The sequence below is a fragment of the Narcine bancroftii genome, chromosome 14 (genome assembly GCF_036971445.1).
Source record: "Narcine bancroftii isolate sNarBan1 chromosome 14, sNarBan1.hap1, whole genome shotgun sequence".
NCBI classification, from domain to species: domain Eukaryota; kingdom Metazoa; phylum Chordata; class Chondrichthyes; order Torpediniformes; family Narcinidae; genus Narcine; species Narcine bancroftii.
In genome coordinates, this window is record NC_091482.1 from 910451 (window position 1) to 973527 (window position 63077).

At 51.2% G+C, this 63077-nt stretch overlaps 4 protein-coding genes across 11 annotated transcripts; 1 reads left to right on the plus strand and 3 right to left on the minus strand.

Moving 5' to 3' along the window:
* Positions 1 to 2132: 2132 nt before the first annotated feature.
* Positions 2133 to 13374, minus strand: LOC138749476 (polymerase delta-interacting protein 2-like). Its single transcript, XM_069910853.1, has 5 exons — positions 13172 to 13374; positions 9846 to 9927; positions 8228 to 8325; positions 7343 to 7443; positions 2133 to 2220 (listed from the first exon to the last, which is right to left on the minus strand). Exons 1-4 carry the CDS (start codon positions 13357 to 13359, stop codon positions 7365 to 7367), a joined length of 447 nt encoding a protein of 148 aa, XP_069766954.1. The 5' UTR covers positions 13360 to 13374; the 3' UTR covers positions 2133 to 2220; positions 7343 to 7364.
* Positions 13375 to 13455: 81 nt separating this feature from the next.
* tmem199 (transmembrane protein 199) lies at positions 13456 to 28764 on the plus strand. Of its 5 annotated transcripts, none has more exons than XM_069910848.1 (7): positions 13456 to 13545; positions 21781 to 22015; positions 24085 to 24158; positions 25837 to 25926; positions 26051 to 26093; positions 27869 to 27981; positions 28475 to 28764. In XM_069910848.1, exons 2-7 carry the CDS (start codon positions 21838 to 21840, stop codon positions 28568 to 28570), a joined length of 594 nt encoding a protein of 197 aa, XP_069766949.1. In that variant the 5' UTR covers positions 13456 to 13545; positions 21781 to 21837; the 3' UTR covers positions 28571 to 28764. The 5 variants fall into 5 exon arrangements, with proteins under 5 accessions (XP_069766949.1, XP_069766951.1, XP_069766952.1 ...); XM_069910850.1 differs by having other exon boundaries at positions 26054 to 26093; XM_069910849.1 differs by having other exon boundaries at positions 13457 to 13545; positions 21795 to 22015.
* On the minus strand, positions 16015 to 58172 carry smyd4 (SET and MYND domain containing 4). Of its 4 annotated transcripts, XR_011348678.1 has the most exons (11): positions 57318 to 58172; positions 52644 to 52791; positions 52188 to 52277; positions 51184 to 52057; positions 50527 to 50709; positions 44059 to 44219; positions 32104 to 32239; positions 31605 to 31721; positions 30793 to 30916; positions 28580 to 28696; positions 16015 to 27065 (listed from the first exon to the last, which is right to left on the minus strand). XR_011348678.1 is itself a non-coding variant. In XM_069910847.1 (10 exons), the coding sequence occupies exons 1-10, from the start codon at positions 57470 to 57472 to the stop codon at positions 28693 to 28695; spliced, it is 1992 nt and encodes a 663-aa protein (XP_069766948.1). In that variant the 5' UTR covers positions 57473 to 58172; the 3' UTR covers positions 27115 to 28692. The 4 variants fall into 4 exon arrangements, 3 of the variants coding, with proteins under 3 accessions (XP_069766948.1, XP_069766947.1, XP_069766946.1); XM_069910847.1 differs by lacking the exon at positions 16015 to 27065 and having other exon boundaries at positions 27115 to 28696; XM_069910846.1 differs by lacking the exons at positions 16015 to 27065; positions 28580 to 28696 and adding an exon at positions 30177 to 30578 and having other exon boundaries at positions 52644 to 52788.
* Positions 58173 to 59011: 839 nt separating this feature from the next.
* Positions 59012 to 60735, minus strand: LOC138749766 (active breakpoint cluster region-related protein-like). Its single transcript, XM_069911585.1, has 4 exons — positions 60706 to 60735; positions 60312 to 60448; positions 59624 to 59771; positions 59012 to 59547 (listed from the first exon to the last, which is right to left on the minus strand). Exons 1-4 carry the CDS (start codon positions 60733 to 60735, stop codon positions 59464 to 59466), a joined length of 399 nt encoding a protein of 132 aa, XP_069767686.1. The 3' UTR covers positions 59012 to 59463.
* Between the last annotated feature and the right edge of the window lie 2342 nt (positions 60736 to 63077).

A 63077-nucleotide genomic window follows, 5' to 3' on the forward strand; every position in this document is an offset into this window, starting at 1 on the left:
TGTCTTCATCTCTCTGTCTGTTTTGTAGTTGTTCTGCAAATTTTCGTGCTTCCTCCGGATCCGAGAATAGTCTGTTTTGCTGCCCTGGAATAACTATTTTAAGTACCGCTGGGTACTTTAGCATAAATTTATATCCTTTTTTCCATAGGATCGCTTTTGCTGTATTAAACTCCTTTCTCTTCTTCAGGAGTTCAAAACTTATGTCTGGATAGAAAATTTTTTTTTGACCTTTGTATTCCAGTGGCTTTTTGTCTTCTCTTAGTTTCTTCATTGCTTTCTCCAATATATTTTCTCTTGTTGTATATCTTAAGTATTTTACTAAAATGGATCTTGGTTTTTGTTGTGGTTGTGGTTTAGGGGCTAATGTTCTATGCGCCCTTTCAATTTCTTCCTGTAATTCTGGTCTTCCGAGGACCCTGGGATCTAATCTTTTATAAATTCTCTCATATTCTTGCCTTCTTCATCTTCCTTAAGGCCCACTATCTTTATATTATTTCTTCTATTATAATTTTCCATTATATCTATCTTCTGAGCTAACAGCTCTTGTGTCTCTTTAATTTTTTTATTAGATTCTTCTAATTTCTCTTTTAAGTCCTCTACTTCCATTTCTACGGCTGTTTCTTGTTCTTCCACCTTATCCACTCTTTTTCCTATGTCTGACATGACCATCTCTAATCTATTCATGTTTTCTTCTGTACTTTTAATTCTTCTTTTTATTTCACTAAATTCTTGTGATTGCCATTCTTTTACTGATTCCATATATTCTTTAAAAAATATATATCCATTGTCTTGCTTTTCCCTTCTTCTTCCATTTCTCTGTGTTGTTCTTCTTCTTCCTCTGGGTTGGTCATCTGTTGTTTCCTTGATTTCCTTTTACTCTCTTCTTTCTTGCTCTCGTTGTTTTCTATGTTGTCTTTTTGCTGCTGTGCTGTGGCTGTCATTCTCAGCTGTGGAGCTGAGACTCCTCAGCTGGTCCCCCCTCCAGTCAGTGTTTTTTTTTGTCATGCGCGGTTGCGCACTTTTGCTTGGCTCCGCGAGCCATTTTTGTAGTACTGAGCTTGGGACTTCAACTGACCTGAGGGAGCGGGCTTCTCTCTCCACAGCAGGCCTCCTCAGACAGGTAAGGCCTTCACCTTCTTCTTCCGATGTCTTCTTCTTCCCGTTGCTTTCGACTTTTCTTTCTTCGCTGCCATTTTCTTCCCACCTTTACTTTCACTTTATTTTAATTTTTGTGTTTGTGCCTTTGTGTTTTCTGTGTTTTTTTTTTAACTTTTCCAGAGAGGGCAGGAGTTCCCCGACCGGCCACTACTCCATCATGTGACTCCTCCCTTTCTCTCATACTATTAAGGATGCCAGGCAATATTAATGGTGACTCTTTGTCTCCCTTATGGCAGGCAGGTTTATCATGCAGGTTTTCAATGTTTTATTATGTGACTATAAAAGGAACCTTGAAATGGCTGTTTCACTCCAGGGGAGGGTTCCAAGCTGTGATGATCAGGAAGTACGTAAATGCAGCTTTTGAATGTCAGGAGAGGTAGTTTGGGATACATGGCACAGTTACCCTTGTCTGTGGGTTATCTGGGTAGAGCTGAATGTAGTCTGCATTCCTTCAGTTGATACATGAATGAAGTTGAAAACTACAACCAGCATCCTGACCTCCAGTGGAAAGACAGTCATTGATGAAGTAGCTGGAACTGCTTGGTCTTCGCATGCCCTAGGACTCCTCAACTACTGAATAATGTTCCATTCGTATTCCCATGGGTAATCTCACCAGCAGGGCCTCACTCAAGGCCAGTGCCATGGTTTCAAATGCAGCAGTTGTCAGGAGTTTGCACATTCTCCCTGTGACCTGTGTGGGTTTCCCTCAGGTGGTCTTTCCTCCAACCTTCCAAAACATACAGGATGTAAATGGGCAGCACGAGCCTCAATAGGTGGAATGGGTTTCCACTGTGCCACACAGTTAAAATATTTTTTTTTAAACTTAGACACTTCACAACCAGTCCAAAGGCCTCCCACAATGCCCATTTGCACATAAATGGAACCTTGAGTTCTTCCCCTCAGCATCCCGGGGATTTCAACCAATCACAGCATCCTGACTGATTTTAGCTAAGAATAGCAAGGAACACACAAATCAAACAGCTTACCTGGAATAGCGTAAAGGGCTCTGCTGTCATCATGGTTTGCAAGAAAAGTTACGGCTTCAGTCTGCGACCTCTGTGACTGAAACAGAAAGACACTGTCATTACATGCAAGAACATGAATTGGGAAAATATTAAGCCGGCTCGGGGGAGGGGAGGGGGCACCGGCTCGGGGGAGGGGAGGGGGCACCGGCTCGGGGGAGGGGAGGGGGCACCGGCTCGGGGGAGGGGAGGGGGCACCGGCTCGGGGGAGGGGAGGGGGGCACCGGCTCGGGGGAGGGGAGGGGGCACCGGCTCGGGGGAGGGGAGGGGGCACCGGCTCGGGGGAGGGGAGGGGGCACCGGCTCGGGGGAGGGGAGGGGGGCACCGGCTCGGGGGAGGGGAGGGGGCACCGGCTCGGGGGAGGGGAGGGGGCACCGGCTCGGGGGAGGGGAGGGGGCACCGGCTCGGGGGAGGGGAGGGGGCACCGGCTCGGGGGAGGGGAGGGGGCACCGGCTCGGGGGAGGGGAGGGGGCACCGGCTCGGGGGAGGGGAGGGGGCACCGGCTCGGGGGAGGGGAGGGGGCACCGGCTCGGGGGAGGGGAGGGGGCACCGGCTCGGGGAGGGGAGGGGGCACCGGCTCGGGGGAGGGGAGGGGGCACCGGCTCGGGGGAGGGGAGGGGGCACCGGCTCGGGGGAGGGGAGGGGGCACCGGCTCGGGGGAGGGGAGGGGGCACCGGCTCGGGGGAGGGGAGGGGGCACCGGCTCGGGGGAGGGGAGGGGGCACCGGCTCGGGGGAGGGGAGGGGGCACCGGCTCGGGGGAGGGGAGGGGGCACCGGCTCGGGGGAGGGGAGGGGGCACCGGCTCGGGGGAGGGGAGGGGGCACCGGCTCGGGGGAGGGGAGGGGGCACCGGCTCGGGGGAGGGGAGGGGGCACCGGCTCGGGGGAGGGGAGGGGGCACCGGCTCGGGGGAGGGGAGGGGGCACCGGCTCGGGGGAGGGGAGGGGGCACCGGCTCGGGGGAGGGGAGGGGGCACCGGCTCGGGGGAGGGGAGGGGGGCACCGGCTCGGGGGAGGGGAGGGGGCACCGGCTCGGGGGAGGGGAGGGGGCACCGGCTCGGGGGAGGGGAGGGGGCACCGGCTCGGGGGAGGGGAGGGGGGCACCGGCTCGGGGGAGGGGAGGGGGCACCGGCTCGGGGGAGGGGAGGGGGCACCGGCTCGGGGGAGGGGAGGGGGGCACCGGCTCGGGGGAGGGGAGGGGGGCACCGGCTCGGGGGAGGGGAGGGGGGCACCGGCTCGGGGGAGGGGAGGGGGCACCGGCTCGGGGGAGGGGAGGGGGCACCGGCTCGGGGGAGGGGAGGGGGCACCGGCTCGGGGGAGGGGAGGGGGCACCGGCTCGGGGGAGGGGAGGGGGCACCGGCTCGGGGGAGGGGAGGGGGCACCGGCTCGGGGGAGGGGAGGGGGCACCGGCTCGGGGGAGGGGAGGGGGCACCGGCTCGGGGGAGGGGAGGGGGCACCGGCTCGGGGGAGGGGAGGGGGCACCGGCTCGGGGGAGGGGAGGGGGCACCGGCTCGGGGGAGGGGAGGGGGCACCGGCTCGGGGGAGGGGAGGGGGCACCGGCTCGGGGGAGGGGAGGGGGCACCGGCTCGGGGGAGGGGAGGGGGCACCGGCTCGGGGGAGGGGAGGGGGCACCGGCTCGGGGGAGGGGAGGGGGCACCGGCTCGGGGGAGGGGAGGGGGCACCGGCTCGGGGGAGGGGAGGGGGCACCGGCTCGGGGGAGGGGAGGGGGCACCGGCTCGGGGGAGGGGAGGGGGCACCGGCTCGGGGGAGGGGAGGGGGCACCGGCTCGGGGGAGGGGAGGGGGCACCGGCTCGGGGGAGGGGAGGGGGCACCGGCTCGGGGGAGGGGAGGGGGCACCGGCTCGGGGGAGGGGAGGGGGCACCGGCTCGGGGGAGGGGAGGGGGCACCGGCTCGGGGGAGGGGAGGGGGCACCGGCTCGGGGGAGGGGAGGGGGCACCGGCTCGGGGGAGGGGAGGGGGCACCGGCTCGGGGGAGGGGAGGGGGCACCGGCTCGGGGGAGGGGAGGGGGCACCGGCTCGGGGGAGGGGAGGGGGCACCGGCTCGGGGGAGGGGAGGGGGCACCGGCTCGGGGGAGGGGAGGGGGCACCGGCTCGGGGGAGGGGAGGGGGCACCGGCTCGGGGGAGGGGAGGGGGCACCGGCTCGGGGGAGGGGAGGGGGCACCGGCTCGGGGGAGGGGAGGGGGCACCGGCTCGGGGGAGGGGAGGGGGCACCGGCTCGGGGGAGGGGAGGGGGCACCGGCTCGGGGGAGGGGAGGGGGCACCGGCTCGGGGGAGGGGAGGGGGGCACCGGCTCGGGGGAGGGGAGGGGGCACCGGCTCGGGGGAGGGGAGGGGGCACCGGCTCGGGGGAGGGGAGGGGGCACCGGCTCGGGGGAGGGGAGGGGGCACCGGCTCGGGGGAGGGGAGGGGGCACCGGCTCGGGGGAGGGGAGGGGGCACCGGCTCGGGGGAGGGGAGGGGGCACCGGCTCGGGGGAGGGGAGGGGGCACCGGCTCGGGGGAGGGGAGGGGGCACCGGCTCGGGGGAGGGGAGGGGGCACCGGCTCGGGGGAGGGGAGGGGGCACCGGCTCGGGGGAGGGGAGGGGGCACCGGCTCGGGGGAGGGGAGGGGGCACCGGCTCGGGGGAGGGGAGGGGGCACCGGCTCGGGGGAGGGGAGGGGGCACCGGCTCGGGGGAGGGGAGGGGGCACCGGCTCGGGGGAGGGGAGGGGGCACCGGCTCGGGGGAGGGGAGGGGGCACCGGCTCGGGGGAGGGGAGGGGGCACCGGCTCGGGGGAGGGGAGGGGGCACCGGCTCGGGGGAGGGGAGGGGGCACCGGCTCGGGGGAGGGGAGGGGGCACCGGCTCGGGGGAGGGGAGGGGGCACCGGCTCGGGGGAGGGGAGGGGGCACCGGCTCGGGGGAGGGGAGGGGGCACCGGCTCGGGGGAGGGGAGGGGGCACCGGCTCGGGGGAGGGGAGGGGGCACCGGCTCGGGGGAGGGGAGGGGGGCACCGGCTCGGGGGAGGGGAGGGGGCACCGGCTCGGGGGAGGGGAGGGGGCACCGGCTCGGGGGAGGGGAGGGGGCACCGGCTCGGGGGAGGGGAGGGGGCACCGGCTCGGGGGAGGGGAGGGGGCACCGGCTCGGGGGAGGGGAGGGGGCACCGGCTCGGGGGAGGGGAGGGGGCACCGGCTCGGGGGAGGGGAGGGGGCACCGGCTCGGGGGAGGGGAGGGGGCACCGGCTCGGGGGAGGGGAGGGGGCACCGGCTCGGGGGAGGGGAGGGGGCACCGGCTCGGGGGAGGGGAGGGGGCACCGGCTCGGGGGAGGGGGGGGGCACCGGCTCGGGGGAGGGGAGGGGGCACCGGCTCGGGGGAGGGGAGGGGGCACCGGCTCGGGGGAGGGGAGGGGGCACCGGCTCGGGGGAGGGGAGGGGGCACCGGCTCGGGGGAGGGGAGGGGGCACCGGCTCGGGGGAGGGGAGGGGGCACCGGCTCGGGGGAGGGGAGGGGGCACCGGCTCGGGGGAGGGGAGGGGGCACCGGCTCGGGGGAGGGGAGGGGGCACCGGCTCGGGGGAGGGGAGGGGGCACCGGCTCGGGGGAGGGGAGGGGGCACCGGCTCGGGGGAGGGGAGGGGGCACCGGCTCGGGGGAGGGGAGGGGGCACCGGCTCGTGGGAGGGGAGGGGGCACCGGCTCGTGGGAGGGGAGGGGGCACCGGCTCGGGGGAGGGGAGGGGGCACCGGCTCGGGGGAGGGGAGGGGGCACCGGCTCGTGGGAGGGGAGGGGGCTCCGGCGGGGGGAGGGGAGGGAGCTCCGGCGGGGGGAGGGGAGGGGGCTCCGGCGGGGGGAGGGGAGGGGGCTCCGGCGGGGGGAGGGGAGGGGGCTCCGGCGGGGGGGAGGGGAGGGGGCTCCGGCGGGGGGAGGGGAGGGGGCTCCGGCGGGGGGAGGGGAGGGGGCTCCGGCGGGGGGAGGGGAGGGGGCTCCGGCGGGGGGAGGGGGAGGGGTCACCGGCTTGGGGGAGGGGAGGAGGCATCGGCTTGTGGGGGAGGGCAGCACCAGAGGCAGCTCAGGGGCGGGCAACATTAATGGTGACTCTCCATCTGCCTTATGGCTTGCAGAAGGGAATCTCGCATAATATTACAAGTTGTGTACTATTATGTGACAAATGAACCTTGTAAATAAATAAGGAAGGCAGAGGAAAATGCCTGGAAATAACAGCGAACAGGTTGAACATGAATGAGGAACTGAGTTATTAGCACTGAAGAAATGATCAAACCAAAGACCAAATAATCCTCAGCACCTTAGGACCTGTGCCTCAGGGTTTTGGAGGAAGTGCCTGTCATCATACAGAATTCCACAGTCGCTAGATCTGTTGCCACAGATTGGAAGTCAGCAAACATAACCCTACTACTTCAGGAAGGAGAGATTGAGCACCTGTTGGCTGACATTGGTAATGGGGAATATATTATTCAGGAAACAATGGGAATAGGCTGTCAACTCAGACTCCTGAAAGGGACATCATGCTTGACAAACCTGTTGGAATATTTTTAAAAGAGAAATTACAAAGAAAGACCAATTGACACAGATTTCAACTTTCAGAATACCTTCAGTGAGATGCCTGGCAAGGAATCATAACAAAATTCAGCACAAGATATTGAGGTAATACATGGGCATAGGCTGGTTACTGAACAAGAAACAGTACAGGAATAACGGGTCACTTTCAAGTTGGGACACTGCTGGGATCGCTGGGCTCAGATTGTCTGATCTTGGAAGCTCAGCAGGCTCAGAACTTGGAGGGGAAACCATCAGGAACTCCAGGTGCTGTAGGTTTCTGTGAGGGGCACTGGACAAAGTGGCGACTCTCTCTCTGCCTTATGGTAGACAAAGTTAAAGAATTTCATGCATGTTACACTCTAAATGTAGTGTGACATAGCAATAATTAACCTTTGCCTTTTTAAACCTTCATCCACTTTGAAACAACATTCAAGGAATGCCTTTGTAACTATTCTATAGTTTGTCTCCTTAAAGGAATAAAGGCAAAAGCACAGACACGTGCTTGCAGAATATTCTAGAAGTTTTCCATTAAATAAAGTGTTGACCTGAAAAGGCTAAATGTTGCTGCTGGAATGACGATGGCAGCCGAGAGTGTCATCCAGCAGTCCTGACACTTACTATGTGTGGACAGTCCCTGGTATCAATCAACACCTGGTAGTAGGTATGTGTTTTGCCTTTCACCTCTTTGGAGCCTTGAGTCCCCCGGACTTTCTGTTTTACTGCAAGCAGGAGGAAAGAAAAAATGTTTTAATTAATTTATTGGCAGCACCAAATATTAAAAATGTAAAAATCTGCAGCTGTTGTAAATCTAAAAGTGCTGAATCTCTGAGTCATTGGTCTAAATCATTCCCAGCGTTTCTCTCCACAGATGCTGCCCCCCCAATCCATTTTCATTAAAGAATACAGGTGGCCCTCCACACTATGGCTGTTTAAGAAACAGAAATTTCTCCTACAAATTCACAATTTACAAAAATTTGTAATACAAAATAAAATTCAATCTCAAGGAATTTATATGAAAATGTTTTTTTTTCCAGTGCATGTCGTTAAGGACCACGACATGGAGCATTTTCACAGATCACATCCCCAGAACAAGGAAATTGTCTAAACCGAACTCCAAGTCTCACAACGCCAAGGAGATGCGGCAAACACCTTCGAGGCCCTGGGTCTAGGCCGGGAAACATCAAAAGTATTTCATATTCGTGGGAAGGATGGTGAAGTGGAAACGTGTTCCCCAAGTTGCTGGTTGACCCACTGTGATGATACAGGCACAAGGATTCCAGCAGTACAGCTCATAAAATTTAAAGCCCCAGAAACCTGGACTCATTCCCTCCTTCTGCTGTCTGCGGGAAGTTTGCACATTATCCCTGTGCTCCCCTGGGCACTCCAATTTCCTCTCATGTTCAAAAGGTAGCTTAATTATCTTTCACACCAGAGTTTTTCACCTTCCTGACTGTCACAGAAAGTAGTAGAAGCAGCGAGTGACTTCAAAAGAATGAGCAGTACCTATCAGTGCTGGATGAAACCACATCCCGATCATACATTCTGGCATGCCAAGGGAATAGGACAATCCCTCGGTATCCAAACACACTGTGCAGAAATAGCTGTGGAGAGAGCACAAAGGAGATTAATAACTTACTGCCACCCCAGCTCTCAGCCACTGAAGACAGTGGCACAGCGAGAGACCCAGGCCGCGTCCCGTCCGTTACTGACCCATTCATTCAAATCCTGCCCAGCTTGTCAGGACAAAGGAGTGGTTAAGGTTCAAAAGGCAAATGGCATATTGGTCTTTCCTGAGGGGGTTGGTGCTTAGAAGCTAGCATTGTTTCAAATGTGTTGAACACTGATAGGCCCAGAAGTACTTCACCATCTCAGTTCTTATTCCTGGTGTGGAGCCAGTCCAAAACAGATTAACTGTCTAATTCCTGGGATAAGTTGGCTGTCTTTTGGAAATCAGACTTGATGGGAAGGGGGTGGGGAGCTGGAAGAAAGCAGACAGAAGAATAGGGAGAGAGAGAAACTTGGAGGAAGAAGGGTGGTGTTAATGGAAACAGGAGGTTGATGTTAACACAATCTGGATGGAGAGTGCCCAGATGGAATTCGAGGTGTGGTTCCTCCAATTTGCAAGCAGCCTTGGTTTCACAGGGCATGAGGCCATGATGTGGGAATGGTGTGTGGAATTAAAATGGGTGGCCACTTGGAGATCCCGACTTTGTTGCAGACAGAGTGAAGGTACTGAACGAAGCGATCGCCCAGCCTCTCCGATATAGAGACGGCCACAACGGGAGCACCGGACGCAGGAGATCAGTCCCACAGCTTCACAAGTGAAGTGTTGCTTCTCTCGGCAGGACTGTTTGGGGGAAAAGGTGTGTGCGCAAGTGGAGCATCTCCTGCAGTCACAGGGGATGAGTGAGAAGTGATGAGGGGACGAAGGAGTCCCAGAAGGCACAGTCCCAGAAGACAGTGAAGAAGGAAAGATGTGCCTGGTGGTGCGATCGTGATGTAATGGGGAAAATTGCATCGGATGATCTGTTGGATGCAAAGTTTGGTGAGGACAACGGGAATCCTGTCCTTGAGTCTAAGGGTGAAGGGAGCTAGGACAAATGTGGAGATGTGGAAAGACAAAAGCTGAGATGATGGCAGGAGAGGGGAAGATATTTTTTGAAGGACATCTTGGATTTATTGGGAGCAAATGCGACAGAGAGTGAGGAATTTAGAGAAAAAATAGAATCCTTATGCAGACAGGGTGTAAAAATGGTGTATTTGAGGTAACTGTGGGAGATGGTAAGATTGGAGAAAAATTTATTAATTTAATTTGTAATTTACACATACAACATGGTAACAGGCCCTTTCATCCCACGAGTTTGTGCAGCCTGATTACACCCAATTAACTTGCATCCCCACTACGTTTCGAACGGTGGATGAAACCGAGGCACCTGGGGAAACCCCATGCAGCTGAGGGGAAAACTTACAAACTCCTTACAGGCAATGTGGGGTTCGAACCCCAGTCGCTGGAGTTGTATCAGTGTTGTAGTAATCGGGATGCTAATTGTGTTGCATTGTCAAGAAAGATCAGTCAAGAGTTTGTCTCCCACGATGGAGAAGGAGAGATGCTGTCTCTTACCTGACCAGTTTCATACTTGCCCTGCAGCTTTGGTGCCTCAAACACCCCGACTGTCTCCAACACTTTGCCTTCAGGGCGATTCCTGGGAAGAGAGAGATGACAAGAGAAGATCTACATTCAAAGAAAGTGGAGAGAGAGAGAGATAATGATCATTGGCTGGGGTAAGAAAAAGGAGCAGCGATAGATAGGGTGGGAGGGTTTGGAGAAAGAGAAGGATGAGAAGCAACACTTCACTTGTGAAGCTGTGGGACTGATCTCCTGCGTCTGGTGCTCCCGTTGTGGCCGTCTCTACATTGGAGAGGCTGGGCGATCGCTTCGTTCAGCACCTTCACTCTGTCTGCAACAAAGTAGGGATCTCCAAGTGGCCACCCATTTTAATTCCACACACCATCCCCATATCATGGACTCATGCCATGTGAAACCAAGGCCTGCTTGCTAATTGGAGGAACCACACCTTGAATTCCACCTGGGCACTCTCCATCCAATTGTGTTAACATCACTTCTCCTGTGATGGGCAGGCAGGAAAGAGAGAAAAGCCAACTTTTCCAGAGAAGGGGACATGATTGTGGGCCAGAGGACAGTGGAGTGGGACATGGAGAGGTGGACCATGAACCGGGGAGAATGAGCACAAAACACAAGGAAAGCAGAGGAGGAGGAGCAGTGCGATCAGGTCCGGCGAGGTGGGCCAGAGTGGGTGGGGGGTGGGGGGAACAGAGGAAAGACAGTGGGTGAACTACAAGGAGGAGGTGCAGGGGAATAGGGTGGGGGGTGCTAGGCGGGGGCACAGGGAGAAGTGAGGAGGGCTAGAAGGGGGCACAGCAGGGGCACCAGGAGATGTGGGGGGCGAGGAGGGGGCACCGAGAGTTGTGGGGGGGCGAGGAGGGGGCACCGGGAGACGTGGGGGGCGAGGAGGGGGCACCGGGAGACGTGGGGGGCGAGGAGGGGGCACCGGGAGACGTGGGGGGCGAGGAGGGGGCACCGGGAGACGTGGGGGGCGAGGAGGGGGCACCGGGAGACGTGGGGGGCGAGGAGGGGGCACCGGGAGACGTGGGGGGCGAGGAGGGGGCACCGGGAGACGTGGGGGGCGAGGAGGGGGCACCGGGAGACTTGGGGGGGAGGAGGGGGCACCGGGCGACTTGGGGGGCGAGGAGGGGGCACCGGGAGACGTGGGGGGCGAGGAGGGGGCACCGGGAGACGTGGGGGCGAGGAGGGGGCACCTGGAGACGTGGGGGGTGAGGAGGGGGCACCGGGAGACTTGGGGGGGAGGAGGTGGCACCGGGCGACTTGGGGGGGAGGAGGAGGCACTGGGCGACTTGGGGGGGAGGAGGTGGCACCGGGCGACGTGGGGGGCGAGGAGGGGGCACCGGGAGACTTGGGGGGAAGGAGGTGGCACCGGGAGACGTGGGGGCACCAGGCGACGTGGGGGGCGAGGAGGGGGCACCGGGCGACTTGGGGGGCGAGGAGGGGGCACCGGGCGACTTGGGGGGCGAGGAGGGGGCACAGCAGGGGCACCAGGAGATGTGGGGGGCGAGGAGGGGGCACCGGGAGACTTGGGGGGGAGGAGGGGGCACCGGGCGACTTGGGGGGCGAGGAGGGGGCACCGGGAGATGTGGGGGGCACCGGGAGACGTGGGGGCCGAGGAGGGGGCACCGGGAGACGTGGGGGGCGAGGAGGGGGCACCGGGAGACTTGGGGGGGAGGAGGTGGCACCGGGAGACTTGGGGGGGAGGAGGTGGCACCGGGAGACGTGGGGGGGAGGAGGTGGCACCGGGCGACGTGGGGGGGAGGAGGTGGCACCGGGCGACGTGGGGGGGAGGAGGTGGCACCGGGCGACGTGGGGGGGAGGAGGGGGCACCGGGCGACGTGGGGGGGAGGAGGGGGCACCGGGCGACGTGGGGGGGAGGAGGGGGCACCGGGAGACGTGGGGGGCGAGATGGGGGCACCGGGAGACGTGGGGGCGAGGAGGGGGCACCGGGAGACGTGGGGGCGAGGAGGGGGCACCGGGAGACGTGGGGGGCGAGGAGGGGGCACCGAGAGACTTGGGGGGTAGGAGGTGGCACCGGGCGACATGGGGGGCGAGGAGGGGGCACCGGGCAACTTGGGGGGGAGGAGGGGGCACCTGGAGACGTGGGGGGCGAGGAGGGGGCACCGGGAGACGTGGGGGCGAGGAGGGGGCACCGGGAGACGTGGGGGCGAGGAGGGGGCACCGGGAGACGTGGGGGCGAGGAGGGGGCACCGGGAGACGTGGGGGGCGAGGAGGGGGCACCGAGAGACTTGGGGGGGAGGAGGTGGCACCGGGTGACGTGGGGGGGAGGAGGGGGCACCGGGCGACGTGGGGGGCGAGGAGGGGGCACCGGGCAACTTGGGGGGCGAGGAGGGGGCACCGGGCAACTTGGGGGGCGAGGAGGGGGCACCGGGCAACTTGGGGGGCGAGGAGGGGGCACCGGGCAACTTGGGGGGCGAGGAGGGGGCACAGCAGGGGCACCGGGAGATGTGGGGGGCGAGGAGGGGGCACCGGGAGATGTGGGGGGCGAGGAGGGGGCACCGGGAGATGTGGGGGGCGAGGAGGGGGCACCGGGAGATGTGGGGGGCGAGGAGGGGGCACCGGGAGATGTGGGGGGCGAGGAGGGGGCACCGGGAGATGTGGGGGGCGAGGAGGGGGCACCGGGAGATGTGGGGGGCGAGGAGGGGGCACCGGGAGATGTGGGGGTCGAGGAGGGGGCACCGGGAGATGTGGGGGGCGAGGAGGGGGCACCGGGAGATGTGGGGGGCGAGGAGGGGGCACCGGGAGATGTGGGGGGCGAGGAGGGGGCACCGGGAGATGTGGGGGGCGAGGAGGGGGCACCGGGAGATGTGGGGGGCGAGGAGGGGGCACCGGGAGATGTGGGGGGCGAGGAGGGGGCACCGGGAGATATGGGGGGCGAGGAGGGGGCACAGAGGGTTGTGGGGGTGGGGTGAGGAGACGCAAGGTACTGGGTGAAATGCAAGTCCGTGGGGAGTAGTGGGAATTACAGCTGCGTCAGACCCTTCAGCACCCAAGGTCTTCCCTCCTCTTCCGTGGGTCTCAGGGGGACCGACGGGTTCGGGGGCCCGACGGGACCGACGAGGTTCGGGGGCCCGACGGGACCGACGAGGTTCGGGGGCCCGACGGGACCGACGAGGTTCGGGGGCCCGACGGGACCGACGAGGTTCGGGGGCCCGACGGGACCGACGAGGTTCGGGGGCCCGACGGGACCGACGAGGTTCGGGGGCCCGACGGGCCCGACGAGGTTCGGGGGCCCGACGAGGTTCGGGGGCCCGACGAGGTTCGGGGGCCCGGGACTTTACCTGGATGAGAGGAGCCGGCCGTGCTGCTGCTGACACTGGCTGAGAGTGCAGGCGCGACAGGCGGCCAAGGCCCGGAGAGCAGCATTGGGCCTCCTGGCCAAGACCGATACGCAGCGGCCCAGCACCGGAGCCACCATGACACCACGGCGCGAGGCAGCTGCGCGCGCACCACGTGGACCCTGCGTCATCAGCCCCCAAGAAAGATGGCGTCCGTGGCTATTGGGGATGGGCCTCGCCAGGCCTGAAGACTGCGGCGCTCATTGCAGAAGGACCCCAGAGCGCGGTCTCTTCCTGCCTCAGCTCGGGGTTGACATCGGAAGTGGGACGTGAGCAGCGGGTGGGTCAACACGGGACGGAGCGGCCTCGATCTTCAGGTAAACGTTCAACCCGGACGGTGACAGCAGGAGGTGTCATCCCCTCCTCCCTCAGCGCCACTGGGTGTAATTGGGCTTCACGGGGAGAGAAGGAAGAGCAGGGGTGGGAGATTCGGGTTCAGGGGGTCGGGGTGAATGGGACAGGGTGGGGGGGGTTCGGGGTGAATGGGACAGGGTGGGGGGGGTTCGGGGTGAATGGAACAGGGTGGGGGGGGTTCGGGGTGAATGGAACAGGGTGGGGGGTTCAGGGTGAATGGGACAGGGTGGGGGGTTCAGGGGGTTGGGGTGAATAGGACAGGGTGGAGTGTTCAGGGGGTCGGGGTGAATGGGACAGGGTGGGGGGTTCAGGGTGAATGGGATAGGGTGGGGGGTTCACGGGGTTGGGGTGAATAGGACAGGGTGGGGGTTTCAGGGGGTCGGGGTGAATAGGACAGGGTGGGGGTTTCAGGGGGTCGGGGTGAATAGGACAGGGTGGAGTGTTCAGGGGGTCGGGGTGAATGGGACAGGGTGGGGGGTTCAGGGGGCAGGGTGAATGGGATAGGGTGGGGGGTTCACGGGGTTGGGGTGAATGGGACAGGGTGGGGGGTTCAGGGGGTCGGGGTGAATGGGACAGGGTGGGGGGTTCAGGGGGCAGGGTGAATGGGATAGGGTGGGGGGTTCAGGGTGTCGGGGTGAATGGGACAGGTTTGGGGGTTCAGGGGGTCGGGGTGAATGGGACAGGGTGGAGTGTTCAGGGGGTCGGGGTGAATGGGACAGGGTGGGGGGTTCAGGGGGTCGGGGTGAATGGGACAGGTTGGGGATTCAGGGGGTCGGGGTGAATGGGACAGGGTGGAGTGTTCAGGGGGTCGGGGTGAATGGGACAGGGTGGGGGATTCAGGGGGCAGGGTGAATGGGATAGGGTGGGGGGTTCAGGGGGTCGGGGTGAATGGGACAGGGTGGGGGATTCAGGGGGTCGGGGTGAATGGGACAGGGTGGGGGGGTTCAGGGGGCAGGGTGAATGGGATAGGGTGGGGTGTGGAGATTGAGGGGGACAAGGGGGGGGGTTTGAAGGTTTGGGGTGCAGGAACAGGGGAGGAGGTTGAGGAGAATGGGGTATGAAGGGAACACTGGGTGAGGGGAAAAGGGGAGTGAAGAAGACGAGTGGAGGGGGTTGGGGACTGAGCTATAGAGGGGCAGAAGTGAGAGTGAAAGGGGAAGCGGGGAGATGCGTGGGGATGGGGAGGACAGGTTCAATACCTCTTCCTCCACAGATGTTGCCTGACCTGCTGGGGAAAGAGCAGGGAATGGGATGTTGAGGCTTTATGAGGCCCTAGTGAGTCCTCACTTGGAGTTTTGGGCTTCTTGTTTAAGAAAGGATGTGCTGACATTGCAGATGGTTCAGAGGGGGTTCCCGAGGATGATTCCAGTAATGAAAGGGTTAGCATACGAGGATTATTTGACGGCTCTTGGTCTGTACTTGTTGGAATTCAGGAGAATGAGGGATGATCTCATTGAAACATTTAAATTTGGAAAGGTGTGGACACAGTAGATGGAGAAAGGTTGTTTAGGAGAGCCCAGGACAACAGGGCACAACTTCAGGATTGAAGGATGTCCATTTAGAACAGAGAAGCAGAGGGTGGTGAATCTCTTGCCACAGCTGGTTATGAAGGCTGGGTCGTTGGGTTTATTTAAGGCAGAAATTGATAGGTGCTTGATTAGTCAGGGCATCAAAGGTGATGGGGAGAAGGCCAAGCAGTGGGGCTGGAGGGAGAATGGCTCAACTCAAGGTTAAATGGCAAGCACACTCAATGGGCTAAATGGCCTATTTCTGCTGCTTGTCTTTTTTTAAGTTTCGACATACAACAAGGTAACAGCCCCTTTCGGCCTATGAGCCCGTGCCACCCAATTACACCCCCAATATGTTTTGGTGTGGTAGGAAACTGGAGCCCCCAGGGAAAAACAACGCAGACATGGGGAGAACATACAAACTCTTTCCAGACAGCGCGGGATTCGACCCCGGCCCGATTGTTGATGCTGTAACAGCATGTGCTAACCACTACACCAACCCTGCTGCCCCATTGCACTACTTCCTGTGTGCGCGGCCCATTAATATTTAACTGCCCAAGATCACCTCATATGCTCATCTCCTCATTTCACTGCTGTGGTCTCTACCTCTGGACCCCTTGTCTGATCACCATAGGATTTGTTAATTAGGGTCGTGTCCCTAACCCGATGGTTAGTAGTCTTTTACTGCCTTACCAAATAAGGAGGGCCTTATCAGCTCTAGCCGTGATGAAGAGTTTCTCCAGCATTGTGTTTTTACTTCAACTAAGGTGTTGGCAGTCTCTCCTGTTTTACTATAAACAAAATAGAATGGAGCCACAGCCTTTCTTTTACCCAATCAACAGCCCAAAACTTGCATTCTCACACACATTTCTTTCTTTAATATTTTATTTTGATTTTTCATGAATGTACTTAATAAAATCTTCAATATCACAATATATTAAGCTTCCTCATACAAAAAAAACATAGAAATTCCCCCATCCCCGTCCACAAATGTAAATCCACACACCGTCAGAAATCACACCTTATTAACCCAAAAAAAAATCTATATGGGGAAGTCACATCTGTTATGATCCTTATTTTTTAAATTATAATTGGGTCCAAATATGGCTGCCATATCTTGACAAATGTGTCAGACTTGTTTTTTTTTTAGATTGTATGTAATTTTCTCCAAAGGTATACAGCCATTCATCTCTGCAGACCATTGTGCTAAAAGTAATGGTGAACCGGACTTCCAAGTAGTTGCAATACACTTCTTAACCACTGCTAGAGCAACTTTGACAAAAGAAATTTAGAATTTAGTTAACTTATTACTTATTTCAATAAAATTACCCAAAAGATAAAGTTCCAGGTTGTCTGCAAAGGCACCCCTGTTATCCTTATTTACTTTTCTACAATATCCTGACAAAAAGACCTCACCTTCACACATGACCAAGTAGCATGTAAAGACATTCCTGCTTCAATCCCACAACTAAAACACATCTCTGATATTTCAGATTTTGACCTATTTGGCGTCTGTGGCGTAAGATAGAATTGGTGTTGGAAGTTATACTGAACCAGTCCATGTCTTGATTTTATAATTGATGTCATAATATCCAAACATGAATCAGACTAGCATCTTTCTGATATTACCACACCTCAGTCTGACTCCCACCTCTCTCTTGACCTCTGTAAACCTGGTTTTGCACTTTCACTCTGGAGAGCATCATACATTTTTATGAATTTAGATGTATTCCCCAGCCAGATCGTTCGCTCCTTTTCACTAATTTCAGGTGGGACCAAAATTGGCCTCCATCTTTCTGTCAGGAATGATCTTAGCTGGAGAAAACAGAAGAAAGTTCCATATTTCTGTTTTAGTTGATCAAAAGTCATAAGAATCCCCGGTGTCAACCCAGGAGTTTAATATTCTGTTACCGAGGTTCATAATAGTACTCTTAAAGGTATCCCTGCTTTTTTTCACAATACAATTTCTTGCCATTCTCTAATCACATGAATTAATTTTGGATTATCCCTCTTTTTTGATATTGACAACACTCCACTTGTAGATAAAATCCTTCGCTGCTTCCTCTTTCATTGAGTATAATCCCATTCAAATCCGGGGTTGGGGGGTGGATGCTGCCTTCCTCAAAGAAAGATGAAAGAAATCTGGCTTTTGCTGACAAATAATACTTCCTAAAATCTGGCAGTTTAAGTCCTCACATTTTATAATCCCACATTAATTTTTCAAGCAAAATTCTTGGCACCTTATTATTCCAGAGGAATGACCAAATATAATTATTTAATAATTTTTTTGAAAAAGAAATAGCCAGTGATTGAAAGGATATTGTCATCTTGGCATCACTTTCATTTTTACTCAGTTAACCCTTCCAATCAAAGTAATCGGCAAGATTTTCCATTTCTGCCAATCCTTCTCTATCTTCCCTAATAGGGGAGTATAATTTGAACAAATTCTGTAGGTTATTGTCAGTCATTCCTAAGTATTTGATTCCATCTATTCTCCATTTAAATCAACTTCCTTTTGGATATCTTTCATAATCAAAATTTGTTAATGGCATTTTATCACATTTATCCATTTTAATTTTATAACCTGAAATGAGAGAGGCTGAAATACTTTATCTTCTATTAGGGAACCAAGCAGGTCAGGTGGCAGAAGTCTGTCGGTGAGGATTTGGGGTCCAATGACCATAATGTCATTAGGTTCAAGTTATGGATAAGGATAGGTCTGGTCCTCAAGTTGAGGTTCAAAATTGGAGAAAGGCCAATTTTGTGGAAATGATAAAGGATCTTTATACAAAAGGAACATGCATTCTCTGGACCTTCCAAATCTTACATTTGAAGGCCTCCACTTGCCGCACATGTCCTTGCCAGAAAACAACTTCTTCCTGTCAGCTTTTCCATGTTCCTACCAGGATTAAAGGCAAAATTAACAGGTGTAGGGAACCTTGGTTTTCAGGGGATATTGGTGTATAACTGGTATAGGCAGCAAGGAGCAAATGAAGTATTTGCTGAGTATTGAAAATGTAAGAGAATAATAAAGAAGGAAATCAGGAAAGTTAAAAAGAAGACATGATGGGGCTGTGGCAGATAACGTAAAGGAAAATCCAAAGGGTTTCTACAAGTACATTAAGGGTAAGAGGATAACAAGGGACAAAATTGGTCCCCAAGAAGATCAGAGTGGTCAACTACGTGTGGAGCATCACGAAATGGGGGAGATCTTAAACAGTTTTTTTGCATCAGTATTTACTCAGGAAACTGGCAGAGTGCATACGATGGAAAGGAAACAAATAGAAGGGTGATGAAACATATGGAGATTGAGGAGGAGGTGCTTGCTACCTTACAGTGAATAAAGGTAGACAAACCCCTGGGCCGGATATGAGATTTCCTCAGACCTTGTGGGAGACAAATGTTGAAATTGCAGGGACCCTGACAGATATATTCAAAATGTCCTTGGTCACGGGAGAAGTCCCAGAGGATTGGAGAATAGCTCATGTTGTCTGTTGTTTAAGAAAGGCTCCAAGAGTAAACCAGGTAACTAGAGCCCAGTGAGCCTGACATTAGTCATGAGCAAATTATTGGAAGGAGTTCTGAGAGATAGCATATATAGGTATTTGGACAGCCAGCAGGGCTTTGTGCATGGTAGTCATGTTTAACAAATCATGTAGAGTTTTTGAGGAAGTTACCAAAAAGGTAGATGAAGGAAAGGCTGTGGATGTTGTCTACATGGACTTTAGGAAGGCCTTGGACAAGGTCCCTCATGGGAGGGTAGTTCAGAAGGAATCCATAGAATGGTTATAAACTGGATTTGAAATTGGCTGAGTGGGAGAAAACAGAGAGTGATAGTGGACGGTTGCTTCTCATACTGGAGGCCTATGACGAGTGGTGTTCCTCAGAGATCTGTATTGGGAGCTTTGTTGTTTCTATCAATGATGTGGATGATAACGTGGTAAATTGGATCAGAAAGTTTGTTGATGACACAAAGATAGGAGGCGCAGTGGACAGTGAGGAAGATTACAGAGGGATCTGGACCAACTGGGAGAATGGGCCAGTAAATGAATGATGGAGTTTAATGTAGATAAGTGTGAGGTGTTGCATTTTGGAAGAGCAAATCACAGAAGGACATACACTGTAAATGGAAGGGCACTGAGGAGTGGGCGGAGCAAAGAGACCTGGGGATTGTTCCCTGAAGATGGTGTTGTAAGAAAGTTTTTGGCATCTTGGCCTTTATAAATCGAAGTATTGAGTCCAGGACATGGGATGTTATGTTGAAGTTGTATGAGTCATTGGTGAGGCCAAATTTGGAATATTCTGTGCAGTTCTGGTTGCCTAACTACAGGAAGGATATCAATAAGATAGAAAGAGGGCAGAGAAGATTTACCAGGATGTTGCTGGGTCTTCAGGAGTTGAGTTACAGGGAAAGATTAAACAGGTTAGGACTTTATTCCTTGGAACAAAGAAGAATAAGGGGAGATTTGATTGAGGTTTTCAAATTTATGAGGGGTATAGACAGAGTAAATAGTGGGCTCTTTCTGGAGATTAGGAGAAGATAAACACGAGAGGACATGGCTTGAGGGTGAAACTGGAAAGGTGGTGGGAGTGTGGAATGAGCTGCCATCTAATATGGTGGGTGTGGACTCGATCTTGAGTTTGAAGAACAAATTGGATAAATATATGATGGGAGAGGTCTGTAGGGTTATGGAATGGGACTAGCTGAACAATGGTCAGCACAGACCAGAGGGGCTGAATGGCCTGTTTCTTTTTCTATGGTTCTCTTCCATATTTTTCTAGTGTTGTTTGCAATTTCTCCAGAGACTCAGCTGGGTCAGATAAATATAGAAGAACATCATCAGCAAATAGGCTGATTTTATGTTCTTCTTGTCCAACTTTGAAGTCTTTAATATCCTGATTTCTCCTTATAATGTCCACCAGCGATTCAATTGCAAGAATGAAAAGCGCTGGGGACAGGGGACAACCCTGTCTTCTCAATCTACTTAGAGGGAAAACTGCTGACATTTGACATCTGACATAATTTTGTTTTATGGTTTATGATAGAGAGTTTTATTCAATTTAAGAATGTTCTCCCTTTTTCAAATTTATTCAACGTTTTAAATAAAAAAGGTCTTTCTAAGCGGTCGAGGGAGGCTCTTAAACTGGCATTCAATTTTAATTTAGCCATATGTATTATATTGAAAAGCCTACCCAGATTATTTGAAGAGTGCCTTCCTTTAACAAATCCCACCTTATATATCAATTTAGGTGACTATCGTCCCAGTCTTCGCCAATATCTTATAATCAGCACTCACAAGCAAGATAGGTCTATATTTTGAGGTTTTTAATGGGTTCCTGTTTTTTTCTGGCAACATTGTAATAATAGCTGTTGAAAACGAGTCCAGGAGAGTCTGAGTCTCCACTGCCTTGTCTAGCACTTCCATTATAAGAGGTATCAACAAATCCTTAAATTGTCTATAGAATTCAGACGGGAACCCATCTTCCCCCGGAGACTTATTAGCTGCAGGGTGCTCAGAGCCTTCTCATTTTCTTGTGAAAGGGACATCTAACTCCATCTGTTCTCTTACCTTTAATTTTGGAAGCTCAATTTCACTAGGAGCTTGTCCATCTCATTATTATCTCCTAATAATTCTGATTTATAGTTTTGTATAATATTGTCTAAAAATATCATTAATCTCTTTTTGGTTGTACATTAGAATGTCGGCTTCTGTTTAAATTATATTTATCATCCTCAATGACTCCTCTGACTTGCCAGGACAAGACCTTGTGTGCTCGTTCTCCTAATTCGTAATAATTTTGCTTAGTTTTAAAGATTTTTTTTCTGTTTTATACATTTGCAATGTGTTATATCTCAATTTTTTAATCTCTAATAGTCTATATTTTTCTTTAAACCCATCCTCTGTTATCTCTTTCTCCAAACCATCCAATTCTGCATTATAAGAAATATTTTGCCCTCTCAGATAAGCTTTAAGTGTGTCCCATATCAAAAAGCTGTTATCGGTGAAAGAAAGATTTGTCTCACAAAATACTTCTGTCTCTTAATAAACTCACAGAAGTCTGTCCTTTTCAACAAGGTGGCATTAAGGCACCATCTGTACGCTTTTTCTTGTTTTCACACTATTGCAATAGTTAATGGTGATTGGTTTGATAATAGCCTCATCAAGTATTCCCTTTTTACCACTCTGCTTTTTAACTGCAGACATTAAAAATAAATCAGTCCTTGCCCTTGCATATGAGTCATGGACCCTTGAGTAGAAAGAGTAGGCTCTCTCTGGGGTTAAGCTGCGTCCAGATATCAATCAGATTTAAATCTTTCACAAATGATAGCATCACTTTTGCAGCCTTCGCCCTCATTACCATTCTCACTGATTTATTCAATATCAGATTTAAAAAGAAATTGAAACGCCCTCTGACCAATATATTTTGTCTACCCATTCACAGTAAAAAAACATCAATTTTAAACATTTAAACCTTTTTAATACTCTCCACAGAGAGCTCATCCAAAACACATCTGTCTGATCCTTCGCGTGGCCACGTCCCCCTCACACGCATTCCCATATCTCCACACCGAGTGAATTTATCTGTTTGCAACCCTGCAGGAGCCGATTCAATGAGCTATTAACTCAAGGTTTCTTTGCTAATCTGACTTTGATGTTGTCCCACCTTCTGTTTTGCTCGTTATCACAGTTTATTGTGTCCAGGTCCACCAGCTTGTCCCTTGGGGTTGCTCGTCATCCCGCGCTCATGGCACGAGCTCTCCGAGTGAAGGATAGCTTCCTGCAAGACCTTGACCTTGTGCTGAAAGAGGATCATGCTCTGCCTGTAGATCTGCGCTCAGAACTTGAATCCTGCTTCATGGAAACAAAACCCACTCTTCCTTTTACCCTCCTGAGGAAACTCCACAGGTTTTTACAGGAGAAAGGTGAGTGATCTGGCCTCGCTCTTTGTCACTGGTGAACTAGCTGGGCCCAGACTGCTGGTACTTGTGAGTTCCCTTTTACCTTGAGTCATATTTGGAATGGGTTGCACAGATATTCTGTGAAAGGGACATTACACTCTGAATTAATATTGAGAAAGCAACAATCTGTCTGCACATCCATTTGCCATTAGGAGGACTCAAGACTCTGCATACTTTTCTTGAACACTGATCAGTCCCACTCTATCAACATCTTCCCCTGCTTGGCAGAACTTTTTCTCTCCCCAAATGACTCCTCCCATTTTCTCCATGGGTACACATACATGTCAACTTGTCAGCCTAGTTGGTTGGTGTGTGGAACAGTCCCTATTCCAATCCGACTTTAATACCTGTCCACAGCCCTTCTTCCACTACATGAACAACACATTGGGTCCACCTTCTGTACCCGTGCACAACTTGTCAATGCCAACATTCACTTGGCCTTAAATGTACCTGGAATGTTTTTGGATCTCTACACCTCCAAGTAAGGAAGCTAATTACATTGGACAACAAATTTTTTCAAAAGCTTTGCTTCCTGAAAGTGGGGATTATGATAGATAACTTCTGGCTGAACACAAAGATAATTTCAGATTTGCTGCATCACGTAGGAAGTTGGAGAGACATTAAATTAACTTTTATTGAATTTATCCTGTTTAATTGCATAATGACTCTGACACATTGAGACAGTTCAACCGACCTAAAAATGTTTCGCCACTGATTTTCATTTGTACTCAGCATCTGATGCCTCTTGTGTCAGTGTCCAACAATAGTCGGCCGGCATTGAAGGATTCCAGTTGCCCTGATACCACTTTTCCATGATCGCAATGTCCTGGTGAGACCTTTCATCATGTTTATCACTGACTGCACCAGGATCAGCCAGGAAGTGCGAATGCAGAAAAAATTTTCAATGACATGTTGCACTTTATGGTTTTCTACACTTGAAGTAGACTTAAAGTATGACAGGAAATCACAAAAATGGGTTATATCTTAAAAAATGATTTGTGATAGAAAATTTTTAAGGTGATTTTCATGACCAGCAGCCCCCAAAATCTATAAAAGTGTTCAGAAAGGAAATTCTTTGTTGTCCACTGTTATCCACTGACATTTTTAACATGGACTCACTCAGCCACATGTTCAAACACTTTCTTCTCAGGATTTCCATTCCATTATATGTTATATGCTACCCTTTTTCCAACATCACACCTTTCCCCAGGCTGTCACCTTTCTCTCCACGATATCTGAAATGTCTTCTTTACATTCTCATTGAAAAGCCTTCACCCATATCTCCTCCACTTCATACACCATCGCTCTCACCTAACTTCCCCTAACAACACCCCCCCGCCAAAAGACAGAACAAGCAGGGAGTCCCCTTGGTTCTCTCCACCACACCAGCCTCCACAACAGGCTGATCTTGAGTGGCAAGCACCCTCAGTCCTGTGCCCATGGTGAGGAGCTCCATCAGTCCTGTAACCATGGTGGGGTGTTCCCTCAGTCCTGTGACCATGGTGGGGTGCTCCCTCAGTCCTGTGACCATGGTGGGGTGCTCCCTCAGTCCTGTGACCATGGTGGGGTGCTCCCTCAGTCCTGTGACCATGGTGGGGTGCTCCCTCAGTCCTGTGACTATGGTGGGGTGCTTCCTCAGTCCTGTGACCATGGTGGGGTGCTTCCTCAGTCCTGTGACCATTGTGGGGTGCTCCCTCAGTCCTGTGACCATGGTGGGGAGCTCCCTCACAGTCCTTCACCACAGTGGGTGCTCCCTCAGTGCACACGGTGTGGATATCCCTCAGTCCTGCGCCCACAATGGGGAACCCCTTCTCTACAAATGTTCTCCCATGATGCAAGAACTGCCACCTCTCTGTTTCACACTCTCCCTTCCAGTCACCCCTGCCTCTGTGACAGTGAGCTCTGTTCCTGCCTTGCCCTCTGGCTGAGCTGCCCTCCATCTGCACCATGCTGGATCGCACGGTCATCAGGTCTCCTCACTGGCCACCGGCTCAGGTTGTCGTAGTCTCACGGTTTGTCTGTTTTGTTTGCAGGGTTCCCTGTGTATCTCCATGAACTTCTGGAGGGAGCAGAGATATTTACCCCTGAAGTGAAGTTGCCAGAGAGGGTGAGTATAGAATGTGGTGATGGAATGCTGCTCTCAGTATGACACTGGGTGCTGCACCCTCCCTCTCACTGGCTGTTGCACTGGGTTCTCTACCATCACCAAACTGAGCTTTTACCCTCCACCCCACTCTCATGAACCCTGCCTAGCTTCCTTGGTTCAGTCAGAGTGTGTGTTCATGCCCTCCTGGGCAGAGAATTTCACAATTTACCAGGTTCAGTGTAGGCATTTCTGGACTCTGTCCTGAATGTCTGATCCCTCACCTGAGGCTATGCTGCCCAGATCACACACCTTGGCTGCACCTGTCCTGTCCAGGAGTGATTGAGCTCAACCTTCTTGCCGTTTCTCTTTCTGTGCCCCCTGCTCTCCTCTGATTTCATCCTCACCTATCTGCCCTAATGGGTAAATGGCAGCAACAGTTAATTTCCTGCCAAATTTTGAGACATGGAAGGAGACAGGAGCCAAGCCTGCCCGTGATGGTGAATTTCAGAATGCCATATTCTTGTGTCAACTTCACAACTTGATTTCTTGCCTACCTCTGCATCATCTGTAACAACCTCCCTCCTGGGTTGAGAAGTGCTGCATCCAGTGCTGTTCCCTGTGACACACCACTCATTGCACAAGCAACCACACTTGTGTCGATGAGACAACTAGTTTTGTATCGACACTTGTTTGTTACCCCTGACACCATAAACTTTTATTTTCTGCAATGATCTTTGATGGGGCACTTTCACAAATGTCCATGCCCACCATCTGAGAAAATGGTCAAATGTGATTTCCCTTTCACCAAGCCACAATTCCCCACATACCTTCATTTGTTTTCTAAATTCCAACTATAACTAATTTTCTAACAGCTTCTAACATTTTCCCAATGCCTGATAAGCTAACTGGCCTGTAGTCTCCTGCAAGTGAGTCACATTCACAATTTTCCAATCCAACGGAACAAAACATGAAGGTCTGCTGACGCTGTGATTGTAGTAAAAATACAGAGATCCTGGCAGAACTCAACTGGTCTTGCAGCGTCCACAGGAGGTAGATATATTAGTGATGTTTCAGGGCTGAGTACTTCAAGCATCAGTATTATATCTTTGACATGTGTGGATGTGAGAGTGTGTCTCTGAGTGTATGAGTGAGTAGCTCTCTGAATTAGCCTGTAAGTGTAGAGGTGTGAGAACATAGAACAATACAGCACAGTCCAGGCCCTTCGGTCTTTGATGTTGTGTCGACCCATACATTTCTTCCAAAAAAAAAGTTTTAAACCTTCCCTACCCTGTTACCCTCTTTTTCTTCCAACCATGTGTCTAAGTGTCTCTTAAATGCCCTCAATGTTTCAGCTTCCACCTCCATCCCTGGCAAAGCATTCCAGGCACCCACATCTCTATAAAAACATACCCCTGATGACTCCCCTAAACTTCCCACCTTAACTTTGTATCCATGTCCTCTGGTGTTTGCTGATCCTGCCCTGGGAAACAGATGTTGGCTGTCCACCCTGTCTATACCTCCCAGAATGTTGTAGACCTCCGTGAGCATGGGTGTGAGTGTGTGGGTGTGCTCTGAGGATGAGACAGGGCTGGTTGTCCCTCTAGGAGCTGGCAGTGCCAGGATAGGGCACCAATCTTGTGTTGTGTCAGCTGGTCGGCTTAAAGATCCCATTCTCATGTCACGTCCCCGTCTCTTTCAGAACCCCCAGCTTGTGGCCAGGTTGGAAAAGATCAAAGCCAAGTTGGAAAATGAGGAGTACAGGCGGATTACCAAAAACGTCAACTGCCAGGTATTGCCAACTTTACTGCTCCCTCACTTCTTGCCCCATTGTCTGGCTTCGTACCCAGCAGAAAGGCACCTGGCTGGGGGAAAAGCGACAGATTGTGATAACCTCCCTGTGTTCTTGTTCCCAGCAGATAAACCGACATGGCACTCTGGGTGATTTGGGAAGGCAAGGTGAGAGATTGAAAACTTTCAAACCATGTTTCTCCAAGTACAGGTGGAAACCAATTGGATCCAATGGAAAATGGAACCATGTTGGAACAACTGGAGGGTCTCAGGCAGCAGCTGGGGATGGAGAATCGGCTAGTATCTTGATGTAAGAAAGGGCCAGAGATTCGAATCATTTCCCTTTTTTCAGCTGCTGCTGTACTGCCTGTGATCTTCCAGCATTTGTGTTTGATTCCCATTCCAGTTTCGGGAGTGTAGACAGAGATGGCCACTGTGGGCCAAACATTTCCAGTGTGACAGAGTACACAGAATCAGTTGCATGCACTATTGAGATGGGGTGGTGGGAGGCTCTACATTTGTTGGGTCTGTGCACCCCACCTGGGAGAGGGTCCAATCAGATTGACAGGTGGGCCTGTATCCTATGGAGTTGAGACAATGAGGGGGAACCTGATAGAAACAGAAGGTCATAAGGGGTCACAGCGGGGAGAAGTTCCCAACAGTGGGAGAGTTATGAAGAATGGAGGTGAGGGATAGTGATGTAACTCGGAACTGTGTAGAAATGTGCAGCCAGCTCATGCCGTATGGAAGAAATCCCCTGTATCAGGAGTTAAGTCAATGTCACCTGCCACAGGGAGGGGTCCAGTCCTGGAGCAAATCAGCCAGGCTTTGAGGGCTGTGGCCTCCTCCTGCTCATACCCTTCACATCCAGGCCACACCTACGTTATGGCTAGTTGAGATACAGAAATTTTCCCTTAACAATTCACAAATCACTATCCAAAGATCTGAGAAACAGTAAAATTCACCATTTTGGAACTTATGGGAACAGTAAACCGTATCAAAATTGACACACAGAGTGACACACCTTCACAGATGGAAATTTCTTTCTGGATTGTTCTCCTGAGAGCCAAGCCTCACCAATTGTCGGGGGGGGGTGTGAAATGCATGTGCTTCTCCCTCCTGATCAGGTGGACAATGTCTCTGAAAGTGGAAAGGTTCATCACCAAAAACACAGACCAAAGCTGCAGTCATGCGACTTGGGTAATATGGGGGGGGCTTGTTGGGCATACAGAGGAAAGTGCTTCCTTAATCTGATCACAGCCCTAACAACATCGCTTTAAAAATGCTGTGTCATTTCCATGCTGCCTTCATTATACAGACATTGAACATTACAGCACAGTACGGACCCTTCAGCCCACAAAGTTGTACTAATCCATGCAACCTTATTGCACATCAATCTTAATCCTCCCTCACAGCCCAGAACCTTCTAATTTTCATTCATCCATGTACCTGTTTAAGATTCTCTTAAATGCCCCTATTGCCCTAGCCTCCACCACCACCAGTCCTGGCAATGTATTCCAGGCTTCCTCAACTTTCTGTGTACCAAAAGAAACTAACCCCTGATGTCTCCCCTACACCTTTTTCACCTCACCTGACAATTATGTCCTTTGGTGTTGGTCATTACCTCCACATCACCCCCACCCCAGAAACAGGTGCTGGGTGGCTGGTTGTGCACCCTATTCACCACAGAATCTTTCAGATCTCTTATTACATTGAATCCTTCGTCACTCCAAAGAGAAAAACTCCAGCTCTGTTAACCTTTCTTCATTGGACATGTTCTCCAATCCAGGCAGCATCCTGGGAAATCTCTGCATCCTCTCCAAAGATTCCACAGCTGTCCCACTACGAGGGGACTTTCCTCTGGTTCTTCCTGTGACCAACAAGGTTAATCTTCTGGATGAGAGTGGACATTGCTGACGTCTCCCTCTGCTCTGGTGTTACAGTGCGTTCAGCCAAGGCTGTGGTGGTAACTGTCATCAACTACCTGGTGACAGTGGGGGCAGCGTTTGCCTGTGCCTACCTCGCCAGTCAGTACTTCTTCACAGAGCCAGCAGCGGTGAGTATGGGTGAGAGCATCACTCAGGGAAGGGGTGCTTCATGTGAGATTGCATTGGAATGGAGGGGAGTTGGTGGAAAGAGAATGAGTGGGAAATGTCAAAGGGCAGGCATTTGGATTTTGATTTTACTGTGTAAATGGCATGTGGAATATATACACCTGGGGGGGGGGGGGTCCCAATATGGGCTGTGCTCAGTGATGGACACCTGTACCAGTGGGGGGGGGGGTGTCCCCAGTGTGGGCTGTGGTCATTGTGTGACCGACACCTGTACTAGTGGGTCCCAGTGTGGGCTGTGGTCAGTGATGGACCTGGTTCTTCCCCTGCTCTTGGCTCCCTTGGGAGTCCAAATTGGAGGAGAGTTTCCTGTCACTCCCTCCCTCTCTCCTTCCCTGTCCATCCCTGCTCTGGGTTTCTGATGGAATGTGTGTGATGACATGACCTGGGAGCATCTTGTTTTCTGATGCCGCCTCTCCTTTTCTCCCCATGCTCCAGTGTGTTCTCTGTGCACTGATCATGGCCTCTGTGGTGGGATTGGCAGAGCTCTACGTGCTTGTGCGGACAATGGAGGGCGAGCTTGGAGAAATGTAGAAGACTCACCTTGGCGGATGCTTGAAATGTGGTGTCTGTCAATCTTGATGTTGCAATGCAGCTGTTGATAATATTTTGAAGTGATCTTGTGCTTGCCACTGAGGATTCGTTTGTTCCAAGCATTACCTTATGAACATTTAAGGAATAATTAAGTTGATGTATTCTTCCCATAAAGAACATCAATGAGAAATTTATTTAGGCCTACAGGACAGTAACAAAGCCATTTTGGCCAACAAGTCCGTGCTACCTAATTTACACCAATTAACCTACAACCCCTCTATGTTTTTAATGGTGGGAGGAAACCAGAGCCCCTGGGGAAAACTCTCAGACACTGTTATAACATACAAACTCCTGACAGATAATGTGGGATTCGTACCCTGGTTCTGATTACTGGCGATGTAAGTGTTGCACCAGCTGTGCTTTCTTCTGACAACCCACCAGCTATGTCCTCACTTTACTTTCATTGAATTTAATTCACAATTTACAAACTTTACTATGTGTAGATTATACATCAAGCTGCAGAACCATGTAACATAATTTAACCATATACATACAACCAGGCAACACGTTTTTCCATTCCACGGTACACACACATTTCTCACACAGCACATAATGATCACATAAACTTATAAGTGATCCAAGTTCAGGATTCACAGCCTGTGGGAAGCTAATCCCCAGCCAAAGAGTCGTGATTTTGATGCCCCTGTTCCTCCTCATTGATGGTAGCTGGTCCAAGTTACTGTGTGATGAATTATCAACATCCCCAATAATGAGTGATGGGACGGTGTGGAGGGAGATTCACTGTGTCTGACCCTGGGAGTGAGTGATGGGACGATGTGGAGGAAGATTTACTGTGTCTGACCCTGGGAGTGAGTGATGGGATAGTGTGGAGGAAGATTCACTGTGTCTGACCCTGGGAGTGAGTGATGGGACGGTATGGAGGGAGGTTCACTGTGTCTGACCCTGGGAGTGAGTGATGGGATGGTGTGGAGGGAGATTCACTGTGTCTGACCCTGGGAGTGAGTGATGGGATGGTGTGGGGGGGGGGAGATTCACTGTGTCTGACCCTGGGAGTGAGTGATGGGATGGTGTGGGGGGGGGGAGATTCACTGTGTCTGACCCGGGGAGTGAGTGATGGGATGGTTTGGAGGGAGATTCACCGTGTCCGACCCTGGGAGTGTGGGATGGGATGGTGCAGAGGGAGCTTCACTCTGGGTCTGACTCATTTTGTCCAAATGTTAAAAATACTGCATTAGTCTACAATTCAGACTACACATATAGAGCACGTCCAAAAATCTGAATGCCAGAAATCTGGACCACCTGATAATCTGGACGTCGAAAACTATCAATCTTTAAAGTCCAGCGGAACACTTAATAACTTGCTGCCTGGATCCATGGATGGCCATCTTCGCTAAGCCAAGTACCAGCCCAACAAGGTCAACCCTCAATCAACACTCCCTCCTATATATCGGGTGCCCAAAAATCAGACTGGTGGAGGAATGAGCAGGTTACCTGTTATAAACACCATCAAAGAAAGAAACCATTGGGGGTGGGGGAATGGATTGATTCCCTTTCCCAGTCCCCAAAATAAACACACACACGAAGGTGGGCTTTCACCATTTAATGAAGGCAGCATTACTCCAGTGACTCCTGGGGCCCTCCATACGTGCAGCTGTGGCTGGTCATCCAAGACCAGTGGTGGGGGGTTGGTCAGAGGTCAGTTGAGGGTTGGGTGGTCAGGCTTGGTTGGAGGTCGGTCAAGGGTTGGTTGGGACCAGGCAGAGGTCAGGGGGGGTTAGGTATTTGTCGGAGGGTAGTCACAGTCAGGGGTCAGTCAGAGGCTGGGTGTTAGCAGGGGGTGGGATGGTGTCAGGCAGAGGTCAAGGCAATGTGCAGACATGACCTCATGTCCCTGAGCTCACCCAGCATTGGGTGCTGGGGTCCGTAATGGGTGGTCAGCAGCATCTCCGCCTCCCTCAGCACCCATGGGAGCTCATCCAGCGACCTCCTGCAACCCAGATGGCATGTCAGGTCAGCCAAACACCCCCCCCCCCCCCCCAACAGTTAGGTTAGCCCCACAGCGTAGACCCCCTCCCCCATTGCAGACCCCTACCTGAGTGCACACCAACCCCCTCCCCCCAGGGAAAGAACCCCACGGCTGGGTACAGAGCCCTCCCCCCATTTTAGATCCCCATCCTCAGGAATAAACCCCATCCACTTACCCATTGAAGAGGACCTGAGCCAGTTTGAAGAGCTGCTGGGCTAGTTCCAGACTATTGGGGCCGAACTGCCTCCTCACCGCTCCCACACTCTCCCGTAGGTGCTGCGCTGCTCTCCTCCAATCACCTGGCAGCATCCAGAGCCCATATCAGTCCCCCTCACAGGTCTACTGGAACCTCTCCCACACCCACCTCCTCCCCCACCCATTCCCCTTTTGCCCACCCACCCCCAACCCAATCCCCCAACTCTCCCCTCCCCCAAGCCCACCCTTCCCCTCTCCCACATACTCCTGTACCCCTCACCTCTCCGACACCCTCATTATTCCCCTCACCTCCCACACCCTCTCACCTCACCCACCCCACTCCTCTCTTCATCCTCTCCCCTCCTACCCTCCTCCACTTCCTCCTTCTCCTCACAATTTACACTGACACAGCAATTCCCCCATGACCTAAGCCCCATGAACCCCTCACAATGGCCCAACCCACCCCACCGCATTTCTTGCTCCCTGCCCTCGTACTCTCATCACTTGACCCCTGCTTGCTTGTCCCTTCTCCCCATCACTGTGCTGGTTCCCCCTCTTTGCCCCCCCCCTTTCCCCCATCACTGCCCTGGTTCTCCCTCCTACCCCCAACACTGCCCTGGTTCTCCCTCCTACCCCCATCACTGTCCTGGTTCCCCTTCCTTGCCCCCTTCCATTACTGCTCTAGTTCCCCCTCCTTGCCCTCCCATCACTGCCTTAGTTCCTACCCCCTCCTTGCTCCTTTTCCCTCCAATGCTACCTACAGCCCAGCAGACCCCTTGGTGTATGGCCTACCCTGGGAAGCATGTAGCTGGGCTAGGCTGTCCTGGATTTTCCCTGATAGAGGGTGGTGGGCTGGCAGAAGCTTCCTTGCTTCGTCTTGGCACTGGTGCAGCTGCTGCTGGGCTTTCTCTGGGGAGGATGGCAGACATTAACTCCTCGCTCTCCACAACACTGCTCAGCCCAAGCATTTCAGCAAGTACCCCGCGTGCCAGCTGGCCAACAGGCCATTCAATCCTTCCACATGCTATCCCTTTCAATAAACTCATGGCTGATCTCTCCTTGGCAGATTCTCACCGGGGACACATATTTGGGGCATATGGTTAGTGTAGCATTTGCATACAGGGCCAGCGATCCCTGTTCAAATCCTGCGCTGTCTTTAAGGAGTTTGTGCGTTCGCCCCCCCCCCCCCATGGGTTTTCCTACCTGGCGCACCAGTTGGTGAACCAACGCACCATTTCAGTGCATTCGCCCGCATACTGTTCTGCGGATCACCTGTGCACCACACATGTACCTGGCTGCGTACTGATCAGGCTGCTGGCTCGTTGCAGCTGTGAGGAGATAGCGTTCAACTGGTAATGGAGAGTGAGCTCTGACACGGAGTAACCACACTTGCTGTTCACACATTCGTAACGAGCCTCCTCCAACATCTGCAGAGTGAACAGACCAAGGAGCTATGAGTAGTGGGGGCTACACAGCTGTCGGCAGGCCTGCCCTCCCCATGGAAACCGTGTGCCTCATAACACTGCACCAGAAGGGTTTTCCCAAATCCCGGACCACCCCTGCATCTCCGCCCAGTCCACAACCCCATCAATTCCTGTTGCTTCACATCTGAGGGAGAGTGCCAAACATGTTCCCTCAACCTGCCCCCTGTTCATGAAATGTCAACTCAGCACCCGCCCTGAGAACTGCCTCCATGATAAGGAGATAAATCAACCTCCCTCTGTGGGTGTGGCCAGGCACAATTCCAATGCTATTTACAAATTTGCCAATGACACCACCAGAGTGTTTTTTTTTAAATTTTTTATTTTTCACACCATAAACCACACTGACCAAGATACATACATTTTCCTTTTCAAATATATACAGTGTCATTTTCTCCACCCCCCCTCCCATCCCACCCTCCCTACCTCCCCACCCCATTCATTTAAAGTACAAAATCTAAGACACATTAAACCAGTCAAACAATGTTGTCATTCAATAAAAATAAACAAGAAATTCCACTGAGTCAATTCTTTTCATTTCTTTCTCCTTTCGTTAATTTAGGTGGTAGATGTCCCCGGTAGGTTTTCTCTATTGTGTTTCATGTATGGCTCCCATATTTGTTCAAATATTTCAATATTATTTCTTAAATTAAATGTTATTTTTTCTAATGGAATACATTTATTCATTTCTACATACCATTGTTGTATTCTCAAATTATCTTCCAATTTCCAGGTTGACATAATACATTTTTTTTGCTAAGGCTAGAGCTATCTTAACAAATCTTTTTTGTGCACCATCCAAATCAAGTCCAAATTCTTTGTTTTTTATGTTACTTAGGAGGAAGATCTCTGGGTTTTTTGGTATATTGTTTTCTGTAATTTTATTTAATATCTGGTTTAGATCTTCCCAAAATTTTTCTACTTTCTCACATGTCCAGATTACATGAATTGTTCTTCCCATTTCTTTTTTACAACGAAAACATCTGTCAGATACTGTTGGGTCCCATTTATTTAACTTTTGAGGTGTAATGTATAGCTTGTGTATCCAGTTATATTGTATCATACGTAACCTCGTATTTATTGTATTTCTCATCGTTCCAGAGCATAACTTCTCCCATGTTTCCTTCTTTATCTTTATATTTTAATCTTGTTACCATTTTTGTTTAGTTTTACCATTTGTTTCCTCAATCTCCTTTTCTTGCAGTTTAATATACATATTTGTTATAAATCTTTTGATTGTCATTGTGTCTGTAATCACATATTCAAAGTTACTTCCCTCTGGTAACCTCAGACTACTTCCTAATTTGTCCTTCAAGTAGGATCTCAATTGATAATATGCCAACACTCTATCTTGAGTTATATTATATTTATCCTTCATTTGTTCAAAGGATAATAATCTATTTCCTGAAAAACAATTTTCTATTCTTTTGATCCCTTTTTTCTCCCATTCTCTAAAGGAAAGGTTATCTATTGTAAAAGGGAGTAACTGATTTTGCATCATTATTAGTTTTGGTAATTGGTAATTTGTTTTATTCCTTTCTACATGAATCTTCTTCCAAATATTGAGCAGATGATGTAATACTGGAGAACTCCTATGTTGTACCAATTTTTCATCCTATTTATATAATATGTGTTCAGGTATCTTTTCCCCTATTTTATCTAGTTCTAATCTAGTCCAATCTGGCTTTTCCCTTGTTTGATAAAAATCTGATAGGTATCTTAATTGTGCGGCTCTAAAATAATTTTTAAAGTTTGGCAGTTGTAAGCCTCCTTGTTTATACCATTCTGTTAATTTATCTAGTGCTATCCTCGGTTTCCCCCCTTTCCATAAAAATTTCCTTATTATTTTCTTTAACTCCTTGAAGAATTTCTCTGTCAAGTGTATTGGCAATGTCTGAAATAGGTATAATATCCTTGGGAAAATGTTCATTTTAATACAGTTTATCCTTCCTATTAGTGTTAGTGGTAAATCTTTCCAATGCTCTAAATCGCCCTGTAATTTTTTCATTAATGGATAATAATTGAGTTTTTATAGATGGCCGAGATTTTTATTTATTTGTATACCTAGGTATCTTATTGCTTACATTTGCCATCTGAATGGTGATTCCTTCTTAAATTTTGAGAAATCCGCATTATTCATTGGCATTGCTTCACTTTTATTTACGTTAATCTTGTAACCCGACACTTCTCCATATTCCTTCAATTTCTTACATAAGTCTTTTATTGATAGTTCTGGTTCTGTTAAGTATACTATAACATCATCCGCAAATAAACTGATTTTATATTCCTTGTCTTTTATTTTTATCCCTTTTATATTATTTTCTGTCCTTATCAATTCTGCTAGAGGTTCTATAGCTAAAGCGAACAATAAGGGTGATAGTGGGCATCCCTGCCTTGTTGATCTGCTTAAATTAAATTGCTTTGATATATATCCATTTACTGTCACTTTCGCCAATGGCCCCTTATATAATGCTTTAATCCAATTAATATACTTCTCGGGTAAAGAGAATTTTTGCAATACTTTGAATAAATAATTCCATTCTACTCTGTCAAAGGCCTTCACTGCATCTAAAGCAACTGCTACTGTTGGCGCTTTACTCCCTTCTACTGCATGAATTAAGTTAATAAATTTACAAATATTGTCTGTTGTCCGTCTTTTTTTAATAAATCCAGTTTGGTCTAGATTTACCATTTTAGGTACATAATCTGCTAATCTGTTTGCTAATAGTTTAGCTGTTATCTTATAATCTGTGTTAAGTAATGATATTGGTCTATATGACGCTGGTGCGAGTGGATCTTTCCCTTGCTTTGGTATTACTGTAATTATTGCTGTTTTATATGAATCTGATAAGCTTTGTGTTTTGTCAATCTGGTTGATTACTTCCAGGAGGGGGGGAATTAATAAATCTTTAAATGTTTTATAGAATTCTATTGGGAATCCATCCTCTCCTGGTGTTTTATTATTTGGTAGATTTTTTATTAACTCTTGTATTTCTACTATTTCAAATGGTTCTGTTAATTTATTTTGGTCCTCTATTTGTACTTTTGGTAGTTCAATTTTAGTTAAAAATTAATCTACTTTGCCTTCTTTCCCTTCGTTTTCAGTTTGGTATAATTGTTCATAGAATTCTCTAAAGTTTTCATTAATCTCCGTTGGATTATATGTGATTTGTTTGTCTTTTTTCCTTGATGCCAATTCCATTTTCTTAACTTGTTCTGTCTTAAGCTGCCATGCTAGAATTTTATGCATTTTTTCCCCTAGTTCATAATATTTCTGTTTTGTCTTCATTATGTTCTTCTGCACCTTATATGTTTGTAGTGTTCCATATTTTATTTTTTTATCTGCCAATTCTCTTCTTTTAGTTGTATCTTCCTTCATTGCTAATACTTTTTCTATATTTACTATATCCCTTTCCAACTGCTCTGTTTCCTGAATATAGTCCTTCTTCATCTTGGTTACATAACTTATTATTTACCCTCTAATGAACGCTTTCATTGCATCCCATAGTATAAACTTATCTTTCACTGATTCCGTATTTATTTCAAAGTACATTTTAATTTGTCTTTCAATGAATTCTCTAAAATCCTGCCTTTTAAGTAGCATAAAGTTTAATCTCCATACAGTCTTGGAGGGATGTCCTCTAACTCTATTATCAATATCAAGGGTGAATGGTCCGATAATATTCTAGCTTTATATTCTGTTTTTCTTACTCTCTCTTGCATACGAGCTGATAACAGAAATAAGTCTATTCTTGAGTATGTTTTATGTCTAGCCGAATAATATGAATATTCCTTTTCCTTTGGGTGTTGTTTCCTCCATATATCCAAAAGTTGCATTTCTTGCATCGATTTAATTATAAATTTGGTTACTTTGTTCTTTCTGTTAATTTTTCCCCCAGTTTTATCCATATTTGAATCCAAATTAAGGTTGAAATCCCCTCCTATTAATATGTTCCCTTGCGTATCTGCTATCTTCAAAAAAATATCTTGCATAAACTTTTGATCTTCTTCGTTAGGTGAATATACAATGAGTAGATTCCAAAACTCCGAATATATCTGACATTTTATCATTACATATCTCCCTGCTGGATCTATTATTTCCTCTTCTATTTTAATTGGTATATTTTTACTGATTAATATAGCTACTCCTCTTGCTTTTGAAATATACGACGCTGCTGTTACATGTCCTACCCAATCTCTCTTTAATTTCTTGTGCTCCAATTCAGTTAAATGTGTTTCTTGCACAAATGCTATATCAATTTTTTCTTTTTTCAGTAAATTTAGCAGTTTCTTCCTTTTAATTTGGTTATGTATTCCGTTAATATTTAAAGTCGTATAGTTCAACATAGCCATTTCATACTTTGTTTATGTTTCCTTTCCGTTTCCTCATCATCACCTTTCCTTCTTATCCATTTCTGCTTTCTTGTTTTGAACACTTTATAAGACAACATTTCTAAAACATCAAACATTTTCATTATTCTCCTATTTAAAACTTCTTTAATCCCATTGACACCACCAGAGTGTTTGACGGAATCACAAATGGCAAGGAGGAAGTGTACAGGAGGGATATAGATCAGTTCATTGAATGGTGTAATAACAACCACCTTGCACTCAGTATTAGCAAAACCAAGGAGATGATTGTGGACTTCAGGAAGAAGTTAGGGGAACATGACCCAGTCCTCATTGAGGGCTCAGTAGTGAAGAGGGTCAAGAACTTAAAACTGGAGGGAGTCACGTGATCGAGTAGTGGCCGGTCAGGGAATTCCAACCCTCTCCCGAAAAGTTTAAAAAAAACACAAAGCACAAAGGTACAAGATTAAAATTTATAATAAAGTAAAAATAAAGGTGAGAAGAAAATGGCAGCAAAGAGAGAAAAGTTGAAGACAACGCGAAGAAAAGAGGAAGAAAGAATGTCGGAAGAAGAAGGTGAAGGCCTTACCTGTCCGAGGAGGCCCGCCGCGGAGAGAGAGGCCCGCTCCCTCAGGTCAGTGGAGGTCCCGGGCTCGGGACTACAAAAATGGCTCGCAGAGCCGAGTAAAAGTGCGCAACCGCGCATGAAAAAAACCACACTGACGGGAGGGGGGGAACAGCTGCGGAGTCGATCTCCACAGCTGAGAGAGACACCTGCAGCACAGCAACAGGTGCAGAACACAGACAATAACGAGAACAAGAAAGAAGAGGGTAAAAAGAAAACAAGGAAACAACAGATGGTCAACCCAGAGGAAGACGAAGAAGAAGAACAGAAAGAAGTGGAAGAAGAAGAGAAAGGCAAGACAATGGATGTATCTTTTTTAAAGAGTATATGGAATCAGTGAAAGAATGGCAATTACAAGAATTTAATGAGATAAAAAGAAGAATTAAGAATGCAGAAGAAAAAATGAATAAAATAGAAATGGTCATATCAGAGACAGGAAAAAGAGTGGATAATTTGGAAGAATGAGAAATAATCGTAGAAATGGAAGTAGAGGACTTAAAAGAGAAATTAGAAGATTCTAATAAAAAAGTTAAAGAGGCACATGAGCTGTTAGCTCAGAAGATAGATATAATGGAAAACTATAATAGAAATAATATAAAGATAGTGGGCCTTAAGGAAGATGAAGAAGGCAAGAATATGAGAGAATTTATAAAAGATTGGATCCCCAGGGTCCTAGGAAGACCAGAATTACAGGAAGAAATGGAAATAGAGAGGGCACATAGAACATTAGCCCCGAAACCACAACCGCAGCAAAAACCAAGATCCATTCTAGTAAAATTTTTAAGATATACAAGAGAAAATATATTGGAGAAAGCAATAAAGAAAATAAGAGAAGACAAAAAGCCACTGTAATACAAAGGTCAAAAAATTTTTTTTCTATCCAGACATAAGTTTTGAACTCCTGAAGAAGAAGGAGTTCAATACAGCAAAAACGATCCTATGGAAAAAAGGATATAAATTTATGTTAAAGTACCCAGCGGTACTTAAAATAGTTATTCCAGGGCAAAAAAACAGACTATTCTCGGATCCAGAGGAAGCACGAAAATTTGCAGAACAACTACAAAACAAGCAGAAAGATGAAGACATGTAATGAGAGTAAAAATGACCACGAACTATGTGTATGTGTGTATATGGAAATATATATATATATATATATATGTAGATGTGTATGTATCTGTATTTAGAGGAAAATATATAGAGTATAGATAAGAATTAATAAGGGAATGAAAGGGAATAGAGGGAATAAGGAGGGAATTAAAAGAGTGACCTTTGTTACATATGAAAATTGAAATCTTTTCTGGGGGGGCTGGATGGGGAGAAGTTACGGTCACTACAAAATCACTTGACGTTTGCGAGTGAATTCGCAAATCCAAATGGAGAGGGGAGATGTGGTAGCCCGACAAGGGATAAAGGGCAACTCAGGAGGGGGAGGGGAAAATGGGGTTAAAGAAGTTTTAAATAGGAGAATAAGGAAAATGTTTGATGTTTTAGAAATGTTGTCTTATAAAATGTTCAAAACAAGAAAGTAGAAATGGATAAGAAGGAAAGGTGATGATGGAGAAACGGAAAAGGAAGATAAACAAAGTATCAAATGGCTACGTTGAACTATATGACTTTAAATATTAACGGAATACATAACCAAATCAAAAGGAAGAAACTGCTAAATTTACTGAAAAAAGAAAAAAATGATATAGCATTTGTGCAAGAAACACATTTAACTGAATTGGAGCACAAGAAATTAAAGAGAGATTGAGTAGGACATGTAACAGCAGCGTCGTATAATTCAAAAGCAAGAGGAGTAGCTATATCAATCAGTAAAAATGTACCAATTAAAATAGAAAAGGAAATAACAGATCCAGCAGGGAGATATGTAATGATAAAATGTCAGATATATTCGGAGTTTTGGAATCTACTCAATGTATATTCACCTAACGAAGAAGATCAAAAGTTTATGCAAGATATTTTTTTGAAGATAGCAGATACGCAAGGGAACATATTAATAGGAGGGGATTTCAACCTTAATTTGGATTCAAATATGGATAAAACTGGGAAAAAAATTAACAGAAAGAACAAAGTAACCAAATTTATAATTAAATCGATGCAAGAAATGCAACTTTTGGATATATGGAGGGAACAACACCCAAAGGAAAAGGAATATTCATATTATTCGGCTAGACATAAAACATACTCAAGAATAGATCATTTCTGTTATCAGCTTGTTTGCAAGATAGAGTAAGAAAAACAGAATATAAAGCTAGAATATTATCGGACCATTCACCCTTGATATTGACAATAGAGTTAGAGGACATCCCTCCAAGAATGTATAGATGGAGATTAAACTTTATGCTACCTAAAAGGCAGGATTTTAGAGAATTCATTGAAAGACAAATTAAAATGTACTTTGAAATAAATACGGAATCAGTGAAAGATAAGTTTATACTATGGGATGCAATGAAAGCGTTCATTAGAGGGTAAATAATAAGTTATGTAACCAAGATGAAGAAGGACTATAATCAGGAAACAGAGCAGTTGGAAAGGGATATAGTCAATATAGAAAAAGAATTAGCAATGAAGGAAGATACAACTAAAAGAAGAGAATTGGCAGATAAAAAAATAAAATATGAAATACTACAAACATATAAGGTGGAGAAGAACATAATGAAGACAAAACAGAAATATTATGAACTAGGGGTAAAAACGCACAAAATTCTAGCATGGCAGCTTAAGACAGAACAAGCTAAGAAAATGGTATTGGCATCAAGGAAAAATGACAAACAAATCACATATAATCCAACGGAGATCAATGAAAACTTTAGAGAATTCTATGAACAATTATACCAAACTGAAAACGAAGGGAAAGAAGGCAAAATAGATGAATTTTTAACTAAAATTGAACTACCAAAATTACAAATAGAGGAACAAAATAAATTAACAGAACCATTTGAAATAGTAGAAATACAAGAGATAATAAAAAAACTACCAAATAATAAAACACCAGGAGAGGATGGATTCCCAATAGAATTCTATAAAACATTTAAAGATTTATTAATTCCTCCCCTCCTGGAAGTAATCAACCAGATTGACAAAACACAAAGCTTACCAGATTCATGTAAAACAGCAATAATTACAGTAATACCAAAGCAAGGGAAAGATCCACTCGCACCAGCGTCATATAGACCAATATCATTACTTAACACAGATTATAAGATAACAGCTAAACTATTAGCAAACAGATTAGCAGATTATGTACCTAAAATGGTAAATCTAGACCAAACTGGATTTATTAAAAAAAGACGGACAACAGACAATATTTGTAAATTTATTAACTTAATTCATGCAGTAGAAGGGAGTAAAGCGCCAACAGTAGCAGTTGCTTTAGACGCAGAGAAGGCCTTTGACAGAGTAGAATGGAATTATTTATTCAAAGTATTGCAAAAATTCAGTTTACCCGAGAAGTATATTAATTGGATTAAAGCATTATATAAGGGGCCATTGGCGAAAGTGACAGTAAATAGATAAATATCAAAGCAATTTAATTTAAGCAGATCAACAAGGCAGGGATGCCCACTATCACCCTTATTGTTCACGTTAGCTATAGAACCACTAGCAGAATTGATAAGGACAGAAAATAATATAAAAGGGATAAAAATAAAAGACAAGGAATTTAAAATCAGTTTATTTGCAGATGATGTTATAGTATGCTTAACAGAACCAGAACTATCAATAAAAGACTTATGTAAGAAATTGAAGGAATATGGAGAAGTGTCGGGTACAAGATTAACGTAAATAAAAGAGAAGCAATGCCAATGAATAATGAGGATTTCTCAAAATTTAAGAAGGAATCACCATTCAGATGGCAAATGCAAGCAATAAGATACCTAGGTATACAAATAAATAAAAATCTCGGCCATCTATATAAACTCAATTATTATCCACTAATGAAAAAATTACAGGGCGATTTAGAGCATTGGAAAGATTTACCATTAACACTAATAGGAAGGATAAACTGTATTAAAATGAACATTTTCCCAAGTATATTATACCTATTTCAGTCATTGACAATACACTTGACAGAGAAATTCTTCAAGGATTAAAGAAAATAATAAGGAAATTTTTATGGAAAGGGGGGAAACCGAGGATAGCACTAGATAAATTAACAGAATGGTATAAACAAGGAGGCTTACAACTGCCAAACTTTAAAAATAATTTTAGAGCCGCACAATTAAGATACCTATCAGATTTTTATCAAACAAGGGAAAAGCCAGATTGGACTAGATTAGAACTAGATAAAATAGGGGAAAAGATACCTGAACACATATTATATAAATGGGATGAAAAATTGGTACAACGTAGGAGTTCTCCAGTATTACATCATCTGCTCAATATTTGGAAGAAGATTCATGTAGAAAGGAATAAAACAAATTACCAACTACCAAAACTAATACTGATGCAAAATCAGTTACTCCCTTTTACAAGATAACCTTTACTTTGGAGAATGGGAGAAAAAAGGGATCAAAAGAATAGAAAATTGCTTTTCAGGAAATAGATTATTATCCTTTGAACAAATGAAGGATAAATATAACTCAAGATAGAGTGTTGGCATATTATCAATTGAGATCCTACTTGAAGGACAAATTAGGAAGTAGTCTGAGGTTACCAGAGGGAAGTAACTTTGAATATGTGATTACAGACACAATGACAATCAAAAGATTTTAACAAATATGTATATTAAACTGCAAGAAAAGGAGATTGAGGAAACAAATGGTAAAACTAAACAAAAATGGTAACAAGATTTAAATATAAAGATAAAGAAGGAAACATGGGAGAAGTTATGCTCTGGAACGATGAGAAATACAATAAATACGAGGTTACGTATGATACAATATAACTGGATACACAAGCTATACATTACACCTCAAAAGTTAAATAAATGGGACCCAACAGTACCTGACAGATGTTTTCGTTGTAAAAAAGAAATGGGAACAACAATTCATGCAATCTGGACATGTGAGAAAGTAGAAAAATTTTGGGAAGATCTAAACCAGATATTAAATAAAATTACAGAAAACAATATACCAAAAAACCCAGAGATCTTCCTCCTAAGTAACATAAAAAACAAAGAATTTGGACTTGATTTGGATGGTGCACAAAAAAGATTTGTTAAGATAGCTCTAGCCTTAGCAAAAAAATGTATTATGTCAACCTGGAAATTGGAAGATAATTTGAGAATAGAACAATGGTATATAGAAATGAATAAATGTATTCCATTATAAAAAATAACATATAGTTTAAGAAATAATATTGAAATATTTGAGCAAATATGGGAGCCTTACATGAAACACAATAGAGAAAACCTACCGGGGACATCTACCACCTAAATTAACGAAAGGAGAAGGAAATGAAAAGAATTGACTCAGTGGAATTTCTTGTTTATTTTTATTGAATGACAACATTGTTTGACTGGTTTAATGTATCTTTGATTTTGTACTTTAAATGGATGGGGGGGGGAGGTAGGGAGGGTGGGATGGGAGGAGGGAGTGGGGGTAGAAAATGACACTATATATCTGAAAAGGAAAATGTATGCATCATGGTCAATGTGTTTATGGTGTGAAAAACAAAAAAAGCAGCCTCTATCCTCAAAGACCCAACCACCTAGGCCGTGCCCTCTTCACTCTGCTTCCATCGGTGAAAAGTTACAGCCTAAAGACAAGCACTCAATAGCACAAGGACAGCTTCTTCCCCTCTGCCATCAGATTCCTGAATAATCAATGACCACAGACTCTGCCTTACTTCTCATGCACTACCATTATTTTTTTATCGTAATGTTGCAAGATGGTTATAATGTCAATGTTTGCACGATGACGTTGCCACAAAACATGGAATTTCATGACCAATCAATTCTGATTCTGATGTGAGAGTGTGCGACAGTAGGAGCGCGTGCGACAGTAGGAGCGCGTGCGACAGTAGGAGCGCGTGCGACAGTAGGAGCGCGTGCGACAGTAGGAGCGCGTGCGACAGTAGGAGCGCGTGCGACAGTAGGAGCGCGTGCGACAGTAGGAGCGCGTGCGACAGTAGGAGCGCGTGCGACAGTAGGAGCGCGTGCGACAGTAGGAGCGCGTGCGACAGTAGGAGCGCGTGCGACAGTAGGAGCGCGTGCGACAGTAGGAGCGCGTGCGACAGTAGGAGCGCGTGCGACAGTAGGAGCGCGTGCGACAGTAGGAGCGCGTGCGACAGTAGGAGCGCGTGCGACAGTAGGAGCGCGTGCGACAGTAGGAGCGCGTGCGACAGTAGGAGCGCGTGCGACAGTAGGAGCGCGTGCGACAGTAGGAGCGCGTGCGACAGTAGGAGCGCGTGCGACAGTAGGAGCGCGTGCGACAGTAGGAGCGTTTATGAGTATGGCGCCCTTTTTGTGAACTCCCGCGTGTGTGTGTGTGTGTGTGTTGTGTATGCGCTCACCTGCTGACCATCCCGTCCTTGTCTCAATGCCTCCTTCAACACACCTGCCCTGTGAACCCCACCCCTCCCCTAACCCACTCATTCCAGGGCCTTGGCACATCCCAGGAGAGTGCTGCTGTTTAAAGAAGGCAGCCCCTTGGGCAAACTGGTGAGTAGACAATTTACACCCAAGAGGAACAATTCACCAGACTGAGCTCTGAACGAAATGAAAAAGGAGGCCTCAGTCACAGACAGGGCATGGGGACAGAGTCGTGGATGGAGACAGGACGTGAGGATAGGGTCACAGACAGAGAGAGAGCCCAGAGGCCCAGATGGGCCCTGCAGAACTACTCACAGATAAGGTGGAGCTGCAGTGCTGGCAGAGGAAGTGGTCCTGCAGCAATGAGTGTCCCCCTCCCTCCTCACGGACACACATGTGGCACCCACACTGGAAGAAGTACTGCGTCCTCAAAGCTTGCTGCCGTTCCCTCAATGCCGCCCGGCTCACGTGTGGGCCTGCATGTACACATACACACCAGGGTTAATCCTGGGGACAGCAGGGGTCAGGCAGCACATGGGAGCCGCGCATGGCACGGCAACTTGGGGCATCGGCTCCTGTGGGAAGGTTGAGAATGGCAAAGTGGGATCAGGTGATGAGTGTGGAGGGAGAGGGGAGCAAAGGGGGAGGGGATGAGCGAGAGGAGAGCTGAGGCAGGACAGCCAATGAGGAAGGGAAAAGGTCATTGGGAAAGGAGTATAATGGGGAGGGGAGATGGGGAGCAGGAAGGGAGGGAAAGGGTGTGGGGGGAAAGAGGATGAGGAGGGGAGGGAAGGGGAAGTAAGAGTGGGAGGACATACTGGATCTAGTAGTAGGTAATGAATGCACAGGTGACAGACTTCTCAGGGAGCATTATGGTGATAATGAGCACAACTTGCTAAGCTTTAGCATAGCTATGGACAGACATGAGTATAAAAAACATGGTGAAGGGCTCATTATCATGGGATGCGCAGGAGCACGGGAGAGTAAATTGGGAGCAGACATTCTCAGGTAAAAGCACAGCAGAAATATGGAGGGTGTTTCAGGACCACGTGTACAGGGTTTTCCAAATGTAACAGGGAAAAGTAAAGAAGCTATAGTCGACAAGAGAGGAGGGGACTGTGAATCAGGAGGAGGCATACACAATATTTATAAAGTGAAAGGAAGGGCTCATGAAGGAGGTTTACAAAGGACAGGAGAGCTAGAAGAAGGCACAACATGGCCCTGGCAAGTAGGATGAAGGGAAATCTAGGCATACTACATGTAGAACATGTCTCCGCTCCATCCTCAACATTCATTGGAATGACTTCATCTCCAACATCGAAGTACTCGAGCTGCCAGAATCTGCAAGCATCGAATCCACACTGCTGAAGACCCAACTGCGCTGGGTAGGTCACGTCTCCAGAATGGAGGACCATCGCCTTCCCAAAATCGTGTTCTATGGCGAGCTCTCCACTGGCCACCAAGACAGAGGTGCACCAAAGAAGTGGTACAAGGACTGCTTAAAGAAATCTCTTGGTGCCTGCCCCATTGACCACCGCCAGTGGGCTGATCTCGCTTCCAGCCGTGCACCTTGGCGCCTCACAGTTCGGCGGGCAGCAACCTCCTTTGAAGAAGACCGCAGAGCCCACCTCACTGACAAAAGACAAAGGAGGAAAAACCCAACACCCAACCCCAACCAACCAATTTTCCCTTGCAGCCGCTGCAACCGTGCCTGCCTGTCCCGCATCGGACTTCTCAGTCACCAACGAGCCTGCAGCAGACATGCACGTACTCCTCCATAAGTCTTCGTCCGCGAAGCCAAGCCAAAGAAGAACATGTAGAACCAAAGAATACAAGAGGACAGAGAGAACCGATCTGGGATAAGGGTGTGGCGGGGGGGTGGGGGGTGTGTGGAAGAGAACATGTGCCTGGACCCAGAGGAGATCCCTTGCTTCTGATTACTCAACTGAGGGACCTTTGTGAATGTGAGGCGAGTGGCTGAAAGAAAAATAGAGGGTTACAGGCCAAGGAAGATTAATGGTCAGTTACTTAAAAGTGTAGAAGAACAGGGGGACCTTGGGGTCCACAGAGCAGGTTGAAAGGATAGTTAAGAAGGCCAATGGAATGTTGGGCTTCATTAATCGGGGATTGAATTCAGGAGTAGGGAGGTCATGTTGCAGCTCTACAAATCTACGGTGAGACCACACACCAGAGTATTGTTTTCAGTTCTGGTCACCTCATTACAGGAAGGATGTGGAAGCTATGGAGAAGGGGCAGAGATTTACCAGGACGTGGCCTGGATTGGGAAACAAGTCTTATGAGGCAAGGTTATCAGAGCTGGGACCTTTTGGAGTGTAGATGAGTCTACAAGATAGGGTGAACCTGTTTCCCAGGGAGGGAGTAGCAAACACTCAAGGACATGTACAAAGAGAAGGGAGGGAAGTTTAGGGGAGACATCAGGAGTAAGTTCTTCTCACAGAAAGATGTGGGTCCCTGGAATGCCTTGCCAGGGGTGGTGATGGAGGCTGGAATATTAGGGGCTTTTAAAAGACTCTTAGACCCATCGATGAAAAGAAAAAGGTTATGGGGAAGGGAGGGTTTCAGTTTAAAGGGACGAAGGGACTGTATTATGCTGTAGTGTTCTCTGGTCCATGAGAAATGAGAAAAAAAGATTACTGGGGCATTGGGGATAATCTTTGTGACCACTCTGGCCAAAGGGGAGATGCTGGAAGATTGGACAATGGCAAATGTGGACCCCTTGTTTCAGAAAAGTAACAGAGAATCCTGGGAATTATAGACCAGTGAGTCTTACATCGATGATGTGCAAGGAAAGGAATTCTGAGGTTCAGAATTCACAAACAATTGGAGCAGTACAGTCTTCTCAAGGATAGTTGCCATGGCTTTGAGGAGAGGCCATGCTTCACGAGCGTAATTGAGTTTTTCGAGGAGATGACAAAGGAAATTGATGAAGGTAGGGTGGTAGATGTAGTGTATAAGGATTTTAGTAAGGTAACTGACAAGGTCCTCAATGGTAGGCATTTTCAGAAAGTCATGAGCCACAGGATCCATGGAACCTTGGTTGCTTGGATTCGGAATTGGCTTGCCTGCAGAAAGCAGAGATTAGTAGTGGACGGAATGCATTCTGCCTGGAGGTCAGTGACTAGTGGAGTTCTGCAAGGATCTGTTCTGGGACCCCTGCTCTGCATGTTTTATGAATGACCTGGATGAAGAAGCGGAAGGATGGGTCAGTAAGTTTGTAGACGGTTAGAGGTTAAGCTTACAACAAGATTGACAGGATGCAGAGTTGGGCGGAGAAGTGGCAAATGGAGTCCAATCTGGATAAGTGTGAGATGATGCATTTTGGAAGGTCAAACTGAGATGTGCAAAAGGAATAGGGTGGTGTTGGTTGGGGATTTCAATTTTCCTAACATAGATTGGGAAACACAGTCAGGATGGCATAGAGTTTATACAATGTGTTCAGGAATGCTTTTTGCAGCAGTATGTGGAAATGCCCACTAGAGGGGGAGCAGTGTTAGATCTGTTGTTAGGGAATGAAATAGGGCAGGTGATGGAAGTGAGCGTTGGGGAGAAATTCGTATCCAGTGATCATGGGTCCATTAGCTTTAGCTTAATTATGGAAAGGGATAGGTCAGGTCAGAAGTTGAAGATCTTCAAGTGGGGGAAGGCCAGATTTGAAGAGATGAGAAGGGATTTTCAGAGAGTTGTGTGGGCTGATCTTTTTGCCGGAAAGGATGTAGAGGCAAATTGGAGGGTATTTAAAAGTGAGATTTTGAGGGTACAGGATTTTTATGTTCCAGTCTGGCCGAAAGGCAAGACCAAAAGTTCAAGGGAGCCATGGTTTCTTAGAAAAATTAGGAAGTTGGTTCAGGTTAAGAGAGGTCTATGCTTAAATATAAGAAACAAAAGATTGATGAGATGCATGATCGTTACTTAGATTGCAGAAAGAACCTTAAGAGGGAAATTAGAAAGGCAAAAAGGTCTGAGGTGTCCATAGCGAATAAGGTGAAAGTGAATCCTACAGATACGTGAATAGTAAAAGGAGGGTTAAGGATAGAGTAGGTCCACTGGAAAATGGGAACGGTGGACTATGTGAGGAACCGTATGAGATGGGGGAGATAATGAACCATTTTTTCTCGTCTGTATTCATGAGGGAAAGGGACATTGGACTATGTGAGACAAATGAGGCCAATGGCTTAGTTATGGAAAGTATAGGGATTAGTAAAGAGAGGGTTTTGGAGCTTCTTGGTTCAATAAAGGTGGATAAGTCTCCTGGTCCTGATAGGATTTTTCCCAGGACATTAAGGGAGGTCAGGGAGCAAATAGTGGGGGCACTGTCAGTGATTTTTCAACGATCACTGGAGGAGGGTGTGGTGCCGCAGGATTGGAGGGTTGCAAACGTAGTTCCATTGTTTAAAAAAGGCACAAGGTGCAGGCCAAGTAATTATCGGTCAGTAAGTTTGACTTCGGTGGTGGGGAAAGTTATAGAGGGTATTCTTAGAGATAGTATGTACAAATATTTGGATAGGCAGGGATAGATCGGGGCACCCAGCATGGGTTTGTGAAGGGAAAGTCATGTTTGACACATCTTGTTGAGTTTTTTTAAGAGATGACAAGTGGATGAAGGTAGGGCAGTTGATGTCATCTATTTGGATTTTAGTAAGGCTTTTGATAAGGTTCCACATGCAAGGTTAATAAGGAAGGTTCAGTCACTGGGGATTAATAGAGATAGTGAGATGGGTTCAGAGATGGCTGGAAGATAGACAGCAGAGAGTCATGGTGGACATCTGTCTGTCAGGATGGAAGCCTGTGACGAGCGGTGTGCCTCAGGGATCGGTGCTGGGTCCCCTGATGTTTATCATTTATATTAATGATTTGGATGAGGAGAGATTAATTGGGTAAGCAAATATGCAGACAATACGAAAATAGGGGGAGTGGTGGATAATGAGAGAAAGTTTTCTTGGATTACAGAAGGATTTAGTTTGTTTGGAAAAGTGGGCTGAAAGATGGCAAATGGAATTTAATGTAGACGTGTGAGGTGCTGCATTTTGGAAAAAATAACCAAAATCGGACATATGCAGTTAAGGGGAGGGCATTGAGGAATGCAGAGGAACAGAGGGTTCTTGGAGTTGTGGTACAGAGTTCATTGAAGATGGATTCCCAGGGTGGTCAAGAAGGCATATGGTATGCTGGCCTTCATAAATCATAGCATAGAGTATAGGAGCTGGGAAGTGAAGCTGCGACTGTTTAAGGCATTGGTGAGGCCAGGTTTGGAGTATTGTGTTCAGTTCTGGTCTCCAAATTATAGGAAAGATATACATAAGGTGGAGAGGCTGCAGAGAAGATTTACAAAGATGTTGTACAATATGTCTTACAATATCTACAGTATGGAGCAAGATTAAGGAGACTGGGACTTTATTCATTGGAATGTAAACGGTTGAGAGGGGATTTGACAGAGGTATTTAAAATTATGAAGAGAATAGATAGACTAGACGCGAGTAGACTCTTTCCCCTGAGGGCAGGGGAGGTTGGAACAAGAGGGTATGTTAAGGGTAAGGGGGGAAAACTTTAGGAGAAATGTTAGAGGATGTTTCTTCACTCAGAGAGTGGTGGTAGAATGGAATGATCTTCCAGAGGAGATAGGTAACGGCAGGATCCTTTCTGTCATTTAAGAGAAGGTTGGATGTGTACATGGATATGTGGGGGTTGGAGGGTTATGGGCAGAGAGTAGGGGGGGGTGGAATCTAGTGGAGTTGTTCAAGTGAACCGGTGCAGACTCGAAGAGCCGAAATGGCCTGTTTCCGCGCTGTAAACTTTTATATGGTTATAAACGAAGGTTGATACATACTCTGGGGTGGCAGGATTCTAAACATTGTGGAGGAACAGAGATCTTAGGCTCCTGGTCCAACAGATCCCTCAGCATTGCCGTGCAAATTGACAGGGTGGTTAATAAGGTGGGTGGTGTGCTAGATTTCATTAGGCAGGCATCTGAAGAAATGGTGGTGGGAGCGCAGGGGGAGGAACGGTCCCACATGCAGGAGGTAATACCTGGAGAAAGGAGGGAGGGCACATCAGCAAGCAAGATGGAAAGGGAAAGGGGTAAAGATAATGAAGCAAGGTTGATCAAGCTATGATGACAGGCTTAATATAGGGGCATCCTGGTTAGCACAATGCTGATACACTGCCAGTGACCCCAGTTCGAATCCTATGCTTTCTATAACGAGTTGTAGGTTTTCCTGTGTCAAGAGTGGTTTTCCTCCAGGGACTCTAGTTTCCTCCCACCCTTCAAAACGTACCCGGGGTTGTTGGTTAATTGGTATATTTAGGCAACAGGGGCTCTGGGACCACATGTCTAAATTTTTAAAATATATACATTTAATTTGGAGAGACGATGAATGAGAGGTGACTTAATCAAGGTTTACCAGATTAATGAGGGGAATGTTCACGATGAAGAGCCGGCACCTTTTTACTTGGGCAAGAATAGCAAGTATCAGAGGACATCGTTTAAGTGAGTGGAGAAATATTTGGGAAAGAAGTCAGAGACAAGCTGCTTTTTTATACTCAGAGTAGTCAGTTCCTGAAATGTGTTGGCAGGGATGGTGGTGGAGAGTAAAAAGATTCTTAGACAGGATCATGAATGCAAGAAAAATAGAGGGATATGGGTGTGAGGGGGAACCAATCAGAGTAGGTTTCCACAGTGGCCAAAGCATTGTTGGCTGTAGGGCCTGTTCTGTGCTGTAATGTTCAATGAGGGAGACAGAGAGAGAGAGAAAGAGAGAGGATTACCGTAGCAGTGAAACACCTCTTGTCCTGCAGGGATGTGCTGGGAAGCGCGGACAGTGAGGCTGGTCTTGTGAAAGGAGATACCGGTGTTGGGCTCACACGAGTGGTTAAAAAGGCTGGCTCTGGGGAAGAGGGCTGTGGCAATCCTCAACTGCTGCAACTCCAGCACACGTGCACAGCCCACACCTGCAGTCGGATGAAAGAGGTGTGAGAGGGAGCCAGTGCAGACAGACACATCACCAAGTCGACAGCACATGGATACGTACCAATTCTACCCTGCCCCCCAGCAAGCCCTGTCCCCAGTCCCCAGCACACTCCTCCCCCCCCCCCAACATGCCCCTCCCCTTAGTCCCAGCACACCCCATTCCCCCCAGGCTGGAATGCCTCTCCCCTCAGCCTCCAGCACACTCCTGTCCCCTAGTTCGCCCTACCCCCAGCCCCAGCACACCCTCCTGCCCAGCCTTTGACCCTAACCAGGAACATACACCCCTCCTGCATGCCCCTCCCCTAGCCGACAAACCCCACCCATCTTCTCAGTACCATCTCCCCTTCCCTCAAGCCCAACAAATCTCCCCCAGCTCCTCCCCAGGCCCTCCAACCCTACCCAGCTCCCCCTCCCTATAGCCCCTCTCCCCATCCCCTCCTTCTGTCCACACTCACCAGTGTCCCGGACGGTGCTGATGGCCTGTGCATTACACTGTAGCTGCAGCATGTGTTGGATCAGGGCCACTCCCAGTGTCCGCAGGCTGCCCCCTGCCTCACTATTGGGCCCTGGCTCAGTCTCGGCCCCGGGACCCAGCAGGCGGGGAGCGAGGCCACTGCGCCACACCGCCAGGCACAGTGCAGCCGCAGTCAGGGCACAGAGGAATCGGTGGGCAGGCGGCTGCCTCTCACTGTGCGTCAGGAGACTGTGAATCAGCTGGTAAGGGCTGATCTCAGGTCGCCTGCCCCCCTCCTCGCCCAGACCCTCCGCTGCCTCACTTTGCACCCTCTCCACCACCGGCATTCCTGCTATCAGCACGGTGCGGAGAGCGAGGTGGGCAAAGGTGCCCAGTGCCAGCAGAAGCCCGGCAAGGGGGCAGTCCAGCCAGTGGTATTGGTGCCAGGCCAGGTCCCGGCAACTCTCACTGCAGTAAGAGCTGAAGCTGCAGGTGCCACAGGGCAGCGGCAGGTGGGCCAGCGTCATGCAGTGGTGGCAGTGCATGTCCTGGGTGGGGGGTGTCTCCTCGCTCAGCTCCCCAGGGATGAGAACAGCGGCAAAGGCCTCTTCCTGCAGCACCACCTGACCTGGACGCAGATCCCTGCATGCCACATAGTAACGCCCCCTGGAACTGTGCACACGCAGGCTGATGGCAGCAGGGGTTTCTCCCTCACCCTCAACCTGGCTGGGGGACTGCTGGGTGACAGGGCTTGGGATACCTCCCTCCGCACAGTTCAGCTGCTGCAAGCAGGCTGCTCGACGAGCACGGGTCTTGTGCTGCAGCTCCTGGGGGTAGTTGTGTCTCTCCGCTCTCCCCACATCCAGCAGGCATTCCTGCAGGGGTAGACAGGCTGGGCTCAGTCACTGCATTTGGATGGAGATGAAGGAAGGGAGTCATGAGGGAGGGTGAGAGAGAGAGGAGGGAGAGGGGAGGGTGGAGGAGGAGAGGGGATAACTGACCCACCTGGTATCGTTGCAGGTAGTAGAGTGCGGCAGACCGGTTAGCATAGAGGAGGCTGGTCTCAGGGTTGTCGGCTGAGCTGTACCGGAGGCCCTAGTGACGGAGAGATGATCAGACCACAGACCCATACTTCACCCAACCCTGACAGGGAGGGGGTAGGCATTTCAAAGTGGGTGTGTTCACGGGAGTGGGAGCAGACGTGCCAAGGAAGAAGGAGTGCTTGGAGGGAACCCTGATTTATCTGCCAGGAGGAGGGGAGAAGCACGAGCATGGGGTGGGGGGGGGGGGGGGGGTAAGGGATTAGGGGGCATGAGCTGGGTGTGGGGAAAGGGTAGGGGCACGAACCACTGTGGAGTCAGATTACCTTGCTGTTGCCCCCATGGGTACAGTGTCCCTGTTGCCCGGACCACCTGTGGGTACAGTCCCCCGGCACACCCCCACCTGAGAACACCAAACCACCTGTGTGTACAGTGATACTGATCCCACGTAGTCCTTTGCTCGAAAACGCTCGTTCCCCCGACCCCGGAGCGTGTGCGCAGCCTCATCATCCTTCTCCGTTCGCCACTGAGCCGAAAGCTCACGCAGTATTGTCTCGTCCTCCGCACTGCTGGAGGCAGGGGTGGCATTTAAAACTCGCTCTGCTGGGGGGGGGGGTGGGGAGAGGGGAGGGGAGGGGGAGGGGGAGGGGGAGGGGGAAGGGGGGAGGGGGGAGGGGGGAGAGGAAGGGGGTGAGGGGAAGGGGGTGAGGGGAGGGGAGGGGGGTGAGGGGAGGGGGGTGAGGGGAGGGGGTGAGGGGAGGGGGTGAGGGGAGGGGGTGAGGGGAGGGGGTGAGGGGAGGGGGTGAGGGGAGGGGGTGAGGGGAGGGGGTGAGGGGAGGGGGTGAGGGGAGGGGGTGAGGGGAGGGGGTGAGGGGAGGGGGTGAGGGGAGGGGGTGAGGGGAGGGGGTGAGGGGAGGGGGTGAGGGGAGGGGGTGAGGGAGGGGGTGAGGGGAGGGGGTGAGGGGAGGGGGTGAGGGGAGGGGGTGAGGGGAGGGGGTGAGGGGAGGGGGTGAGGGGAGGGGGGTGAGGGGAGGGGGTGAGGGGAGGGGGTGAGGGGAGGGGGTGAGGGGAGGGGGTGAGGGGAGGGGGTGAGGGGAGGGGGTGAGGGGAGGGGGTGAGGGGAGGGGGGTGAGGGAGGGGGTGAGGGGAGGGGGGTGAGGGGAGGGGGTGTGGGGAGGGGGGAGGGGGGAGGGGGGAGGGGGGAGGGGGAGAGGGTAGGGGGGGAGAGGGGAGGGGGGGAGGAGGGGAGAGGGGGGGAGAGGGGAGAGAGGGGAGGGGGGAGGGTGGAGAGGGGAGGGGAGAGGGGAGGGGGGGAGAGGGGGGGGAGAGGGGAGAGGGGAGGGGGGGAGAGGGGAGGGGGGGAGAGGGGAGGGGGGGAGAGGGGAGGGGGGGAGAGGGGGAGGGGGGGAGAGGGGGGGGGGGAGAGGGGAGGGGGGGAGAGGGGAGGGGGGGAGAGGGGAGGGGGGAGGGGGGGAGAGGGGAGGGGGGGAGAGGGGAGGGGGGGAGAGGGGAGGGGGGGAGAGGGGAGGGGGGGAGAGGGGAGGGGGGGAGAGGGGAGGGGGGGAGAGGGGAGGGGGGGAGAGGGGAGGGGGGGAGAGGGGAGGGGGGGAGAGGGGAGGGGGGGAGAGGGGAGGGGGGGAGAGGGGAGGGGGGGGAGAGGGGAGGGGGGGAGAGGGGAGGGGGGAGAGGGGAGGGGGGGAGAGGGGAGGGGGGGAGAGGGGAGGGGGGGAGAGGGGAGGGGGGGAGAGGGGAGGGGGGGGAGAGGGGAGGGGGGAGAGGGGAGGGGGGGAGAGGGGAGGGGGGGAGAGGGGAGGGGGGGGAGAGGGGAGGGGGGGAGAGGGGAGGGGGGGAGAGGGGGAGGGGGGGAGAGGGGAGGGGGGGAGAGGGGAGGGGGGGAGAGGGGAGGGGGGAGAGGGGAGGGGGGAGAGGGGAGGGGGGAGAGGGGAGGGGGGGGAGAGGGGAGGGGGGGAGAGGGGAGGGGGGGAGAGGGGAGGGGGGGGAGGGGAGGGGGGGAGAGGGTGGGGGGGGGAGGGGGGGGGAGGGGAGGGGGGGGAGGGGAGGGGGGGAGGGGAGGGGGGGGAGGGGAGGGGGGAGGGGGGAGGGGGGAGGGGGGAGGGGGGAGAGGGGAGAGGGGAGGGGGAGAGGGGAGGGGGGAGAGGGGAGGGGGGAGGGGGAGGGGGGAGGGGGAGGGGGGAGGGGGGGGGGTGGGGGAGGGGGGGAGGGGGAGGGGGGAGGGGAGGGGGGAGGGGGAGGGGGGAGAGGGGAGGGGGGGAGAGGGGAGGGGGGGAGAGGGGAGGGGGGGAGAGGGGAGGGGGGGAGAGGGGAGGGGGGGAGAGGGGAGGGGGGGAGAGGGGTGGGGGGGAGAGGGGTGGGGGGGAGAGGGGAGGGGGGGAGAGGGGAGGGGGGGAGAGGGGAGGGGGGGGAGAGGGGAGGGGGGGAGAGGGGAGGGGGGGAGAGGGGAGGGGGGGAGAGGGGAGGGGGGAGAGGGGAGGGGGGGGAGAGGGGAGGGGGGGAGAGGGGAGGGGGGGAGGGGGGTGGGAGGGGGGGAGGGGGGAGGGGGGTGAGGGAGGGGGAGGGGAGGGGGGGAGAGGGAGGGGGGGAGGGGGGGGGTGAGGGGGGAGGGGGGTGAGGGGAGGGGGGTGAGGGGAGGGGGGTGAGGGGAGGGGGGTGAGGGGAGGGGGGTGAGGGGAGGGGGGTGAGGGGAGGGGGGTGAGGGGAGGGGGGTGAGGGGAGGGGGGTGAGGGGAGGGGGGTGAGGGGAGGGGGGTGAGGGGAGGGGGGTGAGGGGAGGGGGGTGAGGGGGAGGGGGGTGAGGGGAGGGGGGGTGAGGGGAGGGGGGTGAGGGGAGGGGGGTGAGGGGAGGGGGGGTGAGGGGAGGGGGGTGAGGGGAGGGGGGTGAGGGGAGGGGGGTGAGGGGAGGGGGGTGAGGGGAGGGGGGGGTGAGGGGAGGGGGGTGAGGGGAGGGGGGTGAGGGGAGGGGGGTGAGGGGAGGGGGGTGAGGGGAGGGGGGTGAGGGGAGGGGGGTGAGGGGAGGGGGGTGAGGGGAGGGGGGGTGAGGGGAGGGGGGTGAGGGGAGGGGGGTGAGGGGAGGGGGGTGAGGGGAGGGGGGGTGAGGGGAGGGGGGTGAGGGGAGGGGGGTGAGGGGAGGGGGGTGAGGGGAGGGGGGTGAGGGGAGGGGGGTGAGGGGAGGGGGGTGAGGGGAGGGGGGTGAGGGGAGGGGGGGTGAGGGGAGGGGGGTGAGGGAGGGGGGTGAGGGTGGGGGTGAGGGGGGGGTGAGGGTGAGGGGGGTGAGGGAGGGGGGTGAGGGGAGGGGGTGAGGGGGGGGGTGAGGGGAGGGGGGTGAGGGGAGGGGGGTGAGGGGAGGGGAGGGGGGGAGGGGAGGGGAGGGGGGTGAGGGGAGGGGAGGGGTGAGGGGAGGGGGTGAGGGAGGGGAGGAGGGGAGGTGGAAGGGGGTGAGGGGAGGGGGAGGAGGGGAGGGGAAGGGGGGTGAGGGGAGGGGAGGGGAAGGGGGTGAGGGTGGGGAGGGGAGGGGTGAGGGAGGGGAGGGGGGTGAGGGGAGGGGGGGTGAGGTGAGGGGAGGGGGTGAGGGGAGGGGGGTGAGGGGAGGGGGGTGAGGGGAGGGGGGTGAGGGGAGGGGGGTGAGGGGAGGGGGGTGGGGGGAGGGGGGGAGGGGAGGGGGGTGGGGGGAGGGGTGGGGGGTGAAGGGAGGGGTGGGGGGTGAGGGGAGGGGAGGGGGGTGAGGGGAGGGGATGGGGAGAGGGAGGGATGGGGGGAGAGGGGAGGAGGGAGGGGATGGTGGGTGAGGGGAGGGGGGTGAGGGGATGGGGGTGAGGGGAGGGGGGTGAGGGGAGGGGGTGTGAGGGGAGGGGGGTGAGTGGGAGGGGGTGAGGGGAGGGGGGTGAGGGGAGGGGGGTGAGGGGAGGGGGTGAGGGGAGGGGGTGAGGGGAGGGGGTGAGGGGAGGGGGGTGAGGGGAGGGGGGTGAGGGGAGGGGAGGGGGGTGAGGGGAGGGGGGTGAGGGAGGGGAGGGGTGTGGGGGAGGGGGTGAGGGAGGGGAGGAGGGGAGGGGGTGGGGTGAGGGGAGGGGAGGAGGGGAGGGGAAGGGGGTGAGGGGAGGGGGTGGGAGGGGAAGGGGGTGAGGGAGGGAGGGGAAGGGGGTGAGGGGAGGGGAGGGGAAGGGGTGAGGGAGGGGAGGGGGTGAGGGGAGGGAGGGGGTGAGGGGAGGGGGGGGGTGAGGTGAGGGGAGGGGGTGAGGGGGGTGAGGGGAGGGGGTGTGAGGGGAGGGGGTGGAGGGGAGGGGGGTGAGGGGAGGGGGGTGAGGGGAGGGGGGTGAGGGGAGGGGGGTGAGGGGAGGGGGGTGAGGGGAGGGGGTGAGGGGAGGGGGTGAGGGGAGGGGGGGTGAGGGGAGGGGGGTGAGGGGAGGGGGTGGGGGAGGGGTGAGGGAGGGGGGTGAGGGGGGGGGGTGAGGGAGGGGTGGGGGGGGAGGGGGGTGAGGGAGGGGAGGGGGGTGAGGGGAGGGGAGGGGTGAGGGGAGGGGGTGAGGGGAGGGGAGGAGGGGAGGGGAAGGGGGTGAGGGGAGGGGAGGAGGGGAGGGGAAGGGGGTGAGGGGAGGGGAGGGGAAGGGGGTGAGGGGAGGGGAGGGGAAGGGGTGAGGGGAGGGGAGGGGGTGAGGGGAGGTGGGTGGGGGGTGAGGGTGAGGGGGGGGGTGAGGTGAGGGGGGGGGGTGAGGGGGGTGAGGGGAGGGGGGTGAGGGGAGGGGGGTGAGGGGAGGGGGGTGAGGGTGAGGGGGGTGGGGGGAGGGGTGGGGGGTGAAGGGAGGGGTGGGGGGTGAGGGGAGGGGAGGGGGTGAGGGGAGGGGATGGGGAGAGGGAGGGATGGGGGGAGAGGGAGGAGGGAGGGGATGTGGGTGAGGGGGAGGGGGGTGAGGGGAGGGGAGGGGGATTGGGGAGGGGGTTAGGGGAGGGGCATGGGGAGAGGGAGGGATGGGGAGAGAGGGGAGGAGGGAGGGGTGGGGGGTGAAGGGAGGGGAGGGGGGGTGAGAGGAGGGGATGGGGAGGAGGTGTTTTTGGAGGGGGGGGGGCTCCATCTCCCCACTCACCCGAGCCACTGGCGGCCGAAGTCGAAGGCGCGGCCCAGGTCGGTGACGGAGTCGAAGCCCCGACGCTCGGAGTCCGACATCTCTCGCCATCGGGCACCGCATCGGCCCCTCCAACCCGACCTCAGGCTTGCCATCTCCGCCTGGAAATACGTCATCACGGCGCATCGCTCAACCAATCCACTGTCAGATCTTGTCCCATCCTTCCCTCCAACGACATGAGCTGGCTGGTGATTGGTGGGACGGACGGACAGCCCAGACTGGCCGCTTATTGGATGATGCAAGGGGTGGGACGGACGGACAGCCCAAGCTGGCCGGTGATTGGTGGATGCAAGGGGTGGGACCGGCGGACAGCCCAGGCTTGCCGGTGATTGGTGGATGCAGGGGGGCGGGACGGACGGACAGCCCAGACTGGCCGGTGATTGGTCGATGCAGGAGGCGGGACAAGTAGTCGGAGGGGAATATGAATGAACCACAGACTCTGCCTCACTTTGCCTTTCTCGTAAACTATTTTGATTTATTATGTCAGGTGGTTGAAATAAATATTTGCACCTTGACGCTGCCGTCAAACAACGAATTTCATGACTTGTTGCTGAGGACAGACCGTGATTCTGGATGATTTACCGAGACTGGTGTTCTGTCTGGGTGTGTGTCTGCGTGTTTTGCACCGAGGACCAGAGAACATTGTTCTGTCCGGTTGGACTTGCACAATCAGATGACAATAAATTGAACTACAGGTGGGTGGGGGAGGCATCGCTACCAGAAATTGCATGGGTCGAAATTGATGGCGCTTGGTTGGAGATTGCCAAGGCAGGAGACAAGGTGATGATCCTCCACTTTGTCTTGATTTGACAGTACAGGAGCCTGTGGAAAGGCACATTAGTGAGGCAGTGGTGCATGGCTCTGAATGGATAACATTGCACGAAATGATCAACAAAACTTAAATTTAGACACCCAGCACAGTAACCTACCGGCCCACAAGCCCGTGAGGCCCAATGCCACCTAAGTGACCTACACCCCCCCCCCCCCCCCCCATACGTTTTGAAGGATGGGAGGAAATCCACACAGGCATGGGCAGGATGCACCAATTCCTTACAGGATTACAACGTCAGCTAACATTTTTCCATACCTTGATAAAGGCTCAAGTCTGAAACGTTCATGTATTTTTATCTTTGCTATTTTAATGACACTGTTTGACCTGCTGAGCTTCTCCAACTTTCTGTTTTTTATAGACAAAATCTTTACCCAGGGCAATGTCCCATACTTGAGGACATGCATTTAAGGGGTTAAGGGTAGTGTGGAAGTTTAAAGATGCAGCCTGCTACAATAACAGCATTTAGAAGGTCAGCCCATGAATATGCAGGGAACAGAAGGATATGTACTAGGTTCAAGCAGAGTTTTAGGTCGACTTGGACATCACGTTCAGCAAGGACAGGGTGTGCAGAAAGATGTAGTTCTGCTCTACTGGCCAAGCATTCGGGATCTCCTAAGCTCTCTGCCTGATTACTAGTCCCACCCCACTTCGAACCCCAACCCAAACAGGTTCTTATGCTGGGCCTGAGACAAGCTCAGAGAACTAATCACAGGCAGAGGAAAGGTAGAGAAGAGATGGCAGGGAGGAGAGAGGGGGACAAGGGAGTGAAGAATGAAGAAAGGGGATAGGAGAGTACAGAAAAGTTGAATCAAACTGGTTTGGCCCTTGTGAAAGGTTTCTTTTATTCATCATTGATTTGTAACCTGAGTGGCAATACAAGTGACATACAGATGTAAAACTTACACCGAGAAAAGTCTCCAACAACCCATGGGAGGAACGGAACATTAAACACAGTTGACATGTCATGCTGGGGTCGGGCCTCACTTCTTTACTGAAGGTCCCATAGCCCTTCAACTGAGCACTCCTTGGTGTTTGGACAGAGAAGGGCAAGGATAGAGGGAGGATCACGGTGAGGAGGGAGGAGGAGGGGAAGGGTCGGGGAGGGGGAATGAAGGGGTCAGGAAGTAGGTTGAAGGGGCTGGGTTTGAGAAAGGTGAGAGGAGGTCAGGGCGGTGCTCAGTCACTGGTGGGCCCCTCGGTGCGCAGTCAGTGGGTGAGGTTTGAGCGGGGGTCTTTCCCTGTCCTCCTGGGCAGGCGTGGATGGTCCTGTGGGCTTTACACATTGGAGGAGAAGAGGGGGTTCCGTTGAAGGTCACTGGCAGAGATGGGGTGCTGCAGGTAATACAGAAGTACCTGGACCTGAAGAGAAAAAGACTGTCAGTGCCATGACAGAGCCCCTGAAGACCCCAGCACCCACTCAAACCCTGGGACTTACCTGCGCCATCACATCAAGGGACCAGATCTCGGTCATGTTATGTGCCGGGGCCTTGTGCTCCCATCCTGAAGGTCGCAGTAGAGTGGGGCCAAACACTGTGGCCAGGTTGTGAATAGACATCTTGTTCACCGGCTCCTTCTCTGCCACCCTGCAAGAGAAGCAAAATATTGGCCCTCAGCACAAGGGGGGGAGCGAGGAGAGGATGAGGGATAGGGAAGGTGAGGGAAAAAAGGTGGTGAGAATGAAGGAAGGTGAGAGGGGAGAGGAGTGAAGATAGGTGCAGGGTGGGGGTGGAGGAGAGGATGTGGTGAAGGTAAGAGGGTAGAGGGGAAGGGGTGGGGAGGCAGGGGTTGGGGTTAATGTGGTGGGATGAGGTGAGGAGTGAGGTGGGGAGGTGATGGAGATGGGGTGGGGGTGAGGATGAGGGGGATCGGGGAAAGGTGGGGAGGGTTGGGGGTGATGCAGTGGGGAGTGAGGTGGGGGGTATGTGATGGGGAGGGGCTGAGGTTGAGGGGGATGGGGAGTGGTGGGTGGGGTGGGGTGAGGGTGATGGGGAGAGGGTGGGGGTGATGGGGAGGGGGTGGGGGTGATGGGGAGAAGGTGGGGGTGATGGGAGAGGGTGGGGGTGATGGGGAGAGGGTGGGGGTGATGGGGAGAGGGTGGGGGTGATGGGATGGGGACACTGTACCTTCTCAGGTGGTCCAGCAGGAAGAGGAAGGTGCTGGTGTTGGGCTCCGGCAGTGAGCGCAGGAGATGCAGCATGCAGTTCTCCCTCGCCGCAGGGTCCGACAGGGCTGCAACAGAGCACCAAAGGGTGTGACCGGTCTGCAACCAGGGTCAGAGGGGCCTCACCCCAATCGGGGTCAAAGAGGTCTTTCTCCAGCCCCTTATCCCTCAAACACCCTCAGTCACGCTGGTATTATGCACCACAGGGTGGAGGGCTGCGGGTATGTGTGTGGGGGAGTGCGGGGGTAGGTGTGTGGGGGAGTGCAGGGTACAGGGAGTGGGGGTGTTGGGGAGGGTGTGTATTGGAGGATTTAGACCATGCTTTTGCTATGCAAGGTTGAGTATCAGTAACCTACTTTGAGAATAATATAAGAATCAGCAGACATAAGCTAAATTCCACCATGGGGCCCAGAGATGCAGTTATCTGACAAAAAGACATCTGGTACCAAGAATGTTTAATCTTCCTGCTTCTTAGCCAGTTGCTGAAGTTTGAGATTGATGGGATTGTTGGCGAGACCTTGAAGATAAGTAAACCATTGTATTCAAAGTGATAAGCTAGAAAGTTGTGGTATTTGATAGAAGCCTAGGCGTGCTACGGTTATCTTTTTTTTGCGCAGGGAATAGGTGCTTGAGTAAACAAATTTGGGTAATATAAGCTGTGGTCCCGTTGCTGAAGTTTGAGACTATCTGAGGGGTGGAAACGTCTCTCTGCAAGAAGGAGGTGGAGAAGCTGCTACCGGCGCCCTGACAACCTACTACAAGTGTGCAGTTGATGCCTCGCTTCGGCAGTTGGGACCAGTCCAGGCGTTGATGAGTTTAATTGGGAAGAAATGGCAGATGGAATTTAATGCTGATAAGTGTGAGGTGCTTCATTTTGGTAAGAAGAATCAGAATAGGACATATGTGGTAAATGGGAGAGCATTGAGGAATACAGAAGAGCAGAAAGATTTAGGAGTGACGGTACATCGTTCCCTGAAGGTAGAAACTCACGTGAATAGGGTGGTGAAGAAGGCTTTTAGTATGCTGGCCTTTATCAATCATTGCATGGAATATAGGAGTTGGGAGGTGATGTTGAGATTGTATAAGACGTTGGTGCGGCCTAATTTGGAGTTCTGTGTGCAGTTCTGGTCGCCTAATTATAGGAAGGATATAAACAGAGTGGAGAGAGTGCAGAGAAGGTTTACCAGAATGTTACCTGGGTTTAAGCATCTGGAGTATGGGGAGAGATTGGACAGATTAGGTCTTTATTCTTTGGAGCGTAGAAGGTTGAGAGGGGATTTGATAGAAGTATTTAAGATTATGAATGGGATAGACAGAGTGGATGTGGATAGACTATTTCCGTTAAGAGGAGGAAAGATTAAAACAAGAGGACATGAGTTAAGAATTAAGGGGCAGAGGTTTAGAGGTAACATGAGGGGGAACTTCTTTACTCAGAGACTGGTAGCCGTGTGGAATGATCTTCCGGGAGAAATAGTGGCGGCGGAGTCAATTGTATTATTTAAGAAAAGGTTGGACAGATATATGGATGAGAAGATGGAGGGTTATGGGCATTGTGCAGGGAGGTGGGACTAAAAAGGGGTGTTTGGTTCAGTGCGGACTAGAAGGGCCTAATGGCCTGTTTCCGTGCTGTAATTGTTATGTTATGTTATGTTATGTTAAGGGCTTACATATTGTAGTTTGAAATCAGCTTTAGATTTAGTAATAAAGATTTGTATAAACTGAAGTGCTCTCGGCGTGTCTCTGTTTTCTTTCAGTAGCTCAAACACTGTGACCAATCTAAAATGAACAAAGTGACAACTGGCGAAGTCAGCAGGATTGGTCTCGAGATGTTTTGCCGAAAGAAAGAGGTGAATCCTGAGCAGTTCTTGATTCTGGGAATGACTTCCAAAGACGATGGATTTGGCATGTTGACCAATACCCTGTCTTTGTTGGGACCACCCATTAGTTGGGATGAGAGGTTAGGTCCATCAAGTGCGCCTCTGGGTGAGTGGGCTGCCACTCTCCTTCAAGAAAGTAAATTTCCTGATAAAAAGGGGATGCTGGCGGACGGTTTTTGGCTGCTGGCCACAGCCTTACACCGCAACGTTCAGCGTGAAGCAGAATTTGTTCCGCGAGAAGTAGAATCCCAGCACAAGAGAGAGCAACGAGAGGAGGAGATAGAAGCCATGCGACAATGCTGTTCCATGATGAGATTGTTTGCACCAGTCAGGACCAAGCCAAAGAATGGGAGGATAAGCATGTCCAAACGATCTGCCATAATATTAAACTCCGGCAGCAGCTCTGTGCAGATAAGGAAAGGCAAGGGGTAGAACCCGATCCACATCATATTCATGCCATGACAAGGAATGACGACGATCCTGATGTAACTGATGAGTGGGACGGGAATATCTGGAACGATGACCATGGTAATAATGCAGATACTCCACTGCGTGTGCCTGATGTACTACCCTCTCCACCCGCTGTTCATGCCCACCCTGTAAGGCAGCAAACTTCCCAAGCAGACGGAGACAGAAAGTGGTGTGATGTAATGGTAGAGATTGAAGGGATAGATGCCCCGGCCTCCCAAGCAGACTCAGGGAAGGTACCCGAATCCCTGCTTATGCTCGATGGCCCTCCCCCTCTATGGGATGGCCTCGGCCTCCTCCCATCCACTGGGTAGAGGCCCCTGGTGGCCAAAGTGAGAACAGGGGTCAGAAGCAGTCAACGATACGTGACTTCTCTATAAAAA

Coding starts and splice junctions, on each gene's coding strand:
- LOC138749476 (XM_069910853.1), bottom strand. CDS start 13,359: ATGACGCAGGGTCCACGTGGTGCGCGCGCAGCTGCCTCGCGCCGTGGT. Junction 9,928..13,171: donor GGCCGGCTCCTCTCATCCAG/GTAAAGTCCCGG, acceptor CTCTCTTCCCAG/GAATCGCCCTGAAGGCAAAG. Junction 8,326..9,845: donor GCAAGTATGAAACTGGTCAG/GTAAGAGACAGC, acceptor CTCTCTCCACAG/CTATTTCTGCACAGTGTGTT.
- tmem199 (XM_069910848.1), top strand. CDS start 21,838: ATGGCACGAGCTCTCCGAGTGAAGGATAGCTTCCTGCAAGACCTTGAC. Junction 22,016..24,084: donor CAGGTTTTTACAGGAGAAAG/GTGAGTGATCTG, acceptor TTTTGTTTGCAG/GGTTCCCTGTGTATCTCCAT. Junction 27,982..28,474: donor TCTTCACAGAGCCAGCAGCG/GTGAGTATGGGT, acceptor CCCATGCTCCAG/TGTGTTCTCTGTGCACTGAT.
- smyd4 (XM_069910845.1), bottom strand. CDS start 57,472: ATGACGTATTTCCAGGCGGAGATGGCAAGCCTGAGGTCGGGTTGGAGG. Junction 52,278..52,643: donor CAGTATCACTGTACACACAG/GTGGTTTGGTGT, acceptor CTCCGTCACTAG/GGCCTCCGGTACAGCTCAGC. Junction 44,220..50,526: donor AGAGGTGTTTCACTGCTACG/GTAATCCTCTCT, acceptor GTGTACATGCAG/GCCCACACGTGAGCCGGGCG.
- LOC138749766 (XM_069911585.1), bottom strand. CDS start 60,735: ATGTCTGCTGATTCTTATATTATTCTCAAA. Junction 60,449..60,705: donor ATTCTTATATTATTCTCAAA/GTAGGTTACTGA, acceptor CCCTGGTTGCAG/ACCGGTCACACCCTTTGGTG. Junction 59,772..60,311: donor CTGCTGGACCACCTGAGAAG/GTACAGTGTCCC, acceptor CTTCTCTTGCAG/GGTGGCAGAGAAGGAGCCGG.